The sequence below is a fragment of the Calonectris borealis genome, chromosome 4 (genome assembly GCF_964195595.1).
Source record: "Calonectris borealis chromosome 4, bCalBor7.hap1.2, whole genome shotgun sequence".
NCBI classification, from domain to species: domain Eukaryota; kingdom Metazoa; phylum Chordata; class Aves; order Procellariiformes; family Procellariidae; genus Calonectris; species Calonectris borealis.
In genome coordinates, this window is record NC_134315.1 from 6,618,866 (window position 1) to 6,679,241 (window position 60,376).

The 60,376-nt window shown below is 48.8% G+C and overlaps 3 protein-coding genes across 4 annotated transcripts; 1 reads left to right on the forward strand and 2 right to left on the reverse strand.

Moving 5' to 3' along the window:
• Window positions 1-5,036: 5,036 nt before the first annotated feature.
• On the reverse strand, window positions 5,037-12,992 carry THNSL2 (threonine synthase like 2). Its single transcript, XM_075150512.1, has 8 exons — window positions 12,755-12,992; window positions 11,839-12,033; window positions 11,420-11,572; window positions 10,502-10,732; window positions 9,505-9,653; window positions 6,695-6,820; window positions 5,612-5,751; window positions 5,037-5,497 (listed from the first exon to the last, which is right to left on the reverse strand). Exons 1-8 carry the CDS (start codon window positions 12,975-12,977, stop codon window positions 5,269-5,271), a joined length of 1,446 nt encoding a protein of 481 aa, XP_075006613.1. The 5' UTR covers window positions 12,978-12,992; the 3' UTR covers window positions 5,037-5,268.
• A 12,072-nt stretch (window positions 12,993-25,064) lies between these two features.
• On the forward strand, window positions 25,065-29,078 carry FABP1 (fatty acid binding protein 1). Its single transcript, XM_075150513.1, has 4 exons — window positions 25,065-25,173; window positions 26,224-26,396; window positions 28,321-28,413; window positions 28,943-29,078. The coding sequence occupies exons 1-4, from the start codon at window positions 25,107-25,109 to the stop codon at window positions 28,991-28,993; spliced, it is 384 nt and encodes a 127-aa protein (XP_075006614.1). The 5' UTR covers window positions 25,065-25,106; the 3' UTR covers window positions 28,994-29,078.
• A 2,013-nt stretch (window positions 29,079-31,091) lies between these two features.
• On the reverse strand, window positions 31,092-57,378 carry SMYD1 (SET and MYND domain containing 1). 2 transcript variants are annotated; one of them, XM_075150515.1, is made up of 10 exons: window positions 57,191-57,378; window positions 47,702-47,878; window positions 46,798-47,011; window positions 44,957-45,087; window positions 43,011-43,049; window positions 39,901-40,093; window positions 36,176-36,268; window positions 34,809-34,972; window positions 33,079-33,247; window positions 31,092-31,610 (listed from the first exon to the last, which is right to left on the reverse strand). In XM_075150515.1, exons 1-10 carry the CDS (start codon window positions 57,325-57,327, stop codon window positions 31,452-31,454), a joined length of 1,476 nt encoding a protein of 491 aa, XP_075006616.1. In that variant the 5' UTR covers window positions 57,328-57,378; the 3' UTR covers window positions 31,092-31,451. The 2 variants fall into 2 exon arrangements, with proteins under 2 accessions (XP_075006616.1, XP_075006615.1); XM_075150514.1 differs by lacking the exon at window positions 43,011-43,049 and having other exon boundaries at window positions 57,191-57,351.
• Window positions 57,379-60,376: the final 2,998 nt, after the last annotated feature.

The following is a 60,376-nucleotide window of genomic DNA, read 5'->3' on the forward strand; positions in this document are numbered from 1 at the left end:
CGAGGGTGCTCCCAGCCCTATGCTCCCCTCGCTGGGGAAGGAGCCTGCAGGGGGTCCCAGACCCCCTCCCACGCTCCCCATGGGTACCCGTCTGGCTGCACCAAAACCACAGGACAGACCCAGCTGCAGGGCTGGGGGGACAGAAAAGTCCATGGCAAATCCACTCTTGGGTTGATAGGACCCCAAAAGGGCCGTGGCTGTTTTCTGGAAAGGGTGGGGAGCCGCCACAGTGGAGGAGCATCCTTCGGGGTGCCCAAAGGGCTGCGCTACCCCAAATGGGGGACCCCTTCACAGGCAGGCAATGCGACTGTCTTATGTTCTCTGTATATTTATTATACATACTCTACAGATCTCAGGTGATAAATTACACAAATGCATCCTTAAATGTTTCCATTCAAAAAAATATATATGTGCAGCTGTTGGACTCACTTCCCACTGTCTTCACCACGGTGAAGCTCTTCACTGTCACCGTCTGTCGAGGAGCGGGTCCAGCTACAGGCTGACGTGTGGATTTGGGGTGACCGGCAGGAGCTGGCTCCGTTCCCCCCGCAGCTGTGGGAGAGAAGCACGTCTCTCGTGGCCCAGCTCCGACCAGGGCATCCTCCAAGTGAGCTGCGGCTTCCCCCACCACTCTTGTAAGTGCTACAGCAGACGGCCAGTGTCACTTCATGTATTTATTGATTAACAACAGCATTTTAGATAAGTGAAGCCCAGTTGCCTTTGAGGGCAGGAATAACGTTGGGTGTAGGTGCCGTTCGGCATATGGCAAATTTTATTTGGGGGTTGCCTTCCATCACGTAAGCATCGGACTTTTTTATTTGCATTTCTGGAGGGCTTTAGTGCTGAGTTTCTATTTGAAGCCGGGGAGGCGAGAGGACAGCAGGGCTGGTGGGAGCTCAGGTTTTCCCAGGAAGTGCACCCTGCCTTGGGAGATTAATATTGACCACGGGAGCAGCATAGGGATGGGGATTTACAGCAGTAAATCCTGGTTTTTCACAGTAAGGGTGAAAAAACCTGGGGAAAACTAAGAAGCAAGTGAGAGGGATGGACTCCTATCTCTAGATCTTCAGATCAAGATGTTCATAAGCCAACAAGTTGCTGGGCTCGATGAACGCGGCAGAGTGATGTTCAACAGCCTGTGTTGCGCCGGAGATCAAACAAAGTGATCTCCTCTGCCTTTAAAATGTATGAAGCTGCGAAATCTTAAGGGCATATAAACTTACTTTGATTGCAGGGCTGGGATCTTGGAAGTCGCATTCCTTCAATTTCCTTGAGCTGCTTGCTTTCCCCATGAAGGACATGCACAGGGTGGTGAGTTTTCAATGGAAACTGGTTTTGCCTCATTTTCCACTTCTTTCCTGCTACAAGGAAAGAAGTGCAGAGCTCCGGAGGCCTGCCTGCCTCTTTCTATGCAGACAGAAAGGGCTGGGTGTCTGTGTTTAATTACAGCCTGAAAGAACTGCATTTAAAAGACAACAGCAAGCTATTTAATTAATACTTATCATTAGCACACATAGGAATGCCTAGCAGCAAATTGCAACAACAAAGAAACTCCTTTTTTTTTTTTCTTTCCTTGCACTTGGGAATAATTAATTTAAAAAAAGAGTAAACAAACCATTTGCACCAGATTTGAGATGACTTTATATGGAGTGGGAGTACTGGGATAGTAGGTATTACCCTAGGACAGCAGAGATCTATAAGAGCAGGCTTTTCAATCTCCAGCTCTCCTGGCCAAGAAGCTTATCTTCATCTATCCATCTATCTATCTTTCTATCTCGGCATTTACACTGGGCTCATCCCCATGTCTGAGCGCCTACTTGTCTTCATACCTGTCCATAAATTACACGGTGCCCCCAGGGCATTATAAATAATAATTCAACTCCCAAACCTTCAGAACACTTTTTTAAAGAATTGGCTTATAATTCACTGCGCTGTGGACTCCTCCTCCCAGCCCATAATGGTAACGCTGGAGCAGAAGGACGTGACACCCCGGTCAGCGGAGGAAATGCCCCAAAATCACTTCCTTGGGTGGGAGGGATGGTGTGGGCAGCCATGACTTGGAGGATGGGGATGGACATCGTGGCAAAGCACAGGGGAAGGCTGGACTGCTCTGCTCATGGGAAATAGCATCCTCATCCGCAGCCCATTGGGGATTTGTATTATCCCCCCAAATTTTAGCTCAACCAGCATTGCAGGCAGCCAGTCATCCCATGTCCCCCTTTAATTAATAGCACTCTTAATGGCACTGTTAATGGTTGGAGCGACGAACCACAGTGTGACTCTGCTGCTGATGTCTCCACGGGGTGCAACACCAGGTGACGACCGCTATCTCGGAGGCAGAGGGCTTAAAGGGTAGACCCCACGTGTAGCCAAACAGATCCCAACCCACGCTGGGACAAGTGCCCAAGTCCCATGTTGGACACACCAACAAATGGCTACCAACAAGATGCTTTGGTAGGTGTGAGTTCTTGGGTAGAAACCTCCAGCTGACCCATGGGGGACCCTATTCCTCTCTCCCAACACATTGCATCTCCATCCCAATACAAGACTTCCTACCTGAGATATTTACGGGTTAGAAGCATGTCCCTCAGTTTGAAGGGTGTCCCAACCTCCAGGTGAACATCCTGGCAAGACATGGGGTCCCTGCGGAGGACAGCAACTGGCTCGTGGGCAAAGCTGTCTCCTAGGACATGTGGGATGGATCTGCTCAGGGTGAGGAGCCTGAAACTGAAATTTTTGATGGGGAAAAGTGTGAGCAATTGATGTATGAGATGAATTATTACACAAGTCTGGCCTGAACAGCTCTGGAAGGTGCAGAAGTAATATATCGTTAACCCCGGGAACACGTCAAGCTGCCAGAGCTTGCAGCTGCCCATCAAAGTGTTGGGCAAGGAGGTACCGCCTTTCTGCATGACTTTCCTCCCTGTGTTTTCCATTTTTCCATCACACAAAGCTGGCCCTCCCTCTTAGATGGAGATCTGAGGAGGAGCGAGCAGAACCCTGAACACCCATTTTGGGGCCAAAGTGGGAGCAAAAGCCCCCGGTGTGGGAGCAGCCGGTGGGACACAGCATCCCTGAGCAGGCGGTGGGACACAGCATGCCCACGAGGCCAGGTTCATCCCCACACCCCAGGCACCCGGGCTGCCACGGGCAGCCGTGCATTGCCCTCTGCGGGAGCGCGGCCGCCCTGCAAGCCGAGCCTGTCTGTGCTCCCTCCGCCTGGGCTCCGGGCGTGAAACAGGCTTTTCCTGCTGCGCTTCTGCCCCAGAAATCCCAGAGAGAGGTTTCGTAGCGTCCTGCCCAAAAAACATCTGGTTTTGACTGGAGGAGAAGCAGCACCCTCACCCCATAGGGGTATCCTCAGGGATGTTTGAGAATTAAACCCCTTTTCACCCCGCATGGGCATCGTCTGCCACCTTCCCGCAGCAAGGCTGGACCTTTACCCATCTGGCTGCCTCAAGACGGGAGCGTGGGGATGTATATTTGCCACGCTTTCTGCTTGCAAAACACGCCAGGGCTTTGGCAGGCTGCAAGCCCAGCACCCCTCGCCCCGTCCTTCCCGGTGCTCCCCGGCCGGGGGTCCGGGTGCGGCCCCTCGCCCTCCCGCTCCCCCTCCTGCTCCCGTCCCAGCCAGCAATCCGGATTTGCAACCTCTCGCTTGGATGCGGAGCTGGGTGCAACTTCAGGCCTCTCCCCCGTCGCCGGGTGTCTTAAACTATGATTAAGAGCTAAATTACAACAGGGCAACCATCCTTGGCCGAGAACCGCAAGATTTGGGGAGGTGGCTATTAAAGGCGGTGGAGTCCAATGAGTACAACGCGTGCATCAACGAAAGGGGCGGCCAATCACGGGGGTCAAATGGGATCGGGGCAGGTTTCTCACCGGCACCCCCGGTGACTTGCTGCACCATCCCTTGCCATCCTGAGGACGAGGCTGTGTTTTTGCTTAAATAAGAGGTATTTTGCTGGCCGGTTTGGTTCTTAAAGAGGGGTGAATGATGGTGTCGTGAAGCATCAGGGCTTCCCTGGAGCCCACCACCATTTTCCTCCCAGCTGCTTGATCCATGCAACCAGTAGAGCCGTTAGCATTAAAAACATCCAGCATCCAAGCGCTGTGGTTTTTTGCATCACTCCTGTTAACTGGGATGGGGCAGCCTCGGTCCCTGCCGCGGAGGAGACGCGGGTCCCTCCTCTCCTGCAGGGTTTCGGTGGGATGGAAGGAGGTGGCACGGGGCCAGCTGTGCCGGGGGGGAGCCTAGGAAAAGGCTGCCCAGGTGCCAGCAGGGAGGCTTGAAGCCCAGGCAAAGCTTCCCACTCTTCCCGCACATTCTGCAACATCCCATGCTGATTCACTTCACAGAATTTACTTTTACCCTGCTAAATGCCACTAAACCTTCAAATTAATCCTCCCATTACAGGACTTCCTTTGATGTCAAAGGGGGAATTTTTTTTTGATGGCAAAGGGGGATTTTTCCCCCCTGGTGTAATTATTCCTTTTTTTTTTTCCCCCTTTTTAGGCACAACAGATTCCTGCCAGATGCATGACTTGTGGAGGCAGCTCCCACATGAGGTATTTATATATTTATATGTGCGTGATGGGAACGTGGTATTGAAAGACCTGAAGTTTCAGGCTGAAGATAAGGGGAATTTCCCATTTCCTATTTATTTCAGTGGAAGTTGCCCGGTAAGAGTCTGCAGCAGGACTAGGACCAAAAGCTGTGAGATAATGGCCCTGGAAAGTAGCTCCTTAAAATAAACATGTCCAGGGAAAACATCTGCTTTTTAACACTGTAACTGAGCACGTTTCCATGCCTGGGAATGATCCCTGGCACTGCTTAAATTATGAGGATGGGGAAAGCGGATCCACTCCAGCCCTGCATAATTTTCCCGTTGAGCATCTCGGGTGCTGCTGGGACTGCTGGGCTGAACAACCCAGCACGGGGCCAGAATCGCTGGATGACGCTCAGGAAGCTGGCGGCTGCGGGTCTGAGGGAGCTTTCTGTAACAGCATGTAATGATGGAACAGGCAGGTTTATTCAGAGTTTCGATCAGTTTTTATGAATTTCTAGGAAAAAAGAGGATACAACTGCAGAGCTCTTTACTGAAGATGTTATGAAATAGTCTATATAATTCAACGGCAAAGTATGTTCCTGCTAATAATTCATTGCATAGAGACCGTAGGGTCCTCTCCCAGAGTAACTTGGGGCTCTTCTCTCCTGGGGATAGAAAATGAGCCCTGGGAGGCATCGGCCAGCCGTGCCCTGGTAGCTCAGGTCTGCATAACTCCCTGCCCGGCAGTCCCCCACCGCTCTGCCTTGGCTTCGATCCACTCCCGGAGCGTTTGTGCCCAGTCCTGCCCCCGCTCCAGGGGAGTGGACCTGGTCTCCATCACCGTTAAGGCAGTGATTTCGGGGGGGAGCTGGGGAACCAGGCCAGCTCGGAGCAGGGAGTCCTGAAATTTGGCTGCGGAGGCTGGAGCTAAGCAACACCGGGGCGTGCTGAAAAAGAAAGAAAAGCAAGAAAACTTTTGATGTAAGCGAGCCCTGAGCTGGAGATGCTGCAGGAGAAGTGATGCTCCGGTCCCCCATGCTCCTGACCACGGCTGTCCTTACCCATCTGGCTGCGAGTAGTGGTAGTGAGCAGCCACGGCGGAGTGGGGACACAGCAGGTAGCGGTTTTCCTCCCAGCAGCGCCGTATGGCTCGCACGATGTCCTCGTCGGAGGCCGAGCACGAGCGCAGGGTCTCAGAGAGCTGCGGCCCCGGGGAAAACGGGGAGGTTTGCCCAGAGCATCATCACCCCACGCGTTCCCAGCCGGGCTTGTGCTATGGACACTCAGCAAAACTTTGAAATAGGGAGTCTGGAGGCTGGGGCTCCCCAGGGACTGAAGGAAAAGGGGTTGCTGTTGCAGCCAGGGATGAGGTACTGCTGGAAATGGCCACGGGGCCGGGGCATGAATGAGGGGTTTCCATCCCCAGGTGCCCGGAGCGTGGGTGGAGAGGAGCCGAGACTCAGCTCCTCAACTCTGCACTGCTATTTGCATGCTCCGAGGGAGTTTCTGAGGGTTTGTAAAACCCACCTCAGTGTAACAGCTCATCTTTCTTTTAATAATCTATTTTTTTATTCTTTATTTTGCTGCTGTGCCAGCAGGAGCGGGCACCGAGCAAAGGACACTCAGTGGGGGGACAGCGTGTGTCGGATGGGAAGAGGCAGGACTTTGCCCAAAGAGCCTTGCAAAAACATTTGGTTTTCTCTTGTATTTCTCTCTGCTTTGTCTTCGTGCTCCCATTTGCCACACCACCGAGGCTGAATCGCAGCACCGAAGCCAGCAGACGCGTTCCCAAAAGCCACGCTGGGTTTGTGCCGGCATCTGCTGCGGGATGCCTCGGTGCACGGCCAATGCCGGCACTGGAGCGGCCAAAGAAGGGGTGGTTGCACGCCCTACTTAAATAATTGTAGGCAGTTTTTAATCAGTGTTGCAAAGAAGAAAGAGGTTTCTTTTTAAAAAGATAATTAAAAAGGGGGTTTTAACACCTCCATGCACACACACTGATATAAAACTCCTCTGGCCTCACGCTTAAATTTTTGGTTGGAAACTCTCTGCTATGATTTTTTTATTCTGAAAATGAGTGGAAAATAACCGGTAGCGGTAAATCTCCTTACACAGACGCGGCGCCGCGTGCGCGAGGAGCTGACCTTTCTGTGCAAATCCTCCGGCAGCTTACGGCTTTTTGACACGCTGAATCGCTCCATCAGCGTTTTCATCAGGCGGCTGTCAGAGCCCGAGAGCAGCCAGAGGATCCTCTCCATATTGTAAGGCTCCTGGGATAACAAGGCAGCGGGTGAGCAGCGGAAATTCAAGCGTCTGTCTCGGGGGGGAGAGCACCTGTGTGGATTCTCTGATGTCTAATTAGGGTTGAGGTTCTACTGCTGCCTTTTTTTTTGGTGGAGGCTGGAGTGGGCTTTGTGTCTTCCCCCTGCACACCTACATCCCAAGACAAGTCTTTGGGAACCCAACGTCCTTCAAACCTCCGACCTGTCAGAGCAGTCTGGCAGTGACCACCAGATTAAAAAAACTTAATGAAGGGACAACTGATAAATCGACGGTGTGACCACATCTGTATAATCACCTTGAGGAAGCCAGGCTAATAACACACTACGTATTTGAGAACCAGAAATATCCAGCTGTTTACTCAATGTTGCAGATGCTGCTGTGAGTCACCCAGCTCCTGCGTGACTTAATGAGACACCCAGCTCCCTGCAGGGCTGACCGATAATCTTTATGAACGTATAAGGCACATATAGGGCCTGACTGGTCTGTATGGCTATGTAGCAATCGGTGTTGCAACACTGCAGCAGAACTCGGTGCAAGACCATACAGGAGGGTCCCAAACCAATTTCACCGATCACTGTCTCATCCCCGCACGCTCACAAGCACCAAAAAACATTCATCCAGGTGGTTTGGCCAAGATATCTTGTAGGGACAGACAGGACAAGGGGCACCAACTACCAAGTCCTCATCACATCTCCGGGGTTCAAGTGCTGGTTTTGGATGAGCTCTTTATACCTTTTTAGCAGCTGACAGTGCCTGTGACCTTTTGTCTCTCCATCCTGTCCTACCTTGGCGAGTCATCAGGACTTACTCAGCCTTTCGTGTCCTTATCTGGGTGGCTTATGGCCCCAGTTCTGTTCTTCATCTTCCCACCATCACCTCCCAGAGCCTCCAGCCTGTAATCTTCAGTCTGGTCTGGGCGTAGCCTGCCCTTTGCTTTAGGCTGTCCCCTGTTTTAGGCTGTCCTCTGCTTCCCAACCTGGCTGGCCTGAGAAGCTACGTGTTAGCATGCCTGGACTTTGATGACCTGCTACTGGAGGTGCCTCCAGCACCGTCCTCCTGACACCCATTCTCCTGTCCTTCCTTCTGCTGCTCTCACATCCAGACCTGGGCCAGGACACTGGTGCAAGCACTGGCCTTGCCATTTAAGCTATTAGCCAGCTCTCTGGTCTGGTTTTGTCGCATGCCACTAGAGTTGTCCAGGAGAATGTTAGGGACCAGTTTGGAGGACAGGTGATGCTGGGGACTGTTCCCAAGGAAGGTTTTGGCATGTGGACATGAGCTGCGTGGTGCTTCCTGTCCTCAGGGCCCGAGAACAGCCCCTGGTTGGCTTTAGGTACTGGAAAGACACAGCATCTGCTGTGATCCTCCTGGGATTGCTCCTTCCAAGGCTCATCCACACTAGACTTTCTGCTTCACCTTCAACTCTTCAGTTACTGTCTAACTGGAAAGTTTTCTCTGCTTTAGCTTAGTCTGCAGAAGAGGCAACCTAAAGAGGTTGTGCACTCTCCATCCTTGAAGGTTTCCAACACCCAACAGGACAAAGCCCTAAGCAACCCGGTCTGACCTCAGGGCTGACCCTGCTTTGAGCAGGTCCCAACTAAAGACCTCCTGAATTCCCCTCCAGCATGAATGATCTGTTGAGCTATGGAAATATCTGCATGGATGCTTCAGATGTGAGCTGAACGATGATGTCTCATGCAGCTGTGGAGAGGGATGTGCAGAGGGATACACCCATCCAGCTCCTCACGAATCTCTGGACATCACCCCGCCTGGCTGCCTTACCTCATGATCCCAAAGTCTGGCACATGCTTAGGTGCCTCAGCAGACCAGTGCTACTGAAGGGACATGAGCCAAGAGAGGAGCCCAGCTACCCTTTGAGTTCTGAGGAGCCCCACAAATTCATGCCTCGAGAGGGAAGTCAAGCTGCAGACCACAGCAGCCTGGTGATAGGGGCATAATGACTTACTGACTGCAAAGCATGGCAGGTCCTCCAGGCTCCTAGGTCCTCCCAATGTGTTTGAACAGCTTTTGGAAAATCCAGGTAGCTTAAGGCCACAGTGATTTCACACTTTGGTCACTTGTTTGGAAGCAGATCCAATCCCTGTGGATCACAGGGTAGGTATGAAATGGGAGGTGTTTGCTTCCAGGTGTTTTTTTTCTGCACCTCCATGACTTTTCATTTCTGAGGCCTTTGCCTGCCTGCTGAGACTTGTTTTGCTCTGAGCAACCTGCAGATGGCCATAGATGAGGCATTTCTTCTAGGCCTCCCTACCGTCTTCCTGGTCTTGTCTCTTGCTCTTGGTGGAGACTTTCAGAAGCATCAACAAAGCCCTTAAGACATGATGGGATTCATAATTTTCTAAGAAGTGTCACATTTTGAGAAAGTGTCCCTCTCTTGCTAACCTTGCACATAATGAAACCCCAGAAACCCAGCGGCTGACAATGAAGATTACAAAGTCAAGCCCTGAAAAGTGAGGAAGAAGGTGTTTGATCTATCTCAGCTCAGCAGTCTGCAGCAGAAATGCAGTCACACCTCTTAATGCATCACTGAGAGGCATCGCCAGTCGCAGAATTATGCTCTTATAAACCAGGCAGAACAGAGTACAAAGAAAAAAAATATAAAAATATATAATATTTGCTATTTTCCCATTTTGGCCAATTCATTACATACCTGAATATCCATGGCTGATGCTAACGTAGCCTTCACGCTCTCTGACAGTGAGAAATCTCCATGTTGAACAGTCCTATGAATGATGTCATTGCTGTTAACCACGGCAACAAGTCGAATCGGGAGACCCATTTTCTGAGCAATACAGCCAGCTAGGAAAAAAAGTGAAAAAATACATGCAGGCTTGATGAAGAAATATTCAAAGAAGATTTAGCAAAGAAGTCACGGTACAAATTGATTGAGTCCCTAATGGACTCTGAGAGGTCTTTAATGCTTTGGTTGAGCACCAGATTATAAAATCCTGGGACGCAATCCTTCTCCTGCCATGACAGTCCATTGAACACTGACCCTTGGGCATCTCCAGATTTGAAGATGGATGGGCAGGGGACCGAGAGGTCAGGCAGCTGCCGTTCAAGCAAGAGAGATGAATCTTTTGGGCTCTTGCATCTTTTTAATGCTGCCTCAAATGGGCAGCCTGGAAACGCAGTGAGCGCAGTTGAGTGCGTCGAATCCTTTATTGCTTTCATAAGACAGTTGTACGCCTATCTTGGGATGGAGGCAATCAAGGACTCACATTTAGAAGGCCAGATTATGCAATTAGGAGTGGTTCTCTTGACTACGCACTGCTATGCAAACCAGAGTAGGACCAGGCAGGACTCCACACCCCTGTTAATGTCTCACTTAGGAAATCAGAGCCACAGTATTTTCCCTCTTTTCTGGATCAAATACATTCTGTCCTCTTCTAATGTGTCCATCCTCAAGATAGCTACAGTCATCATCAAAGGGTGGTTTGGGATTTTCTGCACCTTGCAAATCGTCAGTGACACCCGAATGAGTAATAACCATACATGAGTAATAAAATATAAGTGGTTCTGAAGAAATCCTACCAGAGAGTGGGTGTTTTAATAAATAGCAATACCCAGCATCTGCAAAGTGCTTTTAGTCCATAGGTCACAGCGCGCTCTCTCTTCCCTATCTAACCTATCTTTTTTCCCTTCACCTGTGATATTTCCTCCTCCTCCTGTTGGCACAACAATTTCCACCACTGGCAGCGGGGTGGTATCCAGGGACGGGGCACACTGGAAGTAAGCGTAGAAGTGGTGAGCAATCTGCACCATAATCCTAGACCAATTGACCGAATTCAAGCTCATCAGATTATATTTTCTGGCAAAATCGACATCAGCGAATAGTTCCTTGATCGGCTCATCGATTTCATCGCTGTTCCCATGAGCTGTCAAAAGGAGAAAGGAAAGATTAAATCTGCCAACATCAGCGCATCAGGCACAAAGCATTTCTGCTCAGAAACAGGGCCAGTCTCCAGCCCTGGGCTTTGCCGCGGCCGGGGGTGTCCTGAGCTGCCCGTCTACCGCGGGGGCTGCACGAGCCGGGGGTTGGGTAGCACCGCGTGGGTGCCGGGTGGTTTCTGCAGACATTGCGTCCGGGCTCTTCCTTATACCAAGTATATATTTGCCAGGAAGGCATAAATGCCTGCATCCCCTGTGAGATGCCAAGGTGAGACCTGGCTGAGCAGAGGGACAGCTCAAGCACCCCGTGGTGATCCCTCCCATGGGGACGGCACAGCAGTAGGGGATGGACCATCCATGAAGGTGAGGGGGCAAGGGGGAAGGGGTGACTCTCGATCCTTTTAGTGTCAAGAATTCAGTGCAGCTAAACACCAACCACCTGCATGGAGGCAGCTCTGATCTGTGGCCAGGAGAAAAGGAGGCCATGAACCACTTTTCATCAAAGTGGGGACATCTGCTATAGGCTCCTGTTAGCCAGACATCTGGGCACGGTGGCCATGATGGCAATGATCCGGCTGACTGCAGCTGCTAAAGCAGCAGCCCTCTGAGACTTTTAGGGTCATGGTTTTGACACAGCAGGGTCATAAAGTGGACAGTCCAACAGTAATGCCAACCAGCAAAGACGTGGACGTTGTCTTCAATGACGGTGGTCATCTGAAGTTCCTGTATCTGGGTGCAGAACCCCTTAGGCAGCAGAACAAAGATGTCCATGTTCTTCTGCCCTCTCACGCTCTCGATGGCTGAGCTCCCCGTGTCCCCTGAAGTCCCTGTTTCAAAGTGAGGGAGAAGCAAAAAAAACAAAAAACGGATGCGTCAGTCAAACCTGCATCACTGCACTTTAAGAAAAAGATGCAGAGATGCTCCATGAGATGCTTTTGGCTAGAGCAGCCACCCTGGCATTGCCTGGAGATCACTCACCAGCCACCCACAAGGCATTACCACCCCAGGGCATCTATGGGGAGGGCCATGGGATGATGGCTCTCAAGGTAAAGACCTGCCCAGAAGTTTTACCCCCACAAAGAGGCATACTCACCCACCAGAATAGTGACGTGCTTCTGTTTTTTCTCCAAGAAGTACTGTAAAAACTGCCCCGTGCAGGACAAGGACAGATCTTTAAAAGCGTAAGTAACCCCGTGCCACAGCTCCAAAACATTCAGCCCATCTTTCAGCCTGGACAGATGGACGACGTCCTTGTGTCTGAACCTGCTGAAGGCCCTGTCGATCAGGTCTAGAGGGAAAATGGTTAAAGGGGCTGTTACATTGGGTAGAGGAGTATTTTTCTGACCCATGGCTTCCTGCATCTGTGCTCTTCATGCTCCTGGGAAGCTTTCTGCACAACCAAAGACTCTCCATTGCTGGAGAGGTGACAGATATCCAACAAGTTATTCTTAGTTATTAGGAGTAAACCAGCCCGCCCTATTGTCTTCGATAGCTCTACGGTGAGAGACCCCAGGGGACACCCAATTCAATCAGAGCAAACTCTGTTAAAATATAAAATACAGGAAATCTGAATTTTATCATAACGCGCCGTTGAGACAGAGGTTGTAGCTGCCCTCTGGTGGAAGGGATAGCCGTTAAATGTTAAAAACATTAAAAATCGGATAGCAGTGAGAGCGTGGAGCAGCAGAAAGCCCTGGTGGGAGAGCAGGTCTGGAGCCCAGCAGAGCAGCAGGGTCCCCCAGCAGCGAGCAGGGCCGCGGCACCAACCATCGCTATTGCAGTCACCAGGATCCCTATTTGCACACAGGGGACACCTTTTCCAGAAGGTAACGAGTCCCAGCAAGGTCACAGAGGAGAACAGGGTACAGAAAGGAGCAGGCAACGGTGCAGCAGGCTCCATCCTCTGGGGACTGTGAAGAGGATGGGGTGAAGGCAGGCAGACGCATCCGAACTCCCCCAAATCCTCGTGCACGTCCCTGCGAGCAGCTCCCCGCACGGCTGAGGCTCACCATTGAGCGTGTTCCGCGGGACCAGCTCAGCCGTGATGAAGAGGGAGCAGAGCTCCTTCACCAGCTCCCGGTAGGAGAGGCGGCTCCACCTCCGCAGGGTGTCCCCGTCCAGCGAGGGGATGCGCTGGGGCATGAAGAGGCCCCCGTCGGGTGCGTAGCCGGAGAAGAGGGCTCCCTCGAAGTCGACGGCCCCCACGCCTCCCCGCGTGCTGACGTACTCCATGGGTGCTGGGGAGGCACCGCAGTCACTGCCAGGGCCCCAGAGCATCCCCCCACCCTGGGAACAACCCCGCATCCCAAGCTGACTCCCCCCAAAACTTCCCACGTGGACAGACAGAGCTCCTCAGGGAAGAAAATGCCTCTTCCCCTAAAAAAAAAATCTCACACGGTGGGGAGCTAGAGCGGACCGAGCTGGCGGAGGGCAGGCGGCGTTTTGCGGGCGGCGGAAACGCTGCCCGAGATTTGCACGGAGGTGGCTGGAGCCTCCTCGTCCCGTTTTCCCTGTGCTCTTCCCACCCTGCCCCGGAGACACTTCCCAGCCTGAGCAAAAGCCCTGACAGAGCAAAAGTCACTGCCCAAGCACGTCACGTCCCCTGAAGGCTATTTGCAAAAGCTGGACTTTTAAGATTTACAACAAATAAATAAATAAAAGGCAATAACTATGTTTTTCGAGCAGGCTGATTTTGTTCAAAGGGGTTAAACTAAGGACAGGTTTTAACTCAGTGTAGGAAGGGCTGAGCTAAATCCACCGGATTCATGCAAATCCCACCAAGCAGCCGCTGGCGGTTGCCGGGAGAGGCTCCTTCTCGCCTCGATCCCGTGAACCCCCACAGCCGTTCCCACCTGGGGCACTCCAGCCGACGGTGCAGACCCTCGGCACGGCACGGCACGGCACGGCACGGCACGGCACGGCACGGCTGCAGGCCACTTGACCCCACGCAGAGGCAGGAAAAGCAGCCAAGCAAGTCGCCGCCAGCGCTTGCAACCCGGCCACCCTTTGCACTTGTGCTCACGGAAAACTTCTCCCCGTTGCAACCCGCCAACGTTCCCCTCGCCGCAGCGCAGCCGGCGGAGGCGGCCGCCCTGCACCGAGCCTGGGAACGGGAATATGCGGGAAAGACGGAGCCAAGCTGCTCCTGGTGGAATTGGGGCAAGGGGCAGCAGGCACGAGCTGCAGCTGGCAGAAATCTAGTTAAATATTAGGTGATAGCTTTTATCCGTGAAGGTGATCAAGCACTGGGCATGGTGTCTCCAGCATAACTCAAAATTCATCTGAGCCACCTGATTTAACTGTGAGGTTGGATTTAAATTTGAGATTGAACCTGCTTAAAGCAGGGTTTGGGTCAGAACCTCCAGACGTCCCTTCCAAGCAAAATCCGTCTGTAATTCAGCTGTGCAAAGCCACGTGTTCAGCCTGCGAGGCTGGGATGTCATAACAGCCCCGTCCCACTGATGGGGAAACTGAGGCACGGGAGGGAGAGGGGACATGTGCAAAAAAAACCTAAGTTCTCCAGTGCAGGGAAGGAATGTGCATCCCTTTCCTTATTTTTCAGTTTAATAAATAATAAGTGTTTTTTGAAGGGCAAGGTCAGCAGAGGACTGGTGGCTGCGGGGATCTGGGGTGCAGCGCAGCGTGTGCTGCTGGAGCGTGTGCGGGGACTTCAGCCCAGGAAGGCAAGACGCAGCGGTACAAAGGACGGCTGATAACAGCCAGCCGTGAGTCAGAAAGGCCACATCTGCAGTAAGGGACACATCGCCTGCCAAAGCGTTGGAGTCCGACCCAACATGCGTTGCCTCTATAACTCTGGCGAGTAACCGGAGCCATGAGAAAAGTCTCTGGTAGAGAGGGGTCCAGTCCTTGCCCCGAGCACCGATGTGGAAATGGGCTTTTCTACACCCAACATCCAAACCGAACTGTTCCTGCAAGCTCCTCAGCAGGAGGCAGAAGCTAAATTGCAGGCTCTGGGCAGAGTTGCCCATGATGGTGTTGCTCAAGGTCGAACGGGGCGGCTGAAGCAGAGCAGGAAGCAAACAGCAGCCTTTTAATAATATATCTGAGCTTACCCAGTGGGCCAGAACACTGTTAATAGTCTCCATTTTCTGACCACCTCTAGGAAATTAGCTAGAAAGGGATCTAATTATCTATAATTATATCAATTATATCACCCAGTCAGCCTGCATTTCCCCACCGTAAGGAGATCTCTGTGCCCAACGTTTCTCATCACATTGCAAAGATGAAGCCACCCAAACCTGCTGTGGCCCCAGGGTCCTCCCCGTACCCTCAGTCACCGGGTCTTCATGGCACGTTGGCGTGTAGTGGGGTGCCGACCCTGTACTGGGGGTCCGTCCCCATCCCAGATGGGGGTGCTGGAAAAAGCAGGTAGCAGGGCTGGACCTTGTTCTTCAGGGAATGGCTTGGGTTTAAATCAATGGTGAAACCTCCCCAGGGCCATCCCTGGAGTCACCAAAAGCCTCTAGAAATGGAGCCTTAGCTCCGTTTCGGGGACATCGGCCACTCGCCTCAGCTGGCCCTGACATGCAGGGCAAATCCCGCTGTGGCAAAGAGATGTAAAGAGATGATGTTCTCAGTTCCATATGTTTTTAACGCCCCGTGTATTTTTGGATGATGCTTTAATACCCAGTCCAGTTAGTTATTAGTCCCTTCTTCATTTACCAGCTCTGAAAGGGTTTTTTCCTCATCATGCTCCAGAGGTAGCTGACACAAAAATCATCAAGTAGCATCTCTGGACAAACCAGTGAAACACTAGAAATAAAGAAAATACTAAAAGCTGCAGGATTTGCCTCCTCTACTCTAACCTCTCCCCTCTCCCACGACAGTGTGCCGAGGTGAATTCAGGATTTTCCTTCCTTGCAGCAATCTCTGCCCACGCAGAGGCAGAGCACGCTTTAAGCCCAGCTCAAATTTAGGCTAGGATGAGGAAAGGATCAAATCCTTAGGAAAAGCTGCACAAGTTGATAGCTTTTATTACCGATGTAATAATTTAATATCACCAACGTGCATCTGAGCATCTCCTGTTCACCCAGCACACCCTGATGGGACCTCACCTACTCCCATCACCGTGGGACTTTCTGCCTCTGGGCATTTACTTACCATATATCTAATTCTTTTAATGTGTGCATTAGCTGCGTGAGATGACTTCACTGATTCATCTAATTTATTTATTTTTTTCAAGTGAAGAGCTTACGATGAGATTGATGATCCCTTCAGCATTACATCCCTCCTTTTTTTGCAAGAACCCTGCAAAAAAAAAATGGGTTATACCCGGATACCTGCTGCTCTGCATTCGCAGGCAGAAATAGCAGCAGGGCTGTTACCACAGCTTTATCTATGCCTTGGGCCTGTCAGCGGTGATAGCCCTCGCTAATGAGTTCGTCGGTTAATGCTGTGATGGCAGGGACTGCTTATGTGGCAGCCACAGGCGAGCGCAGAGCACAGGGGAAGAACCTGGGATACGCGCCGGGACGACGGCGCCATTTATTGGGAGTGTTTTTCCCATGCTCGGCCCTACAATTTCCATGCATTCAAGTTTAGAGCACCATTTCTTTAATATTATTTTGAATTTTAAAAGAGGGGAAGATGGTGTCCGTGCTGCTGCACGCCAGCCCGGCGGGGCTCATCCACTGCAGCAACAGATCAAGAGCTAGAAAATGTAATAGCCTTTAATTAACCTGGTCTTACTCAGTGCCTCCATATTCCTGCTGGGATTTGCACTTCCATTTTGGCCCTTCTCTGTTCCTGAGCAGTTCATGCTCTTTGGACTCACATGTCAGAAATCAGCTGTATTTGCAAACCCCAGCTAAGGCTGCTGTCAGACTTTTCCAACTTTTTTTTTGTTCTGCATCAGTTTTCATCCCTCCAGATGGAATTTCCTCAACCTCTCCACCCACCAAAGGCATCCCAAAGCTTGGCAAGGACCCAGGAAGCAGAAGGGCACCTAGCAGCAATGAGAAGCCAATTTTTTCCTTCATAAGTCCCCCCCAAAATTTCAGGTCTCACCGCAGAGCGTTGCAGCACTCGAAGCAAAGCACTGCAACGCTCTCAGCTTCGTGTTTGCTGAGCAGCTTTCTATCCTCTCCAACAGTGGGCCCCTCTATATGTCCCAAGCACAAGCAACGCCTTGGGTTTGGGTCCCCTTCCCATACTCCCCGCAGAGCATCCCCCGGCCCAGGAGCGCTGGGGACCGCAGGCTCTGCCAGAGCCCCCAGCGAGTCCCGGTGTCACTAGATGGCGGCAGTGCCTTGCATCCAGGGAGGAGATGCACGAACGCAGCCTCGGGGGAGCCTTGACCTGCTTGCACCCAGCCTTTCCCACCCTCACACGGGTCCCTCCACCTTTCAGGTCACGGACACCTAGCCATTCCGCAGGGATTTGAGGCAACAGTCAGGAAACACCTCTCCAAAGAGCCCCATTTTGGAGCTGAGGTAGAGGAGATAGGGGTGGTAGGAGGCCAAGCTACGAAGGTGGGTGACCTGAGCCACCACAAGGGCTCATTGAGGTGGGAAGGAGGTTCTTCATGTTCACCCCATCTTCTCCCTGAGATCTAACCTGGGGTTTTATCACCCTCCTTCCAGCAGGGTCCCTCCTCCCCTGGGGGTCTCTGGAGCCTACTCCTGGGAGAGACTCAGAAAGGGGCACATGGAAAGACCCCAACTCGCAACCAGGACCAAAACACACCAAATTTAATAAAAAAGCATCACATAAGCTTGAATAGCACAAAAATCTCCCCGTAACGCCCAGTCCTGTCTCTGCCCGTGAGCTGTCTGGTGTCTGAAAACCATACACAAACAAAAGCTTTCAGACCTCTAAGTGACCCAAGCAACGCCAGGCAGGTCCAGTAAGCGGGTGATAAGGATGCTTGGGGTTTTCCAATGCCATTTAATACCCTGTACAGAGTTCATCCCAATGGGAAGCGTCTTACGTTGTCTGAGAAAAAATATATAAGCTTGTCGCTGGGGGTTGTTGAAGAAGTTATGTGTCTCCTGCCCTCTCATGCACAGAAGTATGAAATTTCACAGAGAAAATGGTGAGATTCCGGGTAAAAACTATAAGGTTTTGGCCAGAAATCAAACTATTTCAGTTCTGCCTTTCTCAGAGGCAGACCCACACATTGGTGAGGTTCGGAGATCCATAGCAGGAAGGGGGCTAGGGAAGTTTGCAGAGAGTGTCTGCAGCTGCACAGGCAAACCTACACCCAGAATCATTTGTTTGAGCCTCATCTCAAGGAGATATGAGGCAGAAATGTACAATCGTAAATGAATTAAAGTGCACGAAGTTGCCCCTTTGTTACAGTGAATGTGGCTCTTTTCCGCTTTTTATATCATCTGATATAAATTGTCAGTATCTCAGCTGACATGAGGTAGGACTTCCACGTGGGACAACACCTCTTCTCACCTACAAATGTGCACACACACATTTTTCCGCCTCTGGTGATTTTGCAGTGCAAGGAGCTGCCAGCATGTCAGCCCTTTCCCCCCCCCCCCCCGCTGGGTTTGATGCTCTTTCCTCACCGCGAGGTGTTTCACAACAACCTCAAGGACATCCGTGTTGTGGTTTGGGTCTTGTAGACCAAAGTGCAGGACCCACTCGTAAAGGCAGAGCAGAAAGGGAGCGCGAGGATGGGATTGTGCAATGCTGGCTCCCACGGTGGGATGTTGAAGACGCTATCACCTGGAGAAGGTTGTGCAATCTGGTCCTACAACGCCAAAGATCATATTAAATCCCAGGGCCAAATTTTATTTCAAAATCCCATAGGATATGGGCTTTATGGCCACCCACCAGGGACTTGACAAGGAAGGTGCTGTGGAGGCTGAGCAGTTACAGCACATTTGCTTTATCAGCTTCTCCAGGTGACTTTGGGAAATTCTGTCAGCCTCTGTGCACTCCATCATGTACAAAACAGGGAAACCTGTGCTCGGGGAGGTGCTTTGACTGTAGCAAACGTGCCAGCAGCACTAAATGGGACATGCATGGTGGCAATCCTGGACTTTGTCCACAGCTCTGGCCTTGCTGGCACCGTGGTCATTTCCCGTGGAGTGTCTCCCTGGCCGTGAACCTGGTGAAAACTCAGATGCTCTCAGACCCCATGCAACCTCTCACTCTGCCCTTCTCGCTGCGGTGTCATGCCTCAGCACTGAACCTCTGGTTGGTGCATCGCTCCTGTGTCATTGCTTTCCCTGACCGAGGGGCACCATCTGCTAGGGAAGATCTTGGGGGCTTTTGTTTCAACATTTCATTTGTTTTAAATATAAACTGTCATTATATATTTGGCTCAGAGAGAGACAGGAACACTGGTCTTTGGCACAGCGCATCTGCACGTTCACTCTGGAGCGGTGAAGATACCAGGGTGATGATCACCCTGGGGGGTGAGGCTCCACTAGATATCATGGGTGTGGGGCATCAAGTCAATTGCTTTGACAGTGACATTACGTTTATGAAAAGCCATTTCAGGGAACGGGACATTCATACAGTGCATGTGTGTGGTGAGATGGGTTACACATCAGGACTTACATGCAAACAGTAGGGCATGGAGATGCACAGGTTCCTTCTCATACCTATATGGGCCTGAATAGCTCTCCTTGACTAATTAGCTGCAACCCACTGTGAGTAGTTATTAAGTGAGTTGCTGTGCTTGATAAATGAGGATTGAGGAGAGCATGGGCCAGATGGAGAGGTGAGCACAGGCCCAGAGTGACAGCCAGGTGTCCCTCCAGGATTGGAGTTGACCGCCTGTAGGCACTTGGAGGCTACTGCTGTTTGCATCCCAACATACAAGTCTCCACTTGGTCAGGTGAAGGTTTACTTACCCCCACTGTGTCTCAGGGGCTTTTCATGTGCCTGGATCAGATGGAGACATCTGCACTGCAGACGTGAGGTCGGGTGAGATGAAACACGTTTGCATTGGTTAAATGTTCCCTGGCTCTGCTTTGAGGGACTCTTCCAGACCTTCCTCACTCAAGAACATTAACTACTAATGGCTCCATTTCTCTCCCAACATTTTCTTTCCCTGCCCTGGCACGAACTAGCTCCATAAGCAACGAGCATCATTTTCAGTCCTTGTCCCCCGACTCCATAAGCTGGGCGGTGGGATGGAGGACAGCCTCATCCCACCAAAGGCCAGCTGCAAGGGCAATACGTGCCCTCCGAGGGCGTGAGCAGGGGTCCACGTGCCCGGCGAGAGGCAGCAGCACTACGCTGCAGATGTTTGAGGCAAGAGAGTGGGAGGTGAGTGACACAGCCAACAGCTTCATCCCTGCTGCAAAGCAAGACCCCAACAGCAAAGGCCAGCTCTTCTGTAAGCTCTGCTCCCCAGGTGATCACTGGCAAGCAAACTACGGCAGTGATAGGTCTCACGCTATCAGGGAAACGGCTGCCCTTGGAGAAGCAATAGTGAGCCTTTTCTCCCTTTGGGACCTTTGTAATAAGATGACAAGGGCTGAGGGCTGCCCTTTGCTGAATTTCGGCATTAATGGAAAGCTTTATCAAGCAGCAGAGCTCTGTACAAGCTGCCGCTTTCGGCAGTCTTATCAAGGCTCTGATAATGGCATATCTAATCTAAACCAATATGAACTGGCGCTTGCGTGTCTATGCTTGGAAGTTACAGCTTGGAAGCAGCCGGCCTCCCGGAGACCGTTTCAAAAAGAGAAAAAGCTGGGAAAGGTGCCATATTTCATTTCAGTGCTGTCCTGGTAATACAGCACAATGAAAACTTGGTAGAAACCAAGAAGGACAGAGAGTTCGCAGCAGCAGCAGCGTCTTTTCCCATCCCATTCAACCTTTCTAAGCAATGCAGCCATGTGGCTTGCTGAAGAAACCTTTATTCCTCAAGATTAAAAATAATCAGACCAAAGATGTGAAAACTGGGCAGCAGACCAAGTTCCCAGGTACAAGCACAGCAGAAACAGAGATGACCAAAGCAATAATATGGGTTGAGACAGAGGGAAGCCCACCTGGGGATCTGTGATTGGCAAGCTTGTGACCAAGCTTTTCAAAAAATGGCTGGGGGTTTTGGGGTGTCCAACTGGACCTGCACCGGAGAAATCCATGACTGAATCAGCAAAAGCCCTGGCTTGTAGCCTTTCATATCTTGGCTAATCCTCGTGTAGAGCCCAGTCCCAGCTTCCCAAAGCACTGAGGTGAAACCAAAGGCTTCACAAAGTCTGGGGAGTCACTGGTGGGATAGATAAGAAGAGTGAAAGAAGAGGCAGAGGTGCATTAAGACATTCCCAGACGTCCATAAGGCTGCCAGGTACCCCATCCTGGGCTGCAGCAAAATCCCTCTCCCCACAGAGCGCTCCGGCTGTAAAGTCCTTTTCAGAGTTCAGAGCTTAAATCGAAGTTTTGGTTCAAACTGGAGGAGGTAGAGAAGGATTTTTGCTGCAGGAGTCCTAAGACTCAAAATCCCGTTCCGCACCATAACGTCCAAATCGCCAAGAAGCACTGCACGTAGGAGGGTGGTTTCCCACTGCCCTGGCAGACACTGAGTGAAAGTGCTTAATTCACGGGAGCCAGGACCGGGAATCACAGGGAAGGGTTGAGGGAAGGTGATAACAGACTGCAACTGTTCCACGGGCAGCTACAGAGATGACAGGGTCAAGCTCTTCTTGGTTATGGCAGATGTTATAACATGAGGCACCAGCCACAAATTGCCCTTTGGGAGGTTTGGGTTGAGCACCTCTTCTTCGAGAGGTGGGTGGTGCAGTCCCAGGATGGGTACCCAGAGAGGCGGGGGGGGGGGTTTGAGATTTGGCCAAAGCCATGGCTGAGCTGATCTGGTGTTCGTGACGTTCTTCTTTGGAGCAGGAGATTGAACCAGAGACCTTCAAAGGTCCCTCCCGACTTTTCTCCAATTCATCACCTTGGAACACAGCGCATTCGGATACCTCCATGGCTAGGAGGAAGCTGAGAAGTTTTGCATGTCCATATCTTTGATTCAGGTGCAAAAAGCAGAAATGAGACACTTGTGTCCTTTTTTTCTGACAAGCTTCTGAGATCCTACACTTTTTTTTTAAAGCAACTTAAACACAGAATTACCCGCTGGCTTCCCAGAAGAAGTAGCCTCCTCAATAATTTTTGAAAATGATCCATACCTTTCTACAAACCAGGTCCAGGTTTTAGGGTATGGATTTAGTCTTAATCAAATGGTCAACTGACTCGGCCTTGTGTTAATGCAAATCAGGTGCATTTTCTTGGCCCTGGAAAGTTAAAGTGATGTCATGTTTTAAAAGATCCTGTATTCTGGTGGGGAGATGTACAAGTATTCTGAACTTTGCTATTGAGATTAAGTTTATCTCACCTGACGTTTGTTCAGCAGGCCTGGCTAGATAATAATTACCCTGGCCAAATTTCATTCAGTAAGGGTTTCTTCTTTTTTTATAAGAACTTCTGCATTTCTTTACTAGGGGAAATAAAAGAACACGAGTCCAAGCAGAATACCTGCAGACAAAACAAAGAGGTTTTATTTTTGATCATTGATCAAAAATCAGTTCGTTGTATTTCCAAACCTGCCAGCAGTGGTCCATAGTTCACATTTATCCAACACACTGAAGCTGGGACCATAGATATATTATATCTATCCATAGTAACTGAGAAGAGGAGAGGATACCTGCAGAAAACAACTTGGGTCTCAAGTGGGGTGAATTCTCTCCTGAGTTGCCCATTTCTGCCAACTACCAAGAGAGTCCTGAACAATTATATTCTCCTTTTAACATTTGGTGGGTGACATCCGGACCTTAGGAGCCTGGCCCGCCCAGGGGGAGTTCTCACCCAATTTCTGGTGGTTTTCTAAGTGGTTCAACTGCCCAGATTAGGCATGATAACCATTTGAAAGTTGTGGTGGGCTTTTCTGAATCCTCATTAGCTTGGTGGTTTTATCTCCTTTCAAGCTGGTATGGAGATTGTGGTCCTGGAAAGTCTGCAGTGGCTGAGATGGGGGGTCAGGGAAATACCAGGTGCTCCTTCAAGCACCTCAGGTTGGATTCATCTTGGCTAATATGAAGCGTTAACAAATGCCCTAGTCATGTAGGCTTCTTCTGGAGAGGCTGGAGGGAGATATGCAGCCCTGGGACACTACTCATGACATGTTTCTCCTATTGCTCTCCTTTGGCTCATCTAGACGTCAGCTCAGAGGCACCCATTGCACTGCAAGCGCCTGGGGTTACCTGAGAAAGGTCTCTCCCTACTGACTTAGCAGCCACCCCTTCTAGCACCTAGCCTGCGCATGGAAATGGGTGAGAACAGGGCATCCGCCCCGGCAGCGGGATGTGGTCAGACGTGGCCGATCCAGGAGCGCATCTCACTGAAAAATGAATGAAAACCACAACTCCAGGCTGCTCCGGTCGATGACGGCAGGGGAAAAATGAGCCGTGCAGAGCTGGAGCTTGCCATGGTGATCACCCCACGGTGCATCGGGAGCACTGGGCTCCAAAATGAGTCAGATGATAGAAAAACATTCAGGCGGTTTTTCAAGTCTGAGTCTCTCTCCCCATCATGCAAAGAGAGGGGACCCGAATTGCCTGGAGGAGCAGCCAGAGGTCCAGGGCACGCATGCGTGGGAGGCACACGTGTGCTTCCAGGTGGCCCATGGCTGGAGGACATTACCTGGTGGGATGCAGGGAGCTGCCAGCTCTGGCTGCTGCCAAGACCCAGCCGGAGAGGTCAGTCACCACTGTCCCCATGAAGAAGACACTGAAAAGGGATAGCAGCGCAGCCCCGCGTGACCCCAGGTTATTCACCCAGGGCAGGGGAAAAAATGAAATGCAATTCCTAAGGTGACATCATTCCTGTTGGGAAACCTGGGATAAAAGGGAAAAAAAGCTGAAAAGCTGTTTGGAGAAAGTGCTGAATGAGCGCTCTCTGAACCCACCTGGCCCCCGCCACGATGCGGAGGGGTGATCTCCCCCGCGGACACCTCCCAGCCAACTCTTCACCCAAAGAGCAGAGGTTTTCCTTCTCCTGCCTTGTCAGGCAGACACTGCCTGGACTTAATTAACCAGAAACTGCGGCTGAATCCAGCCCGGGCAGCGTGGCTGTGCAGCACAGAGAGCAGGGGCGGGCGGCAGCCCTGGGCTGAGCCTGCAGGAGCAGGACGGGCGGCTGCAGAGGGCTCTGGTAGCATCTCCAGATTGGAAGGAGACAGATTTTTTTTCAGGCTTATCCGTGATTTCACTTAAAAAAAGGCCAAAGATGCTATGAGAAGGCAGAATGGAAGAATTGCAAAGAGGATAAGGCATATGAGTGAAAAGGGGGAAAGTCGCTGAGCTGGTGACTTTGGGAGGGAGGAGGAATTCATTGGGGCAGAGGATGAGATGGGAGCAAGAAGCTGAGCCTGGGAGTCCAGACCCAGAGGGTAAACCTCAGACGCCGTGCAGCAACCCGGGACGCTCAGCCAAGGGGACCACACTGGGAGAGGAGCCCAGCCCCGAGTCCTGCTTTGGAGGGAGGAATCGGGCCCAGCTTGGAGGCTGCTGCTGGCCCTGCTTCTGATGTGGCATTTGGGAGAAATGCAGCTCCGAGGGTCGAGATGCTCCTTGAGTACACGAGTGACTGTGGCTCCTCTGGGGAAAGGAGAGGAAAGGGGGATTTACTGGTGGCTCCTGGCAATAGCTTTGGTTGCTCATTAATGGCACCGGTCCATCTATCCACACGAAATTCCTTCCTGGAGGCAAGGGCATAGTGATGGAGTCTGAATTAAACTGCAGTCTTCAGGATGGGCCACTTCAAGCCCAAGATTTGATTTTGAGTTGTTTTTATTCCTTAGGGGACAACGATGATTTTGTGAACACTGCTACATCTGGGTTACACCAAAACCCACCATTACAGAGGCCCACGAGGCATCTGAAGGAGTGACAAGTTAGTCCCTGCCAGCGTGCAGCCACTACTCTTCATGCCAGTGCTAAAGACCCAGCGTGCACACATCAGCGAGTAGAAACCCCACCGGCGTCAGCTCCACAATCTTTCACCGCTTTCTCCTCTTCCAGATGTGCGCTTCCAGACTGCAAGCTGATTAGATGATTTGGCTTGTTCCTCTGATAATTAATCTCTTTGCACAATTACATTGTTATCGTTTGTTTATGGATGCCACGTTGCTACCTCCATAAAATGGGTTTATGGCATTTTCCCTGCCCCCACATCGTAAATAGAGGTCTGTAAAATGTAGAGCAATTTATCACTGACCATTGCCCAGTTTTATGTTAATGTTTGAACATGGCCATAAAAGAATTACATCATCTTACCTCTGACCAACTTCTGGGCAAAAGGACCTTATAAAACCAAGATCTGCTTACCAGCAAAGGCACCTTCTTTTGTGTTGGGAGCACAGAGAGCCTTTCCATCATGAGCTTTACTGGAAAATACGAACTCCAGTCCCAGGAAAATTTTGAGACTTTTATGAAAGCCCTCGGTAAGTGCCTGCATGCGCTGTGTGCCGCTTTGCCTCCGCAGATCCCACTGATATTTGGCAGTCTGTGCTGATGTGCCGATGACGTAGATTGAAAACATCTCTCAGATTTCCTATTTCTGTCCGGCATCTTGCAATTGTTGTTTTTTTTTTTAATGCGTGTGCATGGAGATGTGATCTCAAAATAGAAGAGAAAGCATCTCTCTGGCTGGTGGCTGGAGGTCAAGAGATGCTGAAATTTTATGGCTTGCAGGAAAACGATCCCAGCAATTTCTGCAAGCCACGGGCCAGCACGGCAGCGCTGCACACACGTGCTAAGCCAGTAGGACCTGCTTAGGGGGACTGCAGATCTGCCCCATCAGGCTGTGGAATGTGAGAGCAAGCAGGACATCGCTCAGCCCACCGCGCTGCTGCTCGGCAAGGCTGCAAAGCCCCAAATTCCACCATTCATCAGAAAAATAGTCGGATTTTTTAAATGCTTAATGATGAATGTGGTTAGCTAGATTTCCACCAGTGACAGTGCCAGGGAACGTGCTCCTGCAGGGATTCAGGAGACTTTGCACTAGTTCTGCACAGTTATGTGCCGGAGGGGCTCTACCTGCCAGATCAGCTTCAGGCTTTGGGAGAAGACTTTAATGAGTTAGTTCTAAGGGACCCTGAATCTCATAAAAAACCCATTTGGTTCCCTCCTTCTGCCTCGATTTATTCCATTTGCTCTGCTTGCCTCTCAGTGAAGGAAGGAAAACAGGGTTTCTTCTTTCCCTCTGATGCTTGGCCAGGGAGGTAGCTGTTCTGCTCCCAGCCAAGTCGGTGGGACAAGGGAGAAGTCTAGTTCCCACACAAACCCAGGATGACAGTATTTGTTATTCTTCCTCCCCAGCAGACTAAGGGCCGTGTGGCCCTTGGGGAACCATCATCCTTGTGAGGTTTTTCCACACTTGAATAGAAATCCACCCAGCTGTGGGTCCCCAAATCCCACTGCATTCATTTGGCAGCAGCAATCTGCCCACCGATGGCTCCAAGGTCCACCTAACATCTCCTGTTCCTGGGCAGGGCTTCCTGATGAACAGATCCAGAAGGGCAAGGACATCAAAAGCATCTCAGAAATTGTGCAGGATGGGAAAAAGTTCAAGATTACCGTGACCACTGGCTCCAAAGTGCTGCACAACGAGTTCACCATCGGGGAGGAGTGTGAGATGGAGATGCTGACGGGAGAGAAGGTCAAGGTGAGTGATCAGCTCCTCCTCTGCCAGGGCTGCGGGGGCTCAGGGACATTGAATGTCCTGTCCAGCCATTCCCCCTGCACTTGGGCCAAAGGGAATGACAAGACCATGGGTGTTAAAGCTGACACAGGGCAAAGACCTGGGTAATTCCCCAGCCTCGTTCTGTCTCTCACAGTTTGCATGGATGATTTAATATAATGGGAAGGGGCTAATTGCTGAAACCAAGTCTGAAGATGTGACTCCTGCTGCCCTGCTCCCTGCAGGTCCTCAGCAAGGCTCTGAGGGACACATTTCTGAAATTTCTGAGCCACCTTCCCGAGAAACTCGGAGCCCGAGACTCTGATGTTCCCACCTCCTCTCTTCGCTTTTACAAAACACCGTACAACCTCCCCAGCCAGCACTTCTGCAGATGAAGCCTTGCATTTCTAAAGCTATTTTAATAGCCAGTTTGGAAAACACTGGAAGCCAGTGTTTAATAGCCCGTTCAGAAAAGGGGGATAGAGATGCTTTAGTAAATTTTTCTGACAGCAAAAGGTCTGAAAGATTTGAGGCGGAAAAGGGTTGACTTTTGTGTTGTGTTGCAACACAAAACATATCCCCATCTTTGTTTTGTTGACTTAAAGGTAGTGCAGGAAAGTCAGCCCATGAATCATAAACCAATAAACCTCTTCTTTTAAGTCCCAGCAGCTGTTAGCTTGTCCGCTAGCCTTTTCCACTGCTTCTGTTTACGCTGGGTGAGATGATTTGGCAAGGTGAGGATTTATCACCCTTGAAATCGGGTCAGCTCCTGTTCCTGGACATTAGTTTTACAATGGTCCATAAAATGTCCAGACAGCGCCACCGGCAAATATTGCCTCTCACCTCTGCCTCGGGAGAAGATGATATTGCAGGGACTTTTGAAAGCAGGAGGAATGATCACCAAAGAAATGACCCAGTGAATCAGGCTCTGAGAGCCGTACCTGCTGTATCACGACTTCCAGCGTCACTGAAGTCCCTTGCGCATAAACCAGGGGGAAACGGCTATTAGAAGAGTTTTACCCTCTATAAATTCAGCACCTTGAGGGCACGTGAACATGTCTTACAGCTGGACAGACAGATGGACAGAAATGTTTTTTGCTTGGTTATTTCTTTGAATAATTTCAATGACCCCAGCTGGCCCTGGGAGTGTCAGTGATGTCTGGAGTCTTTTTAGATGTGCAGCTCCTCGGGGGCAGAGACTCAGCAGATGTGTTTGTTCCCCAGAGAGCTCTCCAGCCATGCCTGTGTTTCTGAAAGCTCCTTAAATTGTTTCCCACCTTGAATGAGGCTCCCCCCAGCCCCACGCTGTCGCCCAGCTCCCCATCACCCCACCCCAAAGGGGGTTGCTGCAGCAATGTACAATGTGGGTGGTGGAGAGGAGTCAACATGGCATGCCCTGGCCCAGCTCAGGTGGCTCTGCAGTCCTCTCCTTGGAGGTGCGCAGGTCCTCTTGGTCTGGGCACTGCATGAGGAGCTGCCCCAAGGAGCACCAGGGCTGCACGGAAGCACCAGTATTGGTGGGGTGAAGAGCCTTCCTTGTCCTCCCCCAAAACTCATGTGTTGGTGTGATGCCAAGGGATGCCAAGGATCCCCACTCTGCCACCTAACAGTGCGGGAGCCATGAGTGAGTCTCAATTTGAAGGGAGAGAGATAGGTACGGTGGCAAAATCGCATCCCTGCAGAGCCCAAAGTAAACATTCATACCCTTGCTGTGTTGTAGTCACCACCAGCACAACCCTCCCTCCTCCTCCTCCCAGGAAAGCCAAAATCACCGGGGGAGCATCTTGCTCCAAACAGCTTGCAGAGGGGACAGAGGCAACTCAGGACAGAAGGGGAAGGACAAAATGCAGGGGTTGATATGGTCTCCAGCAATAACATGAATGCTTCTGTCTCTTTCCCTCTCTACCAGGCTATTGTTCAGCTGGAGGGTGACAACAGACTGGTCGCAAACCTGAAAGGGCTGAAATCCGTCACCGAACTCAACGGAGACACCATCACCCATGTAAGTGCAGATGACAAGGGCAGTGGCTGGAGTAATAGTGCATACAGCTGCCTTCAGGGTTCTGGCCCTACAAAGCCTACAGAGATGCTGGGGACCTTAGAGAGGTGCTGGAGATGAGCACATGCTCGCACTCAGGCTCTGTAGCTAAAGCTGGTCAGTTGGCCAGGCACTGAAGGCAGTTTTTTGGTATAGTCGGATCCAAAAAGTATTCTTTGAGACTCCAGTAGGCATTTCTGATCAAAGTTTCATGCAATGAGGGCATGTTCTCACCCACCCAGATGTACATGTTTGTGGCTGGGCTTGGCACTTTTAAAGAAGAGAGGTGCAGCAGACTGATCCCAGTTGAGGGATGCCAGATTATCCCTACCTGCTTTGCGGTATTCATGAAGACATCCAAAGCTTTAATAATTCAGTTTATAGGAGATAGACTGGGGACCAGTCCTGTTTTGATTTGCAACACCAGATCCTTTCCAAGTAAAGTTTGGAGCCAAGCACCATGAAAAGCTAACGCTTTCCATTTGTTTTTCAGACAATGACCATGGGAGACCTCACCTACAAGAGAATCAGCAAGAGAATCTAGAGACCCTGCACATGCCAATCATTTTACTGTGTAAAATGTGTCCATTAAAGTAAAATTTGTATTAAAGGCCTCTTCATTATTATCATCAACCTCTTCACTGTTGCTATAAAGAGATGCAAGCCTCCAAAACTCACGCAAGCCCTGGTAGAATTTGGGCAACAGGCTGAGCCAAGGCTGCGCTGATGTCGGTGAATGGAGCCAGGCTAGGGCGCAGGCTCGGAGCCGTTGCGTGACCCTCTGAGATGTGCTCCATGCTGATGAGCACTCTACCAGCCCCTTCCTGGGGACAGGTGCCAGCATCCTGCTGGGGATGTCCCGGTGGGACGTGCACCCACGGCTGCCCTTGCTGGGTGGATGGAGGAGCACTGGGCAAGGAAAGGGCTCTGTTCCTTTTCCTTACAAACATGGCCGAAGTGACCACAAGGTGACCGGCAGGGCCAAGGGATGGGGAGGTTTAGGTGGGCTCAAAAAAATGTCAGTGATCCTGCCTTGAAAGTTGCCTTGGGGAAGCAACCGGCGTGGGGGCAGTTCGGGTGTCCCAACCACCATCCCCATCCTCTGAAAAAGGATCGAGCCCTACAGGCTCTGGCCATTCCATCCCCATCTCCTCCCCATCCCTTCCCACCAGCAAGAGCGCCCTGGACAGCCTGCAGGTATCCAGTGTGTGTTTTGCCCCAAACCGCACCTAATAAATTGGGTTGAACTGGTGAAATACAGGTTTTCTCTCCTGGCAGGAGGTGGGCACTGGTTGTTCACACTGTAGACACAGAAGGAGCACCACAGTCATCTCCCACGCTGTCACTTGGTACTGCAGGCTGGATGGGTATGTGGTTTTTGGACAAACACAGGAGAGGAAACTCTTCCTTCTTAGCTGCCTTTTCCAAGCCCTGTGCTCATATGATGATTGGGAATCGTCACTGGGAAATGGGTGTATTGCTGGTGTGATATACTTAGCTGGGATGTTGTTCTCACAACCACTCAAAGCTGATCAGGATGTCGGGAAAACACCACCAGTGCCTCCTCACCTCCTCCTGCAACCCCAAAATGTGCCACTAAGGGACCAATTTGTCCTCATGTGCATGTCTCCCATGACTCCTGTCTCCTCAGGGAAGGTTTTCATGCTATAGGTCGACATTGATCCTCATGCTAGGAACTGAACCAATATGGATTGTCACACTAGGCGTCAGATGGGCACCTCATGGACAAATGGAAAAGCCTAGCTCAACAGCTCCGAAAAAGCAGATGTTGGTCTCCAGTGAACTCACCTTAGATGTGGAGAAACATAAGCAAAATCACTGAGAAATGTCAAAGAGGAGAAGCCCTGGTTTTGTTTTCTTGCTATGCTGTTGAGGAGCAGGTAGGGGATTCTTGAACAAACCATCCCTTTTCATCTCTTGGCTGCCACTGAAGGTATGGAGCAAACCAGTTGGGTTTTGAGATAGACCAGTTGGATTTTGAGATAGATGGGCAAACAGCAAAGACCTTTTTTTATTTAGAAATCCAACCATTGCCTTTAGACTCTTCATTGGCTCCATTGGCTGCCCACTGCCAGCTGCTCCATTGACTATCCCTTTTCTGCTCAGTGTAAAATAGATTAAGCACCTGTCTAAGCTGAAAGGCAGGTCCTGAAAGGCATCAGAACCCCCAACTCACCCTGAAGGTGAGCAGAGGTGGATCCTTGTCCCTGGAAACTGCTTGTTCAGTGAGAGCAGTCCACACAGCCAGTGCACCACACCAGTGCAACTGGCTTCTGGCACAGAATCATCTCATATCCATCTGCTGCCATCACTGCAGACATTTTCTGATTTTAACTAAGGATTCTAATTAATTTATCCTGATGTAGGAACTCCACTTAATCTCACTTGCAAAGTGCCCACAGTTTGATGTTGCACCTGTGTCAGCTGCAGAATCATTTTTCATCAGTTTTTCATCAGAAAAATGCCACTTTACACAAAACACCATCTGGGGCTCTTATTCAGTTTGCGCTCAATGCCCACAGGCATACATGACACTTTTTGGAACCAGCTTCCCAATTCTACTGTCCCTTGGTCAACCGCTCATGGACGTCATTGGAAAGAAATGATGATTACAAGGAAGTGATGGGAAAAAAACACTTGGGAAAAAATCGATTAAAATTTAACCAAGGACTTCAGGATCAGGACTCATGTAGAGACAAACAGGTTTCCAATAAGAATGTAAATAATTTTATAACAGGTCTTTTTGCATTGATTTTTAATGCTAGTGGTAGAAAAAGGATGTTGTTTCTGCCAAGATCTCCTCTGCTTTGAGCCCTCAGAATATTTTTCAGCACTCTCCCCCAGTGGGTCCATGCTGTCAGATTGGTGCCACTGGAAACAATCCTTATGGATACATCACATTCCTATATCACATTCCCCACGTTTGGAGGTGCCACAGGCGATGTTATCCCACAGGCATGAATGTGTGCCAAGCTCGGGATTTATTCCTTCTTATGGAAGAGGCTTGGTGAGGTCTCATTGCTGGGTTCAGGCATGACTTGAATCTTTTGGTTTTTGAGGGCAGCTTCCCTCATCTTGTAATACATGAACTCATTCTGCTGGAACATGCGCAGCTCCATCTCCGTCTGGACACGCATGACCTGAGGGATACAACAGGTTATAAAACCTGTGACGCAGGGGATCTTGAAGCAAGTGAATAAAGCACTGCCTAAAAATGGAGACTGTCCTTCAGGGATGTCCTAGACCATGTAATGACTGATGCAGTTTAATCTACCTGGCCCACCAGCAGGACCAAAGCTGACTAGACACAGATATCCAGTTACTTTCTCAAACCCGGTTACCTGTGTACTGTGAAGGTGACGAAGGCATCAGCCCTTCCTGCACCCAGCTCTTCTGCAGGCTGCTGGGAAGCCTCACGCTCCCAAACCTGACGCAGGACCTAGAGGCGATGCTACGCGGAGCCAGGGAGCGAGTGCGCTTCCCATCCGTACCCTGGGCCTGACCCCCGGTGTCACCCGTCACCGGGGTGGGAGTCACCTCGTGTGGGAGGAGGCGGGAGAGGAGGAGGGGGATGCTCAACCCCTCTTCGACCACGTCACAGTTGCACCCCCTGCATCCCAGGATTCACCATGAGCAGAGTCATTCCTGGTGCTGCGTTATGGCAGAGGCTCAGAAGGGATTTTAGGAAATCTTTTTACAGCTGTCTGTGAGCTTATTCAACCCTTGGTTTAGGAGGACAGAGACAAGCACGTGCCATATATCCACTATGTTCCTCCTGAAGTAAGTGGGAAGGGAGATACAGAAATGGAGGTGCTGGGGCCTCGCCCTCTGCTATATATAAGGAAACAGTCGAGAGACAGGTTGGCTTTAGGTACTAGATACTCATTTTTTCTGATGATATAAAATTGCACTAATAAAGGTTATAGCTCTGCTATAATGGGGACTAAGACATCATTTGGTATCGTGTAATTTTTTTGGCTGATAAAGGAGAATGCTGTAAAGCCAACGGGTCACATCAGGTGAGTTAAAGGCTAAAGAAATGATAGATCCCCAGCTGCAATTGTAAATAGTTCATCACAGCTGAGCAGATGTAATTCCCTGGGATCTGCAGCTCTTGACACTAAGCTAGGACATACATCTATCATTTGAGGAAAAAATACATTGCAGCTCAGAAGGACTGGGGAGTGGTAAATAAAGACGAACGGACACCGATAAAGAAAATCAGTTGGTAAACTGGGAACATCCACCACACATAATTTGATATAGGCAAATTGTAATGCCACCCAGCTGAGAGCAGAGCAATCAGGCTGCTTGAAGAATGGGAGGCTCTGTCCTTGGGCACAGCAGTTTCAAAGAAGATTCAGGGGCTCAGAGGCCATTTTTAATGTATGTCCTGGTGCAGGATAAAAACTATTTTCAGGGATAAAAATTTCCCATAGGAAGGGATATGCATTTCCCAGCAGACCGTAACATAATCGAGAGAAAACCACAGCACTAGTAAGTCAGTACTTGATGCATCTCTCAGCTCTTATGGATGGGTTGTTTCTACAGCTTGAATGTAATTTTTCCCAGACAGACAGCAGAGACAACACAGGAGGTGACACCTACCTCCAAGTCTTTGGTAATTGGGTGGGAAGGTCCATGGGTTATCAGGAGAATGGCATAGGCTTTACAGATTAAGCCATGCCCGGCTTCAATGAGACCAGCATGCCAGTGAGTCACTCCTGCCCGCATCATGGCCATCCCCAGCTGTGCGTTGTTGGGATGGTATATTTTCCTGGAAAAACATTGAGTAATTTTAGCTCAGGAAAGATCTGGGTTCCCGGATGTTTGTCAGTGATGTGATATGTTTGCCAAGAGCAGACTGTTTGCTCAAGTGAGGAGCCTATTGCATTCGGTGCCACTGACATGTGCAGCCCTTCTTAGAAAGGGGCAGGCATGAGTTACACAAGGACACGAGTTATACGAGGACATGAGTTGTTGTGAAAGAGGATGAATGACCTGCAAACGGGGCAAACTGGACACCTGGGTTGGAGAATGCCAAGCTCTGTCATTCCACATTATTTTGGCACAAACAAATCCCAGATCTGACCCTACAGGTCAGACAGCACCAACTTAACTTTAGATGCTTAATGAAGTGCCTAAATTGAGAATGTAACAACCATCAGCTTCTCATTCAAAGTGGGGAGAGAAATGAGTGGTTCCAGAAACTCCAGAAATGTTCACCTCATCCCCTGGAGATGCATCCTTGCCTCCAGGGACTGTAAGATCGCTCCCCAACAGTCAGTACCCACGTGGCCAAGATGAATCCTGGCCTCTACATCCAACTTTAGAAGCACAGGCAGAGTTAGAAGCTGCTTGGATTTACCTGAAAACCTGTCTTCCAGGGCTTAGTTGGCATATTGAATTGGCAGATCTTAAAGCAAGGAAGGAAATTACTGCAGTCCTCACTCTGGACTGAAAAACTGAGGAACGGGGAGGGCAAGCAACTTCCTCTGTGTCATTCAATTAGGCCAGTGCCAGGGCTGGGACATGAAGTGGCTTCTCGGGCTTGCAAGTCAGGGAGGTGACTGTGTCACCCCTCTGAAAAAGAACAAAATATCACAGGCCTTTTGGGGTAAAACTGACCAAAAAGACAGGTAGTGGGTATGAGATACTCTCAGCAGGAGGGTGAATGAGGTGATGAAATGGGCTTTTCTCTCTTCTCTATGGTTTCCATTACTTTTTAATTTTTTTTTTTTTTTTGCTATTTAATACTCATCAGTCCTGTAGTAAAACCTCGGTAATAATAAAGTACATCATTTTTACTGTGAAGTTTGTCCTGGATCTATGTGAACTAAGCCTGAATTTCTTTATTCTCACTGAGCTTTTACCACAAGACTTGTGCATACTAATTAGCCAAGACAAAAATCCATGTATTATTCAAGAGTGAAGGGATATCTTGAGTGACAGCCACTTGACACAGTTTCGCTTTTCTCTGCGACTTCCCCTTCCTGCAGGGTGCAGGGGAACAGACCATCTCCTCAGTGACAGCCTCTCTGTCCTGCACCCAGGCTCTGTGTCTTGCTACCAGGGCTGCCCTGAGATGCTTCTGAGACAAAACAAAGAGGCTAATGAAAGATGTACCCAAACCATTTGCCAGTTCAGTAAATCAAGGTGTTTGGGAGCTCTTGTGCATTTAGGAAGGGGTCCCCCTCTGCCTGGTGATATAATCAGGTCCCAATCTGAATGCCAGCATCGCTGCCCTGATGGGAGCAGACTAAGAAAATTATTCCTATAACACACTGACTAACATTGCATTACCACAGAGAGCTGCCAAAAATAAGGCACAGACATACAGGTAGCCGTCCACCATTCTCTTGGCGTAATCAGCTGCTTCCTCAAACATCTGGAGGTAGGAGAGCACCTCGGAGGCAATGCTGAGGATCCTCAAGAGGTAGATATTCGTGTCCCCCAGCACAGGCTCCTGTTTCTTCAGGCACTCGCGGCACAGCTTCACGACCTGCGCCCGGGGGAAGCAGGGAGAGGAAGGGAAAGTCAGAGCACCTTCGGCGTCAAAGGTGCCACACCAAAGCCCTGTGGGCTGCATGGTCCATACCAGTCCTAGAAGCCAAGTCAGCCTCCGTGAAGGTTGAGGAAGATAGGATTTGCTTTTATTTGTTGAAAAACATCAGTCTAGCAAAATGATTGGTGCTCAAATCTTCCTCTCCCAGGGTTACATTCATAAAACTGGTGAGGAAAAAGTGATGTCTACTGTTCAGGAGAAGAATGACCCCAGGAGGTTGGGTTTTGTCAGAGACCAAGTGCCTAAAGGACTCTTACACCCCAACGCCATCCACCCAACCTCCTACAAGCACCTGATGCAGTGAATGCTCTTAATGACTCCACGGGGCTGGGACACCCAGCTGCATTGTCCCATGCCTGTCTGCTCAGCTGTATCACAGCTGCACCTAGCCCTGACCCAACGTCCAGATCTCCGCTCTGGGGGACTTCAGCGTCTTCCCAAAGTAAGTTCAAACCCAAAGGCTGTTGCTCAACCTGGAGTGTTTTCCTGAAGCTGTTACACTCTGAAGAGAACAATTAAATATTTTCTGGGTCAGCAAAAGAGGGAGAAAGGAAGAAGTTACTTGAGCTCTCTCATCCTTTGCCTTTGTGGCCTGTGCTCCAGGTGGGACGTGGATCTCCCACACCACACACCCACCCTCAGCACCCGACAAATGGGCAACATGCAGGAGCCAGGAGGTGACGAGGAGATCAACACAAGCAAACATAGCCCACAGCTTGATGTGGCAAGTCTCCTGACTGTCCTGTCCCTCTCCCAAACCCACTGTCCTCCTTTTTATGAGGCTACCTGGCACAGCTGACTCATTACACTCGCCCTGTAACTCATGGTTTTTGCCCAGGAGGCCCTTGGCTCAACATCTGTGTCAATCAGAGGTGCTGGAAGTCACTTGAATCTTCTTTTATCATTACTACGAAAGAAATCAGTCTGGGATGTTGTCTCACACCGTCGTGCTTTACAGAGGGCAGAAACCAGTGTCAGCTTTTGCAATTTGAGCTGCCAAGAGGGCAGGAAGCACATGGGGATATTCAGGTTACAGCAATGGGGCTTTGTTTCATCCTTAAATCACCGAGTAGAGAGGGACAAGACCTGCTTTCCCTGGCAGCGCATATACAAGAAGAGAGCAAAAGTACCGGGACTCACTTCGTGGTAAAGTCCCTCCATGCGAGCCTTGTTGATCTTCTCCAGCGTGTCCTTGGAGAACTGGATGACCTCCTTCACCGTCTCTGCAGAGGGCTGTTAGAAAAAATGGTGAGGAAAACGCACTGCCTGACGCATGCCAAAATACCCTGGTTGAAGGGATGCTTGTTCCGCAGTCTGGGAACCCAAATCAGCTCAGCGAGATGCTTCCCACATCACTCGCTACCTTCCTACCGCTGGCTGTATATCCCAGCATGAGAGGAAATGGCCTCAAGTTGCGCCAAGGGAGGTTTAGACTGGACATTAAGGAGAAATTTCTTTACTGAAAGAGTGGTCAGGCCTTGGAACAGGCTGCCCAGGGAAGTGGTTGAGTCACCATCCCTGGGAGTATTTAAAAGACGTGTAGATGAGGCGCTTAGGGACATGGTGTAGTGGGTATGGTGGTGTTGGGTTGACGGTTGGACTCGATGATCTTAGAGGTCTTTTCCAACCTTAATGATTCTATGATTCTATGATTCCAGCGTGCCTCCTCAGACCTGCCTAAGACTGGGCTGAAGTGGTCCTGCTACCAAATGAGGTGAAGCTCCTGCTGACTGCAGCAAGAGTTGCTCATCAGGGTCTTGGGCATGTACATCTGGCATGCATAACTGGGTTCCTCGAGTCTTCCCTCCACTTCTCTCCTCTGGGAAAGGGACAGAACTGACCCTGCAACTGGGAGGTCTCACAAGACACCAAAGAGGCTGTGAAAGCCACCAGTTGGCGTGTATCAGGTGCTCCTAGTGCAGCTGCTTGAGATAAATGAGGCTTTTGAATGAGAGATGGGTGGAATAAGGACAGGAAAGATCACTGAATTTTACCCGCTCTGAGAAATTGTGTCATTAGGTCCAAACACCATAAGATGGTTGACCTCAGATTTCAGTTGCATCCAGAGGGTGAAATGTGTTTTCCCACACACCTCAAAGAAGTTGGGATTTCACTGTGTATTTGAAGGCATGATGTACATCTAGGCGTACCTGATAAAACACTAACCAGCTCCTAATTAGCTGCCTCCTCTCCTTCATTTAATGCTGAAATATAAAATTCGGATATCCAGCACCACCATTTTTCTGAGCCTTTCAAATTTGCATTTTCAAACTATTCTAGGTATCACGACCTTCTGTTTCGTAAATGGGAAATCTGAAATCAGCCCACAATCGCCTGACTCCAGAAGGCTGCAGGAAGAGTCTGGTCTGGAGACACACAATAGAGCCAGAGCGCAGGCATGTGCCCAGCAGCCAGGAAGGACCTCTGGGTGCGGATCAAAAGCAGACCCAACGTTGCAACGAAGGATGCAAAGATTTGGAGTCAGGACTGTGGGACTGTCCTGTTGTTTTTCTCCCACACCTGGTCAATCAGATTTTTGAGGAATCTGTGAAATTCAGCTAGTTGGGAAAAGCTCTTGAAAGCTCAGTATGGAAGGAAAACCGGTAGCTTTCCAGAGCTGTATACCCCCCATCTATTTATGGATACGTATGTATATGTTATGATTTATTATTCTATATTATTAGACTGAAGCTATCATAGCTAATCAGATTTTGGCAGCTGTTTGAGCAGCACGCCGGGTGTCCTAGCGCGCAGCGCACGTTCAAAGGCAATGTTAACGTCAGTGCAAATCACATCACTATACTGTCTGAGTAAAGACTCCCAGAATAGGTACTTTAAACAGCACTTCCACAGCGGCTTTGTCTAATAAAAATCCTCTCTTGCATTCATTAGAGCCCTAAGCCTGTTGCCATCATAATGGCAACAATGGGAACTTTGCTACTATTTGGAAGGGGTGAAGGACTGGAGGTCAGAGCGGCTGTTGAGGATGGAAGCTGTCAATCTCCTTATATTCATAGTGCTTTCTCCACGCAGCTGTGAGCGTTGCCACTCTCAGGCAAGCGAGCCTGAATTCAGAAAATGCGATACAGCCGGCAGCGAGCAGACGTGCTCTGCGGGTGAGGTCAGTCTGGATACTTATTGTCTGTGGATGGAGTGTATTTTTAATAGCTGAAATCATACACCTTGCATAGTTACAGGCTTTTTCTATACAAGCACTTCAGATTGTAGAGGACATTTACCAAAAGTGCATGTCTTCCCACTGCATGCTGCAGAGCACCTCTAATGCTCATGAAAAGGGGATGGTGCATCTCACTGCTCAGTCAAGGCTTAATAGCAGGTGTTGAATGAGAGCTGAAATTTTTTTATGCCGTCCACTGGAGGAGGTGTTCGAAAATATTTCTACAGAAAGTCAGACAAAAACGCTTCCGCATCAGAGGACTGAGCTCTGGGACAGCTTTACATTAGAAGCGGGGAGTTTCAGTAGTCAGGATGAGTTTTAAGATGAAGCTTGATAATTTAGTAATGGGATTATAGCAGGGTCTTTTGCACTAGCGGGGAACTTGACCCAGCAAGCAAAGGGTCTCCTCTAGTCCCATGTCCTATCTCCCATGGGAGGTCCCTGATATCAGTTCAATCCTGTTTCTCCAAACCTTTCTCAAAGAGAGACTATTGCTCTGCAATATCCAGCCTTTCCAGACTGCCACTGATATAAGAGAGTCCTCATGGGACTGAGCTTGGTTTTCTGGTAACTGTGCTGAGCTGGAGGCTGAGGGTTTTGTACTCGTTCCCAGGAAAATGCAGCTCGCTGGGTCTCTCCTGCTGGTAATGCTGGTCTAAGAGGTCACAGTTCCTCTTCCCACCTTTGCTGTTTGGTCCTGCCCCACATCAGCCCCTGAACTGTACTGGTTCCTTACATGACTGGTCGATAGTGCAGATAATGACTTGATAATACATTCAAACGCTCTTGCCCTGCCTTCCCTTGCCTTCCCTTATACGCTTTGTAAAGCTTGCAGGATTAGAAACCTCCTAAGCTAACACTGCCACAGAGGACAAAAAACATGAGCAATTATATCCTTGGGCAGAGGAACCAAAAAGAAACTCTTGGAGCTACCAGCATGCTCATAAACTGGAGACGCTGGCCAAGCAACACATCCCACGGCTGACAGCAAGACACAGACTTACACCCTCCCACTCGATGACTTGTGAGACCTCCAAGGAAAACACAGATTACTTAAAAATGAACAGTCAAACATGTTAATTCTTCACAGTCGTTCTGCCCACAGCAACCATGCACAAAAGTCAAGGGATGGTACAAACTCCCTGTGACAGGCTTTTGCAAGGAGGGACTGGAAGTTCAGGCTTCCCACCTTCCTGGAGCCAGTGTGATGGTACACGTTTTACAAACCATACAGCTTCAGCAGCACTGGTCAGTCCTGTCACCGTGAATCACCTGCAACACATTTTCCTTTCTGCTGTTCGAAGCTTTGATTCCCTTTCAGTTCCTCCAAAAAAGCCACAATCTAAATGCCAGCATTTTTCTCAGCTCTAGACCTAATTTTCCAATATTTTAGTATTCTGCCCGTTGATGGACTTTTGTGGGCTTTTTTAAATTAAAAATTGCACTTACGTAGCATAATAGGGATTAAACTGGCCTTGCAATGGCTTGAATTGGTGTTGTGCTCAATCAAGGTTCAGTTCTGTTCTCATTTTTTACATTGGCACTAGTCAGGCTTCTGCCAAAATCTGACTCTGTTCCTATTGAGAGTGTCCCCGGGCTGAGGAACCGCGGTCACAGAGATACGCAGATGCCTTGGCGGAGGAGACGCAGCCGCCTCTGGGTTCGGACACAGCAGGACAAGCCATACCTTGCTTCCCCCCTCCTTCACCGCCAGCATCAGGTCATCCTTGACCTGTTTCTTGCAGTGCTCGCAGGCGCAGTCGAAGTAATACTGCTTCTTCAGCTGCTTCCGCCGCTCCTCGCTCACGTTGAGGAAATCCACGTAGGAAACGGTCAGCTCGTCCCCTGGAGAAATCTTGCTCAGTGCCCGCAGCTCGATCCTGAGCGTAAAGGAGAGGAGATGTGGATTTGGAGAAGCAGCAGAAGCAAAGGTGCAGCCATAGAGCCGTCAGGGACAAATCCTGCGACCTGCCCCTGCCTTGCAGAGGTGAGCCCTTGCCCTAAGGTACTGCGTTAGCTCTTCAGGGAGGCAGCGGTCTGGTTAAATGAATACAGAGTAAAAACACGGTCACAGCAGTTTCTCCTGCCTCTCTGCAAGTCCCTGGCAGGGATACGTAAGGGTGCTATAAACAGCTTACAGCCCCATTACTTTACCCAGATGGGGGCTGAACCTAGATATAAACTTTTATTATGTTGCAGGAGATCTCGCCAGAAGAAAACCCTGAGACCAGAAATACCCAACAAGCCTTGCAAAATGCTGAGTTTGGACTTTGGGTCTTTTTTTAAGTACTGCTTTGCATGCGACCCGCACATCGCTGGCTAGACTCCCAGATCCTGAGCTGTGCTGCTTTCGGTATCGTTTTCACTCTGAAAAGTTAAGACAAATTCCCTCTGGGTGCTGGGTAAGAGATGCCCTCACCCTGTTCATGCATCTCTACATAAAGACTTAGAAACAATTCTCTGGAAATAGTCTATTTTTTACATAGCCCATTTGATCTGATATTGCTAATATTAAACACAAGGAAATCGCCAGTCTCTGTTACTAAACCAAAACCCACAGCAAATCCTTAATGACAGGCTTTTGGAAAGCCAAATCTTTGCACCTGCCTTTCTCTCATGTCTTTCCCTGCAAAAGGTTTTAAATAACATGGACACTCAAAACTATTCCCTTGCTGTTTCACTCTACAAGCTGAATCTCCCAGTTACTCTGGGCCACCTCTCAGCCATGGGGGCTGGACAGTCACAACTGGCTGAAGAATTTGGCCAGAGTGAGAAAAACCTCCATCAAATACCAATTACCAGGTGGTGCTTCTGAATCCATCTACTCCCCCATCTCCTAGTGACTCTACCCACGGTTAGAAGCAATTCAGTTGAGACTGGTGACCTTGGGCTCTCTGCTCAGACCAGTTAGTTGGTTAAACGTATTTTTGCAGCTAGGCATACTTATGGGTTATCAAAATGACCCATGGTCTGAGCTCCCACCCTACCATCGCACTACAGTGTGGTACATCAGTCCTGGGACTCCCTCACCACGGGCAGCGTGTGCCTCGATCATCCTCCTGCTGAGCCCAACGGCGTGTTTGATGTACACGCCTGCCTCAAGATGGACCTGGGGGGCACCTCCTGGCTTCCACCGGAACACGAGGGACTTTAGATGGGACCCAGTGAAGGTCTCACCAAAGGCATAGGTGGCATAGAACCCAAAGGTCTCACCAAGTGCATTAAAAGTAAGTCTTTTGGGGAGGACATGACTTTTTCTGACATGATTTTTTCTGTGTGATCATATTTCTGCAAAGGGATTGTAATTCCCTTGTAATTCCCTTGTAATTCCCGTTACAAGGTCTCAGCACCAAGGCTGTAGCTCTGAGCCTTTCAGCTGTGCTAAAGCTCCTGTGAAAACTACTCTGTGAGGCTGGTCTTGACCTTGGCTGGGTGTTAGATCATATCAACAGCATATTTCATACAAAATTCATCACTAAACATGCCATCATCACAAAGGGCAGCTATTAGTTATGTCACAACCACAGGAAAATGCCAGCCAGAGAAAAGTGCAACCTGCTACTCCAGGAGAAAGTGCATGAAAAAGAGCAATTCCCATCAGAAAGGTTTACACATATAAACATTCCTGTTCGGACTTAATGGGATCCTCGTTAAAGTGAGTCATGCAACCAGAGAAGCAAAATCAAGTCTCTGACTTTTATGATGCCCCTGATAGCCTAAGCACCGTAGGTATATTTTAAGCAGCCATCCCTTGTGTGGAGGGGATTGATAGTGTTTAGGATAAGCCTGGAAACACATGGCATATTTTAAATGCTATAGTTAAAGAGACACTCTCAGCTGAGAGCCCCCCACGGAGCTTGTCCCGTGCTCTTTCCCCAGTGTCTGCCCCAAGCACCAAGGACCTTGAAAGACGCACGCAGAGGCACAAGTGAGTGCCCGATAGCTCAAAACTCAACTTGCCCCAAAATAGCACCTCTAATCAGAAATGAAACTCATTTGCCCGTTTTCATGGTCCTATCTATAATGCACCAAGTAAGCGTCAATGGTGAAGAGGAGAATTTCAAAAGTATTTCACGTCTTATTTGAGGAAATCATGTGTTTGCTTGAAATTAAAGTTTAAAGACAACAGTGTCCCTTTAACAGGACTGACTATAATATACCAAGCACAGTGAGCTAAGCAGAGAACTTCTCTTTTTTTTTGCACATTTTAGTGATTTCTTTAGATTGGATCAGGTAACAGTGGCATCATTAAAAGGTAAAACATTAATTGGGTATTATGATAAAAAAGGATGAAACCTGCATCTCGGTATTGCTACTGTAGTCAACGCATTCAACGGGCACTGTTTGTTGCAGAAGAAACGTGGACTATTTAGTACGTCAGTAATGCAATCATTTCTCATCTCCTAATACGCAAGGTTTTATTTTGGGCCGTACAAGATTAGCGAGACCTTGTTGTGACTTTCACACTCTTGCTGTAGTCAGGGGAGGAGAGAGGAGAAGTGGAGAGGGGAAATAATGACGGAGGAAGCCGAGGGAGAGGGTGGGAAGGCAGGGAATTCACTGTGGGGGAGACAGTCACAGTATTACCACTATCATTTTAATTTACTACAAAATGCAGAGTTAAGTGAGGTTTGGGTTTAGTGGGGCTTTACACAAGGGAGGAGTTCAGAAAAGAGGGAAAGTGACATTTTCTGCAAACAGAAGGAGCCCCTCGGGACTGTTTGCAGCTTTTCCGTTAAACACGGGCATGAGGGGAACAGGGCAAGGGGAAGGACAATGCTTTCAAGATTGACCCACCTCATCTGTGTGTGGAACATTGATCTTACAGCCTCATGACTGAAAGACAAAACAAACATCTGCAGTTTACACAGGTACAAGCACAATGAAAAAAGAATGGGTGCACGGTGTAGAGCATCGGGACATCGTCCTGATGGGGGACAAGGGGGTTCCTGGCACCTGGCTCATGTCTCACTGGATGTGGAGCTTCGCTTTGGCTATGTAGCTGCCATAACTGAATTGCCCATGGCTGGGACACAGTGGATTTGGGGGAGAGCTGTCCTGCACTATGATTTTAGGAGTGGTCTCAGCCCGCGGGTGAGCAAAACCTGCTTCTGATGTTTGGCAGGTGCAATAGGGTTAGTTACCCTGCACAGAAAGATCTCCACCGCCATCAGTAGCCACGCTCTCTAAAACATAGCTTGAAATGGAAACCAGACTGGGATATCAGCAACAAGGATGGTCCTCAAGTCCGGTATTGTGCCCTGAACGCTGATAGAGAGCTCAGTTCCCACAACGGGGGCTTATCACCAGCTTTCCACAGAAAGACAAGAAACCTTCATAATTAACTGACCAATTGTACAACATAACCAGATGGTCAAGGTTTAAAGTCAGTAACAGGATATATGTGGGAACTTCAGCAAACTACCAGGCAAACAAAATGCCATTCCTCTACTTACCACCCAGAAACCCAGACTCTCACTCCTAGTTACCTCCTCCACTTCCCAGGCTGGTTGGAGCGGCTCTCCATCATCCCACTACGGATCTGATCCAGGGCAACTGGATATCAGAGCACAGACTCCAATGGGACTTTGGATCAGACCCTATTTCCCACCAAGGTAACCATCCTAATGCAGTTTCGTTTTGTCTTTGCTCATTTACCAGCTGCTTGATAAATGCTGGTGTGGTTTTATCAGGTAAAACCAGCAGCGAGAACTGGAGTGCACAAGCAACGTGTTAGTTAAAAAGGGGGAGGCTGGGGAGGTTAACTTATAGCACTAAAGCTTGGTGAACATGGAAATTTATAAAATCTTAAGACCAAGCGGAAAATTTGGATGAAATACTGTAGCTGTGCAGCTTTTGGCAAGCAGTTTCCCATAGTTAACGTTTTGCACATGATGCAACTTGCTGGATCAGCAGCGGTTTATACCTGTTCTGGCCTGGGAGGAGGCTGGGAAGAGCAGAGCATCCCTCCCGCGGGCTGCCCCGAGCACTGACAGCCGCAAGCTCCACTCCCAGCTCTGCTGAAACATCCCTGCATTTCCCACTTCATCTCTTTCCATCTCACATGTCCCACAGAAGTTCTCTTACAGCACTTGGGTGGGAACGGGGAATGCACAGCAGCTTAGGGCATCCTGCACTCGCACGTGACTCGGTTTGCAGATAACAGTCACAATTGTCATTAAGATCCCATTGCTAAAGAGTTAATCAGTGATTAATAGAGATGGTACACTCTCACAAAGATGAGGGTTGTGTTAGGAGCAGTTATAAACGCATCAGCAGATAGTGATACACAGCTGATTGCAAGATTCGGTTCTGAGAAATTCTTGGACTGTGGACTCGGTATAATCTTTAATAATTTATTAACCGTAATTGTTCCTTAACTATTTATAAATAAAGCCTCAGTATAAGGGGTGGTCTAGGCAGCCACTTAGTACTTCATCTGCCTTTTTTGAGTCACAGAAACCAGGGAAAAATTCTTTGCTGGTTCACTGGATTTGGGGTCAAATCTTGTGTATTTGTTTAGTGCATCAGACAATATTTTTTAAAATAACAATAATGAGAGAGGAAACAGCTCCTCTTTAGAAAGAAAATCCTGATTTTTTTTTGTTTCTGAGCTGGAGAAGGAAACAAGAATGAATAGATTTTCTGGGGCAGGGATCTGACACTGTGGGGTTAGCAGAGTCTGCCGAGTTGCCCGTTAGGATGCACCCCCGCTGCGCCCGAGGAAAGAAATATCCACTCACTTGCCGTTGTTGAAGATGACGGTACAGTTGGGCCAGCAGTCATGGTTGGCCTGGCAGAGGTTGGGGAAGATTCCCACACCAACAGCCTGCAGTCCTCTTTGGTCACTGAGGGTAAAGCCGTTGCAGCTGATCTAGTCCCAAAACATAGGCAGGAAGAAGCATTAAGGGAGAAAAAGCTGAACAGCTACATTCAGGATTTCCCAATTCCCGCTGATGCTTTCGAAGAGGTATATCTCCAGCATTCCATCTCCAAACTTTAAGGAGAAGGGAGGAGTGCCTACGAGATTATTGCAGAAAGTAATTGTAGAAACAACATCTTTAGCTGGGATAAAACATCAGAAGAGAAGCAATGCAGGACTCATGCAGATGGACGAACTCAGAACAAAACAGCTGAGTAAATGCTGCAGAATATTTGCTGTTAGTATTCATTTGGGATGTCTAAGATAAATTTGGTTTGACCACGCATTGGTTTCCTTATACTCGCTTCCTGCAAATAATTCAGAAAAAGGTCACAGGAAAATTAATTTGAGGCAATTCAGGCAGAGCCTAGACAGAAAGCAAAGTTCACGCTTATTAAAACAGGTATCAGTTAGAAATTAACCTTGAGAGCTGCATCCAACCTGGTCATGTTTGCTGGGTGGCCCACAGAGATTATAAAAACCAATTAGTACTCTTTGTTGAGAGTCCCAAACAGTTTTCAGAATGACTACTTTTGGGTGACATATATGCCAGGAATAAATTATTATACTTATCTATATGGTACATTATTAATCACATATGAATGGAACAGTTTTTAGTCGCAAACATAAACAAAGGAAACATTTGCAAAGAGAAAATGCGATAGCATATACCAAAGGAAATAATTAACTCGGCTGCTAATTATTTTACTCTGTTAATAGTTTTATTTCCTTTCTTAACTGATTCTGTACTTTGCATGTACTTCCTTACTTCTGCATGGGCAAGTTATGTTGGTCACTAGCGCACAGGTCTCCCTGTGCCCAGTGGACTGGATTTTCTTTGCGGGGTGGGTACGAAAGGATGCTGGGTGTCCTCCCTGCGCTGGGGCTGGCAAAGCCAACTTCTCCGCCCCACCAGCCATCGGCAGAGGTGGGAGCAGAGCGTGCGTCTCCGCTCAGCTCACCCTGGCCCCTCAGGCAGTGTTGCCAGCTGAGGGGTTAGTGCAGTTCGGGATACTCCGACTTGTACCAGGGCTGGGGGCAGAGCAGCTCAGCCTGAACTGGCTTCTGGGAATTTCCCTCTCTGCTACAGTGAGAACAAAAATTTGTAGTTACCAAGCTAGTAATGGATATTATTAAATATATTTAGTATATTTTACATATTTTTATAAAAAAATATATTTTTATAATATACCTGTAAAAATGTAATGTACACAATATATAATAGACATTAATGTATATACTAAAACAGATCTGCTATATTCAAATATATTCTAAGTATATTTACTAAAAATATATTTAAATAGATTTTCTCAGCTCTCCCAGGTGCAGAGAGTTGCCCAGCGGGACTTGTGATGACAATGCAGCACCGACGGTTGAGCGTGCCACTTGCCTGCATGGTTGGACAGATAAAAGGTTTCAGACCTTGCCCTTGCCGTGCCTCAGTTTCCCAGTGTCAGTGCAGAAGCGATGCAGATGGGGAATGCAGCAGTATTCAAACCACCTGCAGCAAATGCCAGTCTCGGCTATCCCAAACGCTATGGCCTCTTAACGGCAAGAGAGGGATGAACTCGCGCATCCTCAACTTGGGCCAGTTGGAGACTTTCTCCAAGGAGCTGGCATTAAAAACAGCCCCCCGTTTGCTGTCCCACCCCTCCGACATACCACTCCAAATATGTGGGAGATGTACTGCATGCCAAACTGCTGGCTCTGGGGCGGCCAAAACTCGAGGAAGCTCTCCACGTCAGCACGGAGCTCCTTCTTCTCCTCCTCGTCAAAGCTGTCCACATGGTTCTGCAGGTCATCGATGGAGACCAAGCAGCCCTCTGCCAGCCCGCTGCCTTCCCTCTCTATCTTCCACATGATGCGGGCAGCCAGCCTGGCCAGGAGAGAGCCCCAGGCGTTAGCACCACCACCCAGTGCAAGGACAAGGGCTGAAGGGCCATCAAAATTAATTTAATTAATTTCACGGGTGGGAAATAGTGTGCAGACAGACCGAGACAGGGTCAGCATCAGATGGCTGATGGCTGGTCACCATCCACAGGCTTTTGAAGGGAAGGGAGACAGACGCAGGGTTTTGCCCCGGCATCTATGTTCTCATCTGGAGAAGTGCTACAGACCCCCAGGTTCCCAGCCCTTCACAACGGCTCTCATTTCCTTGGGGATTCCTCTCATTTTCTTACAACGGAACCGGGATGTGAATCCAAATCAATGTATCATGTAGACAAATTGGGAAGAGCCCACCTCCTCTTCCACTTTTCCACCAACTCCCCACTTTCCCACACCTCCTAAACCACACCAGGCGGGTTTGCCTCACCACGTTCAGCTGCAGTAGAGTTTTTGGGGCCCAGCACCAAAAAAGAAAAGCAGGACCACAACCCCCTCGCACCCCGGATGCTCCTCCAGGTCCTGATCCCATCAGCTCAGGGATGCTACTGGCCTTTCCCAAACTGTCTCCCACCTGTCCAAATCAGGCCACCCAGCTCTTCCTTGCCACCCTCTGCAGGGATGCCCTGTCCTCTCCCACCATCCCCAGGCTGCCGGCTCAGCCCCCGGGGCCAGCTCTCACCTGATGTTTTCGGTGGGTGCCTTGCCGTGCTTCCTGATGGCGGAGCACTCGTTTTTGTGGTTCAGCCAAGCCGCTCTCTGGCAGGTCCGGTCGCAGTAGTAGGCGAACTTGCACTGGCCGCAGCGGTGGAGCCTCTCCTGTCGTTTGAAGCAGGTGTGACAGACGACATGCGTCAGGCTGGAAGGACAGAAGGACCCGTTAGCTCAGACCCCTGGCTGTGGGGTGGGCTGGCTGTAATGCCAAGTTTAGGGAGCAGTACTTGCCTTTATGACCACCATAAGATTTTATTAATAAATCCAGGGGATCATTCATCTTCACAAGGCTGGTATGTTGCTGAGCTGAGAACATCAATGATTTAGTGCTGGCCAGTGGCGCAGAATATGCCACCGATGGGGATGTTGTTAAACATTAAAGATAACGAGCACAGTGCCTGATGTGAGGATGTGCTCTGCTCTCAGGGCATGAAGTCCTCCCTGTCCAGTCCAGCGTCAGCTTTAGAACTGTGCTCTTTAGGCCACTTAAAGCCTTCCTGCAGATGGGCTAGCAATGCAGATTTCTCCTCCAAATCCAACAGCCTGACGTGTCTTTCTCTGGTGCCAGCAGCAATAAGTGCTGCTCGCCGGCTCTTCCTGCTCCTGGCTCTGTGGTTTAACTAGTTGAGAGGTTACCGGGAGTTAAATGGTCATGGGAAAACTGGGAAACACCTTTCAAAAGGAGCAGGGTTCAAAACAGGATTTCCAAGACGCATCCTACAATTGTATGTATGTAACTATAACCAAGGGCTGGGGGTGGGGGGAATATATCAGAGGATACTAATGAAGAAGTCTAACCTGATACCCTCCCTCCGAGAGTGTCCAGCGTCCCGGACCAAGAGGAAACCTCCCCCGTGTGCCCCTTTCACACGTCCAGCTGCTTGCTCCTTCATTGGGAAGAAGGGGGGGACACTTCTTTGATTTCCTGCCCAAACAATTTTGGGACTTTCCCCTTGCTGTTAGAGAAGGCTTTTCACTGCCTGACTTGGTGTCCCCAGCTGTCTGCTTCACCAGGCAACTGCCCATTTTACTTCTGCCTCCAGCCAGGCTCGACAGTACGGGAGAATTTAAATTCCTATCACTCAGATGCTGCTGGCTCCAGGAGGGAGGTTCTCATTGCAAAAAGCTCGCTGACCACAGAGGCTTCATTACCAAGGGAACATTATCATCATCCACAGCCCATAGTGGGGAAACTGAGGCACAAGGAAATAAAAAATATATTGATGATCACACGAGGAGGCTGTGGGAATCAGACCCACAGCTGCAGAGTCCGCAGCCCCAAGACTGTCCTGCCTCTCCACTATACAGATATATATTTAAACATACATATGCATATTTATATCTATCCCAGTACACTTAAAACGCACTTTCATTCCTCTGGCACTATTGCGTGAGCTGCTGACACAATCCACTCCGTGCCTTGGCTCTTGCAGGATGAAGAGAGCCATCGATTTAAAGCAGAGGGCCCTTGATGTAAAGCAGGACAACCTGCAGCAGACAAAACCACGGGTAAAAATGAGGTTTGGAAAATGACAGTGAGTAGTGCCGGTGCGTGGGAGGGAGCCCGACGCAAGGTAAACACCAGGGATGTGGCAGGGGGAACACGTGTCCGGGAAGGGGGATGCATCCAGCTCCATTAAGTCAAATGAAAGTGCTGGGAGCTGGTGAGAAATGCGAGGCTGTGCTCTGTCAGCTGTCAAGTCAGGGGGGCAGAGAGGGGCAAGAGAGATTACGCTCCTTGTAAGGCAAAAGAGAGCCAGAGAGCTGATAAAACCCACGTGGTTACGTCGTGCCGGGAAGCACAGGGAGATATCTTGTGCAGGGAATGGGGGTCCCTCCCGCCGCCTGCGTGCTTTAAGGGCAGTCAGAAAATGAAAAGGCAGTTAAAGAAGTTGCCCTGTAAAGAGAAGTGGCAGGTTGGAGGGGAATATGGTGCAGAAAAACGCAAGTCCTCAAACAGAGGCTTGTCTCCCCCCAGCTCTCTCTCTGAGAACAGAAAAACATTGAAATGTTGGCTTTGCATTTTGCTGTTTATTGCATAAGGTGTCCAGAGTTTCCAAAGCAAACCCAACTGGTGGAACTTACCACCAGCCCTGGAAAGCTCTCGTTTCTGAGGAGATGCAGAAATGCACAAAAAAAAGTTACATGAGACTTCCTGAGGAGGCAAAAGAACAGTTCTTGTGGTATTGAAACTGCAGACACAATTACTCATAGGTAATCTGACTGGCAGGTATAAGAAATACCACATCTCTCACAAAACCCTTGTGGGATCCTCCACGCTCAGAAATGGTTTAAAAGAAGAACTGGATTTATTGATAATGTGCGTTACCAGGACTCCAGAGGCCTGGGCTCAACTCTTGGTGCAGTAAAAAAATCAGAAGACACAAGTATTTGAGATTTATTGCCTAAATCTTCAACAAACGTTGCTCAAGCACTGCCTGACCCTGCAAGCATCTAAATCCTCCAGATGCCCCTAGGTAGTCATGCAAACTCCTGCTGTCTCAGAGGAGCTCAGAGCTGGACGCCTCGATGGCAAAGTGGGGCTCTCCCTTGGCCCCAGGGCTGGACCTTATGACAGGCTCTGATACCATCTGTCCTGGAGGTAGACAAGACCGAGGACACCAAAGGCTTGCAGTGGTCCACAGTCTCCCCTGTCATCCCCTCTGCAATGGTTAAGGTCCCCCAAGGACACGCGGAGCAGCAGGTTAAACCCAAGTCTCTCAGCCTGTGGAAATCTCTGATCTATAAAGCCTCCTCCCTCTGACCTAGAAAGTGTTTAACACAACCCAAAATGGCTCCAGGTGGTCCAGATGAAGCTTCCTCTCCCTGTAAAGAGAGCAGCCCATGCCCACATGGTCAGGACGCTGCATGGCCAGGCAGCACTGAAGAGAAGTTTCTGGAGAGATGTTTGGTACCTACGCAGGAGCCCTGAAGGTTTGAACCCTTAAAAGACCCGGTGCTCAGCTTTCCTTGCTTTAACACAGGGACAATACAACGGCTTTCTGCTGCATCGATGTACACCATGGCCTCTGGGATGATCTCTGGCCATTCATTCACTGCCATCTTCCACACATAGTGAGAACTTCTGTTTTTTCACCTTGCCCAAAAGAAGGATCTTTATTAGCACAGTGGTTTCTCCTTGCCAGCTCAAGGATTTAGGACTGACTTGGAGGGCAGGTGCCACTGACTGACTCACTAGATGACTTTCTGGGGAGTCTCAGGTTTCCTTGGCCTCTCATCCAAGCGTCAACCAAGCTCAACTCTCAGGGACTCATGAGCTCTGACGTTACGTAGATGAGATGCACAGCTACTATAACCCTGGACGTAGCTACAGTCACAAAAGCACTGATTCAATGTGCCAGCCAACAAATGCAAGAGGTGACAGAGCACTGTCAACTAAACCATGGCTCCTGCAAGCATGGCTCTCAGTGAAAGCAGAAGAAACAAAGAGCTCTTGTGACTGCTTGGATTGGATTCAGAGGGATTAAGATCTGTTGGATCTGCCAGGACAGAGGGCTGAGCACTGCCACAGGAAATATATTAACCTCATCTCTGAGACATGCACAACCCAAACATCTGCCAATCATTTCCCATCCAGCACCCACAGCACCTCATTCACTGATCTGGAAAAGCACGGTGAGATGGCTGTAGTGCAAAGGAATAAAAGGAGCATTTCATTGAATAGCTAATGGGCATGGTGAGAAGCTCACAAACTATTTAATATGAGTTTATGCTATTCTGCACATGACAGATGACACACACAGACAACCTAACTTACACCTAAGTCCACCTGCTTCATATTTATTCTTGGTTGGCTAGGCATCTCTCTCCTCAATGTCCTACAGAGGAAGGCATAAGAATAGCCTAAGATGTAGGCAAAGTCCACTTGGCTTTCGAAGCAGAGTCTGTAACACTTCAGCCTAAGGAAATGCACCTACTCTTTCAGCAGTGAAAGGAAAAGGGAGGTATTCAATAGTTGGCTTCTACTGAGGATACCTATAATGGTGAATTATTAGCATAAGAATAGTTTTGCTCCTTTAAAAAAGGGGGTTGGAACTTAGTACTTTTATCTTCAAAATGTCAGGGATGACACATCCTAGTTTGCCTGATTTGAGTGGAGGATTTATTTTAGACTAATTTTAGACTATCTTACTTTTAGTCTTTCATCACAAGCTTTCTCAGCCTCTTTTTAAAGAGGTGTGGGTGTGGTTTCCTTTAAAAAAGCTAGGTTTTCTCCCAGGTTTTATTTAAGCTTTCAAACAAATGAGATAACAATAAAAAATCAAACCCCAGAAAATTTTATACAATGTGAATATGATCACATTAGTTGTCAGTTTTTATTGGTATTAACTCAAAGAATTTGCTTCCACAATATTCTCAGAGTCATACTGTTATGGAAAATTTTGCATTTCTTATATCCCTAGGTCATCCCAGCTACAATAATGGAGGTCCCCACATTTCCCTTGGAAAATGCTTTGGGCCTGCTTCATACATGAAAAGGAGTGCAAAAATTGCATGATCTCAAGTTTTTAGCAATTTGCAGATCACTCATCAAGCAGATCTTCAGGTGATCTTGGCTTTCTACCACATGACACTGTTTGCCTTGACTACCGTCTCTCAAATCCCACTGCTTAAAGAGCAAACCATCTCTTGATGAAGGGTGACAGAGATATATCAGGCATCGTAGGAAATGTAAACTCTTACAGGCTTGAGAGCCAACTGACGTGCCAGAGAAGAAGGTCACATACTGTACACTGAGCCCCGGCAATGGGAATGCCATCGTCCTGAGGGTGCCAGTGAGGAAAGGAGACCTGGGATCTTCAAAGAGAAAGTAAAGAGGGAGGAGGGAAGGATTAAACCCCAGCACATAAGCAGAGCACTAGGGAAAGCTTCAGTGAGAGGTAACGTCAATGGGGAATGCACAGAGGCTTTGCAAATCAAAAAAATGACCCCAACAAAGGCAAAGAATCCCTTGAGAAATATTTCCAACCTTCTGCATCTATTTTAGGGCAAAGCAGTTCTGACACTGGTGTTTTCTGAGTGCTATTTCAGTTGATAACAGCAAGGCTGATTCAAACACAGATCAGAGAGTGTGTCTGCACTTCATCCAAACAGCAAAATATTGGAGATCACACCGAGTCCTGCACCGCCCTTCAATCAGTATTCACCGCCTCTCTAAACAGCTGGCTCTAGTTCAGGTAGAAGTAACAGGCTTGATGCAGGAGTCAATGCCAGGTAACCACTGTGTTAAGCAAAAGGTTATAGAATCATGGAATCATAGAAGGTTTGGGTTGGAAAGGTCCTTTAAAGGTCATATAGTCCAACCCCCCTGCAATGAGCAGGGATAGCCTTGTGAGCCATACCCTGGCCTTAAAATCTAAGAAACTATGAGCTGGCTGATGTCTATAGGAACCTTCTTTAGCTTCACTTTGAGTTTTATGTACTTCTGGACTAAAAGTCTCTGGCACCGGGTAAGAAACTGCTGCTCAGATGACCATCATTGGGTTGAAGAGTACAAGCTGTCACCAGCCTTAATGACTTCAGGGACCTTCAGGGACCTTCAGGGTCCCTGTGACCTTCAGGGCTTTCCAGGGTGGGATGCAGTCTGCAGATTTAGACACCTAGATGTGCTCATCTGTACCCTCAGTGCCTAAGTAGAGATCCCATCGAAACACTCAGTGGGGTCTGGAAAGCCATTCAGCTCAAAGGTAGGTGTCTGTGTTCGGTGCACGTTACAGTGCTCCATTGATTGTAACGGGCACTTAGGGCTGGTTTCACTTGCCTGGACATAGGAGCCTATGTTATTTTAGGCTCTGCAGGGACACCCATCTGGCCTCAGAGGAGGCCTGATCCTCGTAAATCCTGTTTTGTACCTGTCAGCCCTATGAGGATGTCTCAGACACCCTGGGGCATCTCAAATGACACTAAACACCTACGCCAGCTGAATCCTGCCCTTAGCTCTATGCAGACGCTTATCACAGACCTTAATTTTGTGTGTCTTAATTTGCAAGCTGAGTCCCAAAGCATACTGCAGGACAAGCCATCACATCACCCTGTGGGTTGGTCCAGTTAAATTGATGGGTCTTACTTACTCAGAGTACGATGGCTGATTATAGAGTTTTGTCAAAGAAAACATTTCTCCTTTTCCTGGCAAAATAAAATTCTCAACACCTCCTCAAACTCAGCCTCCTACTGACAGACAGACATTTGTCACAGTTGGGTGACAGCCTCAGGTCCAAATTACTTTGGCAGTTCCTCACATCAATATAGGAAGTTAAACACCTATAGCAGATAACACAAATTTTTCATTTCATAATTATGTTCTTCACCAGGTCAAATGATGATCAGTTTTTATGGGGCTCCCCCGTTTCTGAACAGTAACACCTCTCGTCTCTTGACAGCTTTGTGCCCAGGCACAAACACAAGCTGCTTTCCATCCTGTAGCGCGGCCACACCAAGAAAACTATGTTGTATCTCTGAAGAGCTGCTCCTACTACTCTAAAAAAGAGACCATCGCTTCGCACATCACACCTAGTCACACAGAGACTGCAGTGTGGCCACTGTAGCAGGATGGACATCCATACAGAAGTTGGTTTCAACAGCAAAATCAGGGGCAGGATTTCAGGGGCTTGGCATCCACACTGGAACCAGACTTCCCAAAGAACTAAGCTCCTCAAAGGGCTGCAAAGTCCAGACCAACTTTTCCAAGTACTCTGCACTCTTGTGCTTCCATGGTGGCCTTTATACACACAGAAAGCAAAGCTCTGTGGAAAATCTGGTCATCTGTTTGGTAGGACCTGAGCTGAAAAATTAAACCTACCAATCATTCACATTGGAATTCCCTTTCCAGAATACACATATACATTGCTTTCAGCAAGAGATGAAGATGCTGAGTGGAATTAGGATGATGGACTCTGGACTTTGGGTTTCCCAATACAGGGTGAGATCCTTTTTAATAGCGTAGGCTCAACACCAGTTTTAGGACCTATAAATGCTTGTTTGTGGGCATGGAAAAACACATGCCTCTTCATTGGACTCTTCATCCACGCAGAGGCAACAGCAAAACAAGGGCACCATGGCCTAGTGTGGATCTATTCTTGCAGGTCCTTCAAGGGTCCAGGCTACCCTCCTTTGATAGCAACCAGTTCAATGGGCGTTATCTGCAATGTAATACCCAGGGATAGCGGTAGAAGGTACCTTCAAAACCAAAGCCCTGTGTGTGTGTGTGAAAAACATCAGAGCAGTTTTTACAAGAAAAATGCATGTTTCCATTATATTTCAGGGCCAGGATATTCCCTGCCAAGCACTAACCAACAAGCATTTAGTTGGCACTGCCTGCTTCGGAGTTTTTGGGAATGCATTTCGTCACTGACATATATAAAGTTCTTTGGGATGAAATGTGCCACGGGAGGGTAAAAGTCCGTTATTATTGCACAGCAGCATGAAGAAGAAGCAGAGAGGTAAGAATGACAGAAGCCATCCCCATCCTCTGCAGCTGCAGAGAAGGGATGTGTTTACCTTACCCCCTTGCTGCTTGGTGTCTGGATCTGCCCTCTGGGAGCTAAACAAACACAGCCTGGGGAAGGAGGGAAGCACATCTCTCCGCATCTGAGGTTTTCTGTTGGAAATCTAAGCCTAAGACAGAGTCTGCAGTCTAAGAGCCGATGTGGTGATAGTTTCTCCCCTTATCTTGCGTTACACAAGCGACATTTGAAAATGCAGTGAAGTTGTAGCTCCTCAACCACAACTGGGCAGCTCTACTCTATGCATAAAGCTCGCAACATTTCACACAGAAGAAAAAAAATTCTCAATCAGCAATCAAAAGGCAAAATGTTTTCAACCGTTTAAAGGATAATTAGGATTTTCAATACGGCATATAGAAGAAAGCATTGTCCATAGGCACTTCCGAAGCAAACAGTATCACAGCAAGATTCCAGCTAGTGACACAAGTGAAACTAAAGCACAAGAGCTAGAAGGACACGTCAAGGAGAGATGCTTTTGTCACTAAATACTGTAATTGAACTCAGGGTTAAGAATTCAAGAACTTAACATTTTAAAATAAAAAGCAACATTTTTAATGTGAGCTCTTGCAATGGCATATTAAAATACAAACTAAGAAGTGTCATTGCTGCTATTGTAAAGATTCATAAACATGTTCACCCACTGACAGTATAAGGGCAAGGAAAAAGTGAATAAAAGACACAAAAAACCTTATTTCCTGCTCTGTCCATTTAATCCCCAATTCTCTGCTATTGCCAGATGACACAGTAGCACAAATCAGCTTCAGCTACAAGATGACGGGATTAAAACAGCAGCATGAGCTCTGCTTGCGCCCCAGACTTCGTTAGCGGAGTTGATTCAATCAGGGAAAGCACAGCTCGGCGGAATCACTCACCGCCCTATTTAGTGTGCAGAACATTCACTGAAGTCACTGGCAGTTTGGGGCAAAAAATGAGTCTTGGGACTCACCACGACACCCTTGAAGAATGCTCACAAATTTCCTAAGCCCAGAATGAAACCTTCAGCTGACATCTAGCTCCTCATATAAAAACTTTAGGCCAAATTCTGACCTTAGTTAGCATATTATAAGGCTGAACAAATTCCATTCACGTCTGAGGCTTTATTCTAGATTTATCCCATGGGAGATTAACATAGAAATTGGTTATTTGTGTCTTTTAGCTTTCAGGGTATTTAGTGAATCTTCCACTGATTTGAAGGGCAGAAGTGGGCACCTACCAGCCACACCGGCAGCGCGGGTTGATCGAATGTTGTTCATCCTTGAAACAAGCAGCAGAAAGGAAAAATGCATTTGCACCAGAATTCAGTTTCTGGCTACATCAGCGTGAACAAAAATTTAAAACCAGTCTCGTGCAAGGGTGAAAGCAGAAACTTGTCTCCAGTTAACTCGGCTAGCTATGAATATAAAATCACTTCAACAGAAACAATATCACTCGCACATCCCCACTAGCTTCTAGTTTGAAGGCAGCGGGCGATGAAGCTGCGTGTACAGCTGGGAGGTGGTACACGTGAGCAGAGCACAATGTAACTCGCTTTTATCACGCATTATACATCAGAGGCTTCAGCAAAGTCAGTCTGAGATTGCTGTACCTGAATTACACTAACGCAGTTCACCGGAGCGTAACATGGGTCCGGTTTTGTGAGGCACTGAATATATGCAACTTTCACCACATTTGGTAAAAGCTGACGGCACCAAGGACCTTGCAAGATCACATCCTGGAAACAGATTGTACCGTATTAAAAGTAAAAAAGCTGATCTGAGCCCTGGGAAGGACATTCACTGGAAGCTGTGAATGCATCTTAAAGAAGTGCTTCTGACTTCCCTTCGCACCCTTCTCTGATGTTGTCCAGACGCTTTCAAGCTTCTACCCGCCCGGCCAGATGAAATTTTACATCGAGATGACTTTCAGTCTGTGTTTTAGAAGTGCTTTTCTCTTACCTATCAAAAACCACGGCAGCGTAGGCTGGCTCCGCAAAGATGACATCCCCAGGCAAGAATTCCTTCTGCGCTTTCAAGCCCCTGCCTTTCCCTTCAGACGTGAACACTTCGACTGACTCCATTCCCCCTTTGGTCATCCCAAGGGACCCCCAGGCTTGGGAAATGGGTATCTCGGAAGCGAGCCAAATCTCCCACCACTCCCGTCAACTTCGACTTGCCGCAAGACCACGCTTATAAAAGGGCTGGCCTCCCCCTCCTCCGGCCGCACCGTTTCCCATAGGAGGGCGAGGGGGTGGGAGCAGGAGAGGCCAGAGGCGAAGATCCTCCACGCAATATTGCCAACCTATGCAGGGAAGGCACGGGGCTGGGACTTCTGCTTCATTAGGAAAACTCCCTCCGAAAACCACGTTTGGAATTGTTTCTCCCAGCCACAAGCAGTTGTATATGTTACGACTCGGATTAATTTGTACTCGCCCATTGGAGAGAGAAAGTATTCTCTTTGCAGGGTATTTTTAGCAACCACATGCTTCTGTCTCTCAGGAAGCAACAGCTGAGACAGTGGGACAGGGAGGGCTGGTATGCATATTTCTGACCCCTTCCACTGTCATCTGGCTTTTTCCAGAAATTAAACAATGCTGCTTTATTTTTACCCTCTAGGAGATGGACGGCGTGTTTAAGAGGCAGGAATAACAGCGAAACGCACACCCTGAAATTCTCGGCATCCTCCATTGCCACTGGAGCCTGGAAAAAGGGCGTCACTTCCCAAACACCGGTGGTGGCGGATGCATGCAGCAGCATGGAAGGAGCTGGAAGGACAGCAGCGGTTCCGCATGGGCTGCGGAAGCAAAGCAGGACATCTTAGATATTCACACAATTTTGGATGCACTATACCTCTTTGAAACGATGCTGCATTTGAGGGCTCTCCCCACCTCCAATGCTCAGCGGCGGAAGAGATGGGGGAATTTGAGCCACCTGAGTGGAAAAGGAGAGTGCACCAGTGAGACCAAACCCGGGAGAAGCCAGGACCTTGCCTTGCTCTCTGCCCCCAGCAGCCAGTACAAGTTTGGGGTGACGCGAGGGAAGGCCTCCATCTACAAGAGTGAACCTCGCTGTGGAAAATGAACCTAGGCCAGATTGTCGTTCAGCTTTTTTTTTATCATTTAATAGCACTTCACGGAGCTGGTTCCTGCTAATCTCACCCTTCCACCTCTAGGAAACGTGATACTATTTTGTCCTGGATCGCTAAGCACCACACAGATATCAACATTTGCAAACCTCTTCCCACACTTCCATGCTGCAGAGAAAAACCTGTCTGTTTTAACAGGGAAAGCAAGGTGCAGAGAAATAACGAGGGTAATTCCCATGCATTCCTAGACTGTAAAAGAAATGCTTTACTTTACCAAGGCCTGTGGGAAGTATCGTCAGCTCTTCAAGACGGTCACAAAACTGCTCAGCATCTTCTGCTAAAAGCTTCTGGCAATTTTCCTTGCCTGTAAATGAAGTATGGTATCATGCTTCAGCACAAATATCCTGTGTTATAGTTTGCCCAAGTGTGCCAAGCAGAAACGATATCAATCCACAACTCTATAAATTCAGGGTGATCCGGGTGTTCATGTGATTATGAGCAATCTTCCCCAAACAACCAGACTCCTCCACCCATCCTGAGGAGGGCCAGAGCCGTTGCAGAGCCGTCAGCACAAACCTTCCAGCATTTACGCTGTACAGCATAGAAAAGTCACTACAGGCAATTAGCCCCTACAAGCAATTACAATTTTAATTGCAATACTTGTGTGATACGTGATGTCAGGATGCTCTGGTCTCACCTGTTACCCATGTTTAATTCCCCTGGGTGTAAGTGCCTTTTAGATACATATATTTGCCAGCAACACTTTAGCATCTCAAAATTAGGTGCTGATTTTTTTTTCTCAAAAAAACCCGATTTGGAGGGTGGCTTTCAAACTAGAAGCTAGTGGGGATGTGCGAGTGATATTGTTTCTGTTGAAGTGATTTTATATTCATAGCTAGCCGAGTTAACTGGAGACAAGTTTCTGCTTTCACCCTTGCACAAGACTGGTTTTAAATTTTTGTTCACGCTGATGTAGCCAGAAACTGAATTCTCGTGCAAACGCATTTCAGTATTAAATGACTGATTAATTCCAGTCATTAATCACACTAAATACTGTTTCTGATTCCCAGATAACAAAGAATATAGAATACAATAGAATAGAATAGAATAACAAAGAATATAACTATAACAAAGAATACAATTATATCTTTTCAAAGTAGCCAACTAAAACCAACAGATCAAAGTCGTTCTAGGACAGAGTTACAACAGAGCAGGTCTCTGCACAGTCAGACATCCATGGTGTACTCAGTACAATGCACCCCTTACCCCTTCAGATCACAAAAAGAAAACATTTTGGCTGAGACAGAGCGTGACAGAAGTCTCATTTCTCCCCTTCCAGCCCGGTGAATGCCTCGGTGGTGTGTGCTCAGCCGGGTCAGACAGGAGGAGAACAGCCATCTGGCTGCACATCAACACCCTTGGTACCACCGGGCCACTGCTTCAGACCCAGCTGTGTGCAAAAATACGGTGGTAAAACTGTCTATATCTGGAAAAAAAAACCAAAACACCGGGAAATTTGGAGAGAGCCAAAAGATTTCTAGGGATTCCTGTTTTTTAAATACCTATTTGGAGCAGTGACCCTACCTTCACCCCTTGGAAACACATTGAATTTCAAAGCCAGCCGGAGAGGCACGCCGATTTTGGGGTGCCGAGCAAGGCTGACCCTTCCACAGCAGGTTACCCCGCGCTTCGGATCCGCCGGGATATCGGACTGGAGGGGCCCCGTCCTCCCAACAGGAGAACTTACAGCACCCTCTACTGCCCTCTGAAAAATTATACACGGCCCAATTTTATCAAATTTAATCGCAGCAGCTTTGGACTGTGGTGAGTCAAGTCACGAATTAGAGAGAAAAAAGGGAAAAAAAAGAAGGAAAAACCCAACTGTCCTAGGTGGGTGGTCCTCGGACTGACATTATAATGTGGCTTTAAACGTTAAATGTCATCACCCGCAGGGCGAGGGTGGGCCCTGCGTCCTGATGAAACCCCTTTTTGGGGAAAATTTGGGGGAAATTAAACTGCCCGTTCTCCTGGGGGTGGGCGTAACGGGGTCCGAGGGGAAT

Bases quoted from the DNA above. Each gene is read 5' to 3' on its own strand.
- SMYD1 (XM_075150515.1), bottom strand. From the start codon at position 57,327: ATGACCAAAGGGGGAATGGAGTCAGTCGAAGTGTTCACGTCTGAAGGG. The intron at 45,088-46,797 runs GTATGTCGGAGG...TTTTGGGACTAG, and splicing joins TCTCCCACATATTTGGAGTG to ATCAGCTGCAACGGCTTTAC. The intron at 33,248-34,808 runs GTATGTCTGTGC...ATGTTTTTCCAG, and splicing joins AGAATGGTGGACGGCTACCT to GAAAATATACCATCCCAACA.
- FABP1 (XM_075150513.1), top strand. From the start codon at position 25,107: ATGAGCTTTACTGGAAAATACGAACTCCAGTCCCAGGAAAATTTTGAG. The intron at 25,174-26,223 runs GTAAGTGCCTGC...GTTCCTGGGCAG, and splicing joins GACTTTTATGAAAGCCCTCG to GGCTTCCTGATGAACAGATC. The intron at 26,397-28,320 runs GTGAGTGATCAG...CCTCTCTACCAG, and splicing joins TGACGGGAGAGAAGGTCAAG to GCTATTGTTCAGCTGGAGGG.
- THNSL2 (XM_075150512.1), bottom strand. From the start codon at position 12,977: ATGGAGTACGTCAGCACGCGGGGAGGCGTGGGGGCCGTCGACTTCGAG. The intron at 6,821-9,504 runs GTATGTAATGAA...TTGTTATCCCAG, and splicing joins CATCAGCCATGGATATTCAG to GAGCCTTACAATATGGAGAG. The intron at 5,752-6,694 runs GTCAGCTCCTCG...CCGGGGCCGCAG, and splicing joins CGGAGGATTTGCACAGAAAG to CTCTCTGAGACCCTGCGCTC.